The sequence below is a fragment of the Rissa tridactyla genome, chromosome 1 (assembly GCF_028500815.1).
Source record: "Rissa tridactyla isolate bRisTri1 chromosome 1, bRisTri1.patW.cur.20221130, whole genome shotgun sequence".
NCBI classification, from domain to species: domain Eukaryota; kingdom Metazoa; phylum Chordata; class Aves; order Charadriiformes; family Laridae; genus Rissa; species Rissa tridactyla.
The window spans coordinates 89,666,779-89,727,726 of NC_071466.1; the positions used below are offsets into that span (position 1 = coordinate 89,666,779).

A 60,948-nucleotide genomic window follows, 5' to 3' on the forward strand; every position below is an offset into this window, starting at 1 on the left:
GCTTCGTTCGCACCAGATATTCCGGCTAAAAGCAGAATCTTTACAGCTTCCAAGAACCAGCCAGTGCCTGTAGCTACATACAGGGCAGACTTGCGTTTTCTTTGAGTGGGTGCAGAAGGATTCAGCGCATTTACCGACCGGGCTATATGTTCTGTCATCTGGAGCCTGCTGCTTGCTCTTTAATTGTAATTTTTCCAAAAAAAACCCTTGGTGAGGAAGGACATATCCTGGCTTGCTGATGACAGTCTTTTCTCTCCCTCCCATAATAACAGCCCCGCAGCGGCTCTCCTGCCCTTATCAGAAGCGCCCAGGAGCACCAAGATCAGAACGTGGATACACCAAAGCTTGAAGTAGTGTGGGATTATAATGAGCTACTGACCCTTAACAACTAATTGGGTAAATATAAACAGCGGTTACCTATGGTGACCTACTGAAACATGCCCAGGCACAGCGAACGGGTGATTTGCAAGGCATGCGGCTGCTGCCAGGGGAGGAACCCAGCACACAGCCATGGCACAGCCAAGCCCATCCGTATCGACGCCAACTTCCACAGCTGTTTCTGGCCGTATCCATGGTTTTCCAGTAAGAAAACTGCCCTTGCAGGTAATAAAAACAAAATCACCACAGAGATGATGTCAGGCACTTTTAATGAGGTGTTTTTAAAATGAATTATTCTTTGCTAAACAGCAAGAGGCTCCAGCCTGTTGCTAGCGTGGCTGCAGACCTGCCAGGACGAAAAGCATCGTGTCAGCCCTCTGCGAAATGGCAGTAAATGTTGCCAACGACCTTGAAGTCTGCTTTTCCTACAGGATGATCAGGAGATACGGAATCTGACTTTTCCTTTTTTTTTAAAGTGCTGCTTGTTTCGTTTCCATTAAAAATACCATCTGGCAGCAATCTTATCTCAGGAATCAACAGCCAGGTCTAAGAGAGGAACTCTGCCCCACAAACTATGCCGTGTTATCAGCTTTCTTAACTGGGAACTTCAAGCTCACTCAGCCAACTTTTCATAACGACCCTTTCAAAGCGTAGGCCTGAGAAATAACTCCATGTAACAGCTAGCTGCGCAGCAGGTCAACACATTATTTTATTTATCTCCGCAATACTTACCATCTTCAAAATGTTGGAAAGTTTTAAAATCTTTTTAAAAATTGGGGGAATTATTTAGCGGCACCTGCCACCCACCGAACGGCAGAGATGACACAATTTTGACAAGACGGATAGAGCTCCAGAACGGTTCAGACATACCCATCCCCATTTCTGGGGACAGGTTTTGCTGCCTCAAGCCACACAGGGAGCAGCCCTTGGCATTAATGGGAACCATGCACGTGCAGAACTGCTAATTTATTTTCAGATTACCCGAAGGCATGAACAAACCCATTCCCTTTTTTTTATCACTTTAGACTCCGATACTGAAGAAAACAGCCATAGTATTTTGGTTTTCACCCTTGTATTGTGATTTCAGTGCGTAAGTTGCATACCATGCTTTATTTTAGGCTTCAAGAGCAGCAGATACAAGCAAATCAGCTGCGCTCAACTGTAGCAAGTGTTCATATCTTCTAAACATTTTCCTACATATTTTGATTTTGTAATGGTGAATGAGATTGTAGGGTATAGACATAGAATCATAGAATGGTTCGGGTTGGAAGGAACCTTAAAGTTCATCTAGTTCCACGCCCCCCTGCCATGGGCAGGGACACATATACAAACATATAAATGCTTAGCACATAGGTAATATACTTTAAGTGTATCTTGAAATCCCTACGCTATCACTTAAGAGCTTGTAAACTTGCAAACTTTTCTAAACTTCTAAGAATGATGCCTTTCTGAAGAAAAAGTAAGCACGCAATAACAAATAAAACTCCTAGCTGGAAACTATGGGCTTCTTTTCCTTTAACTATAGGAAAACAACGGCACTTGATTTCAAGTTTAGATTTGGTAGATCAAATATTGGCTCTTGCACAGAGGCATGGCTTCCCAAGGCCCCTTGGAAAGTTGATGATCCAAAGCAGAGGAGCTTTGACTCAAACAGGGGTGATGATAAAGTTGAGTGTTTATGGGTAAGGATGAAGGGGAGGGCAAATAAGGGAGATGTGCTAGGAGTATGCTGTAGACCACCCAACCAGGATGAGGAGACAGGTGAAGTATTCTATAAGCGGCTGGCTGAAGTCTCACAATCGCCAGCCCTTGTTCTGCTTGGGGACTTCAACCTGCCGGGTATCTGCTGGAAATATAACACAGCAGAGAGCAGGCAGGCTAGGAGGTTCCTCGAGTGCATGGAAGATAACTTCCTGACATGACTGGTAGGGGAGCTTACCAGGGGAGGTGCCTTGCTAGACCTACTGTTCACAAACAGAGAAGGACTAGTGGGAGATGTGGTGGTTGGAGGTCGTCTTGGGTTTAGTGATCATGAAATGGTCAAGTTTTCAATTCATAGCGATGTAAGGAGGGGGGTTAGCAAAACCTCCACCTTGGAGTTCTGGAGGGCGGACTTTGACTTGTTCAGGACACTGGTTGAGAGAGTCCCTTGGGAGACAGTCCTGAAGGGCAAAGGGGTCCAGGAAGGCTGGACGGTCTTCAAGAAGGAAATCTTAAAGGCCCAGGAGCAGGCTGTCCCCAAGTGTCGCAAGTCTAAAGGGCGGGGAAAATGGCCAGTCTGGATGCATAAGGAACTTCTGGTGGGACTTAGGAATAAACAGAGGGTTTACCACCTTTGGAAGAAGGGACAGGCAACTCAGGAGGAGTACGGAGATCTCATTAGGTTATACAGAGAGAAAATTGGGAAGGCAAAAGCCCAGCTGCAGCTCAACTTGGCCACTAACATTAAGGACAACAAAAAAGGCTTTTATAAATACATCAACAAAAAGAGAGCCAGGGAGAATCTCCATCCCTTACTGGATGCGGGGGGGAAAGTTGCAACCAAGGACGAGGAGAAGGCTGAGATACTTAATGCCTTCTTTGCCTCCATCTTCAATAGTCAGACCAGCTATCCCCAGGGTGCTCAGCCTCCTGAGCTGGAAGATAAGGATGGAGAGCAGAACAACCCACCCATAATCCAGGAGGAAGCAGTCAATGATCTGCTTCTGCACCTAGATGCACATAAGTCTATGGGGCCGGATGGGATTCACCCAAGAGTACTCAGGGAGCTGGCGGGAGAGCTCACCAAGGCTCTCTCCATCATTTATCAACAATCCTGGTCAACAGGGCAGGTGCCAGATGACTGGAGGGTGGCTAATGTGATGCCCATCTACAAGAAGGGTCGGAAGGAGGATCCGGGGAACTACAGGCCTGTCAGCCTGACCTCGGTACCAGGAAAGATCATGGAGACGATCATCTTGAGTGAGCTCTCACGGCAAGTGCAGGGCAGCCAAGGGATCAAGGCCAGCCAGCATGGGTTTAGGAAAGGGAGGTCCTGCTTAACCAACCTGATCTCTTTCTATGACCATGTGACCCACCTTCTGGATACAGGGAAGGCTGTGGACATTTTTTGTCTGGACTTTGGTAAGGCCTTTGACACCGTCCCCCACAGCATTCTCCCGGAGAAGCTGGCGAATCATGGCATAGACAAGTGTACAATTCTCTGGGTTAAAAACTGGCTGGATGGCCGTGCCCAGAGAGTTGTGATTAATGGGGTGAAATCCTCTTGGCGGCCCGTCACCAGTGGTGTCCCTCAGGGCTCAGTTTTGGGGCCAGTTTTGTTTAATATCTTTATCGATGATCTGGATGAGGGGATTGAGTGCACCCTCAGTAAGTTTGCAGATGACACCAAACTAGGTGGCAGTGTTGATCTGCTTGAGGGTAGGAAGGCTCTACAGAGGGACCTGGACAGGCTGGATCGATGGGCCAAGGCCAACTGTATGAGGTTTAATAAGGCCAAGTGCCGGGTCCTGCATTTCAGTCACAACAACCCCAAGCAGCGCTACAGGCTTGGGGAAGAGTGGCTGGAAAGCTGCCCGGCAGAAAAGGACCTGGGGGTGCTGGTGGACGGCCAGCTGAACTGGGCCAGCAGTGTGCCCAGGTGGCCAAGAAGGCCAACCGCATTCTGGCTTGTATCAGGGATAGCGTGGCCAGCAGAAGCAGGGAAGTGATCGTGCCTCTGTACTCGGCACTGGTGAGGCCTCACCTCGAGTCCTGTGTTCAGTTCTGGGCCCCTCTGGACAAGAGGGACATTGAAGTGCTGGAGCGTGTCCAGAGGAGAGCTACCAGGCTGGTGAGGGGTCTGGAGACCAGGTCATATGAGGAGAGGCTGAGGGAGCTGGGCATGTTTAGCTTGGAGAAGAGGAGGCTGAGGGGAGACCTCATTGCCCTCTACAGCTACCTGAAAGGAGGTTGGAGAGAGGTGGGTGTTGGCCTCTTCTCCCAAGTAAATAATGACAGGACCAGAGGAAATGGTCTGAAGTTGCGGCAGGGGAGGTTTAGATTAGATATTAGGAAGAATTACTTTCCTGAAAGAGTGGTCAGGCACTGGAACAGCCTGCCCAGGGAGGTGGTTGAGTCACCATCCCTAGAGGTGTTTAAGAAACGTCCAGATGTGGCACTTCAGGGCATGCTCTAGTGGCAGAGATTGTAGGGTTTTTTTGGTTTTGTTTTGGGTTTTTTTGTGTGTGTGTATGGTTGGACTCGATGATCTCAAAGGTCCTTTCCAACCATGAAGATTCTATGATTCTATGTTAGTATCAACCTAAATTAATGTATGGTTTACTACCAACACAACTTGTACGCTAAATTAGACTATAGGAGTTAACTGAAGAAGGTTCAAGACATATACCTATAGTCTGGGGAACACAAATATTAGATCGATTTCACTTCCAATGACTATGAAATTTTGCTTTGCAAGGAAACCTCCAGGTCCTTGCATCAGACTAAGCAGACAAGCTGAAATAGTTGAATCTCTGAAACGTATGCAAAATCAAATTGGAACAGATGAGGATGTTACCACATAAAATGGTAAAGTCTTCATTTATTTACAGCAATTCTAAATGGAGCACGGAGATTTCTGAAGCAGCAGAGAAGAACAAGGACCCGCGCACTTCACCCAGCTTAGTTAAAGTAGAGATGATAGCTTTCTGGACTGGTATTTAAACTCCCAGAAAACTGTGTGCAGCGAGCAAAAAAAGGAAGCAGAAACAAAAATCCAATATTGATTTCAGTACTCCATAGTGACTCCAAGGTTAAAATTTATCTGCTGTCACAAGTTCCCACCTCTTTCACCACGAGTTTTATGGTTGTTTTTTCCATATTTTGTCCTCCTTTTTAAGAGACTACTTTAGTATACCCAGCATCTTCACTCTCAGAGGCGTAATAGAGAAAACCTCTTACTGAAAAATTATACAAGGTTGATTATGTTGTAACAAGTTCATAGAAAATAAGTATTGCATATACATTTCCTCTTGCACTTCCTACACCTGTGGACCTTGTATTCTAGACAAAAATAAAAAAGAAAAACCGCTTCTGATACCAGATCCTCAGATGTTAGGACATTTCAGGCACTTGGAGAAAACATGACTCCAATTTTTTCAATTAGTATAACAGCATCTTACTGCCACCTAGTGAGCAATGTAAAAGCTACTAACACATCAAGGTGCATGAACATTTCTGGTCAAAACCATTTTTCTCTTTCACAAGTCCAAATAGAAGAGAAAGGCAAATTTAGATATGGAACAGTGCTGGAAAAATGGATAATACAAAAAGCTTTTCAAGAGAAGACTGAAAAGGAGCAGACAGGCAGGCATAAGGAGAGAAGCTGTGAATTTTAAGGCCATATCCGGTGCCATGGAAAAGTAGCCTCCTCTCCTCCACAGACCTTGATGTGATCACCCATGCTTCAGGCAGTAGGGTCTACTTTTTCGACGATGGCTCAACATTTCATTTTCCTCCATTTAGCCCGAATGCAAGGCAACTAACACACTCATAAGCCTAAGCAAGGCTGTAGTGACTACCGGTAGGAGAGGCATACCCAGGCATCATCAGCAACCATCAGCAACACCTGTCTCTGTTCTGGTTTGAGAGGGTATGAAATGGGGTTGCCATGGGGTTTCTATCCACCCATGAGGCTGAGGTGTAGGCACCTGCGAGGGCAGGATGCAGCTTCAATTTTTGTCTGAGCTGTGGTGACAAATTTTCCACCTTTTCCCAAAGGCTGACTGAGCTTGAGACTTAGACCTGAGTGCGCTCACCTCAGCTCAGGCCCAAGAATGTAGAGCCAAGGGTGGGACACCGAGGGCAGGAGCCTGTGAACCCCCACGAATGACACTGATGGAGACCACTACACTTGACACAGTGGGGTTACGGCTCTGTGGGTGAGATCTCTCTTGGTCAGCAACACCAGACAAAGTCAGCTGGGTTATTTTGGCTAGCAAGCTCCTAGCTGTGACGGTCTCAGGGCATGTCAGCAGCACGCTGCCAAGGGCAGGTCCAGACGTCCAGCATTGGTTTTCCGCTGCAATACCTCAGCTATCCTTCATCGCCTGCTGACTTGTAGAGGACAGCATACCTCTAACAGGTGGTGTTCAGCGTTGGCTTTCTCTGCCCTCACTTGTCAGTGCAAACGTCCAGAAAGTGTGCTAATGCTCAGAGACATTTTGGGCACTTTCTTTGAAAACATGCTTGTCAACGGAAGAAAAAATGGGACAGAGCCAAAAGACACTTGTAACTCACCCCCCAGGTGACAGCCAAAGGAAAACTGACCAGTCCTGGCATGGGCTACATTATTTATTAGATCAAGAAGGTGGCTTCACAATATTTGTTTATATTCACAATCTTGTAGATCCTGTCAGCACTTACCGAGGCAGAAGAAAGCTTGGAACGGGTGGTGTTTTACGAACCGTACTCTCCCATCGCCCAGTGAGCAGCAGTATTGATCACCCTTTTTTGCCATGCTCAGGCAAACACATTAATAACATGCTCGGTCCTGTTCCTGTCACACAGGCCCCGTGGGGTTTCTGACAAAGGGACAGCTGGAGGAGAAAGGGAAACAGAAATGAAGCGGAACTTTTTCTATGGCAGGTGTGTTTGCAGAGGAAAAACATAAATTCATCGCCAAACACTAGCGTATTCCCCAAAGGTAGGTTCCGGGAATAATTATATTATCTGTGATACCTCTACACTACCGAGTGGCAGATTTTAAGTTGTTTATGTTTACTCAGCCATACTGCCTCAGCTAGCTGACAATACTAGCAGCAGTTAGAAGTCAGGATGAAGTTCCTGTCAAAGCAAACGGCTCCACCCAGCACTTCTCAGCCTGATACACATTTTCTTCAGGGACCATTTGCAATCAGAGCACACACACAGCTGATCCCACCAGTCTGGCCTTATCAAGAGACAAAAAGGAGAAGATTTCTCTAATTGGTAATTTTAATTATGGTCATTCTGATCCAATACCACTTACAAAAGAGATGTTTTCTACCCTCTTTTCTCCAGCAAAGTTTTCTACACTACAGATTTTCTGTCATGCATGACAAGCAATGCAATATATTTGTTAAAAAGTCCCTGTAAAGCCACGAGGAGGATAAAACCAACTGCTAGTTTCACCAGCGCAATATCGAACGTCTGCTCCATCTGTTCCAGGAAATGGAGGTAGGCATCTTGTTACAATATTACTATGCTAATTTTTTCAAGATATTTTTATATTAGGTCACTTAAGTGATAGTGAGGTATTTTATTACTACAAGCAATAACAGACAAAACCTCCATAACCATTTCTAAACTGCGTTAGCAGACTAAATGACTCCCTGCTTCCATAACTTTGGTGCCACTGTGGCAATGACACCCTGTCACAACCAAGCCCTTTGCCAAAACCAAACCATCCTTGCAGGCCTGAATATGGCTTGACATGCAGGAACACAGCTGGTAAAACAGTGGAGGAAAGGAAGGATTTAAGAATGTTCCCTTTGCGTGCGGTAAATCCTACCAGCTTCAGAAGAGCTATACAGTTGGATGGACGCAGCACGGTATAATATACTACACATTAACAGCATCACTTAATTTCATCCATTTAAACACAAAAATCAGCATTCAGTTCAAGTATTTAATCAAGAAGGCTGCCTGTGTTCTCCATTTGGACACTGAAGAGTGATACATATTTGGATTTCATTGTGGATTTCATTTACAAAATTCTTCATTTTTTAATCACTTGCAGAAGTCTTGATAGTACAGCAGCAGCCAGAAAGTCTTTCTTGTTGCTCTTTCGAACTCTGTTCCATGTCTATATACACTTGATCACATATGAACCTCAAATTAGTGCTATTTAACTAACATTATATTCTGCAGATAAAATCCATTTTTTGTCCTTCAGCATTTTCTCCACTCACAAGAGGCCTGATTCTTTTCTATTTTTACTGCACTGATTTTACTGGTTTTCTCTCTCATTTATAGGTATTCGGGAATATCTTTTGACTGAGGGATGTTAACATTATGCAAAGTGCATACCTCTTAATTGCTCATTTTTTTCACCTTTACCAGGTGGCCAAGAAGGCCAACAGCATCCTGGCCTGTATCAGGAATAGCGTGGTGAGCCGGACTAGGGAAGTGATCATCCCCCTGTACTCGGCACTGGTGAGGCCCCACCTCGAGTACTGCGTGCAGTTTGGGGCCCCTCACTACAAGAAGGACATTGAGATGTTGGAGCATGTCCAGAGAAGGGCAACGAAGCTGGTGAGGAGTCTGGAGGACAAACCTTATGAAGAACGACTGAGGGAGCTGGGGTTGTTTAGCCTGGAGAAGAGGAGGCTGAGGGGAGACCTTATCACCTTCTACAACTACCTGAAAGGAGGCTGTAGAGAGATGGGCGCTGACCTCTTCTCCCTGGTGACAAGTGATAGGATGAGAGGAAACGGGTTCAAGTTACGTCAGGGGAGGTTTAGATTGGATATTAGGAAACATTTTTCACTGAAAGGGTTATTAAACATTGGAATAGGCTGCCCAGGGAGGTGGTGGATTCACCATCCCTGGAGGTGTTTAAAAAAAGGGTAGATGTGGTACTTAGGCACATGGTTTAGAAGTGGTTTTTGTCAGGGTAGGTTAAAGGTTGGACTCGATGATCTTAAAGGTCCCTTCCAACCTCAGTGATTCTATGAATCTATGATTCTATACTACATGACTACTTTTCAGATCACTGTTTCCTATGGCTCAACACACCAGCAAAAAGAAAAGAGCAGGAACAACCAAAATAACTTTCTCTGTGAACTCACAGAGGTCATGACTGTCACTTTCCTTACAAGCAGGGAGACTGAGGAAAGCTTGATATTAAATTCAGTACTGATAGAGTTGGATCATGTAAGACAGTAATTACATTTTAGCAAGCTTAAATGTAAGGCACGCCTGAATCTGAAATCAGAGGGATTGATTGAAGATTGTTGAAATGCTTTTTTCCACCAAATCCAGAGTGCTTAACATGAGCAATGGGTTTTGTTCACCCTCCCTTTAATGGCAAGCCCATGGTAGAGAAGGGAAGTCAAACTTAAAACAGCAGCACGGAAAACAAAATCGGATTTTACCCAGCTTCTAACATTTTACGAGGTATAGTCAGAGACTGGCCACCATCAACTCACTGTGGAAAAAATAGGACAAGGGGATCTCACATGCCATCAGGTCCATTTCTCCTATAGGCAGACATTTAATACAATTTTTTATAATTTCACACACGCTGATCAAGCTCAATAGCTACGTAGGCATTTTGCTTCCATAGCTGTCAGAAGGCTGTTACAGAGCCTTCTGATCCCTGGTGATCTTCAGTCCCTTCAGGTGGGCAAATACGCCCAAGTAAGATTATTACTGTGACAGCAACAGTATGAATGGCACTTCACAAGCATGATCCCTAACTCATAGAACCTAGACTGGAACTTAAAGGCAAACATGACAAGAGCTGGGAAAGGAAAGGAGCTGCTTCTGGAGAGGAGTCAGAGCTTTGGGAGAAAGGAACACTAAAATCACAGGTGAAGAAGTGCAAGCATACCTGCAAGGCCTTGTTTGTCCCACTTCCGTGAATTTAATTTTGTGAAATATCTTTTTAAAGAGTGGATTCTGTTGTAGGAAACCAGAAAAATAGTAGAATTTGTTCAAGACACAATATATAATGGTAGGTGCCTTGCTAATCCCTTTTTTGTTTTACAGAGCCTATATTCTTTGAAAACAGCCCTGAGCATTTCCTTTTTGCTCTGCTCTTTACATACCTGTTCTGGATCACTTTTAAATGAGAGGAATTGTACTGTCCATTCTGGCACGGGTACTGCACCTTCCTGAAGGTACATTTATCATAAATCAACTGCAGAGATAGGATGCGATACAGATGTTCCCCTGTTAAGAGCCTGACACCATCAGTCAGGGGTAAACTTTTTATTGAACCACCAGCTTTCCCAGACTTTGGTATCCACAGTGCTCCAAGCGCAAAAGGTCAATGATGTCCCACTTTTGATAGGGATAGCTCCAGCGCTCTCACAATTTTTAAGGCTCCTGATTACAATTTGACTGATAGACTTGACAGACGACCTGAACTGTTCCAGTCAAATGGTTATGCCTAGTGTAACTTAGTTTGTCCAGACATTGTGCTACAAAGCCTTACCTACTGCTTGTCACAGCCTACTTACTGTCTTCAGAATCTTGCTTGTTGTTAAATGCACTGATGAATTACCTTCTAGCTACGCTTGCATGTGACAAATATGTAACTGTTGTAATAGAACCACAATCTACTCAGCATGGAGCAAAATGATCTGTCACAAGGCAAATCTGAACCAAGACATCTGGGCCACAAAAACAATCAGAGGGCTGGAGCACCTCTCCGACAGGGATAGGCTGAGAGAGTTGTTCAGCCTGGAGAAGAGAAGGCTCCGGTGACACCTTAGAGTGGCCTTTCAGTACCTGAGTGCACTTACAAGAAAGGTGGGGCCAGACTTTTTAGCAGGACAGGGGTAATGGCTTTAAATTAAAAGAGGGTAGATTCAGACTAGATACAAGGAAGAAATTTATTTATGATGAGGTGGTGAAACACTGGCACAGGTTTCCCAGAGAGGTGGTAGATGCTCCATCTCTGGAAACATTCAAGGTCAGGTTGAGCAACCTGATGTAGTTGAAGGAGTCCCTGCTGATTGCACTGGGGTTGGACTAGATGACCGTTAAAGCTCTCTTCCAACCCAACTCATTCTATGATTCTATGAATTAAAAGGCACTTAGTAGTCTCATTTCAGTTTAACCACACTCCTAACACAGCCACCACGTGCACGCACTACATGGAAATTGCTGGCAGCAATTCAAGGCTTGAGACCTCAGGCAGTACGCTTTCTCACATGTCCTGTGTTCATTTGGCCAGAACGCTCGCGGGGCCCTTGGTGTGACCGCGAGGGATGAAATGCCCGTGGAGCCTGTGCTGCCACAGACAGGAAAGATACCAGGTGGCAAATCTCCCGTATGGGCAGCGTCCTTCTGCACCCACACGCACCGGAGCACACACACGCTCTCCCCCCACACGCACATCCGTTCTGCTTTTCTCTATTTCTCCACACGCGTACATAATTCACCATTTCCTACGGGGCTTACAAAGGGGACAGGCTGGAGGGGGCTGGCGCAGGAGGCCACAGCCCGGCCAGCACTTGCCCGGGCCCCGGGGGCCCCGGCGGCAGGCAGCGCCCTGACCGACCGAAAGGCCGGGGCTGTCGGTGCCGGGTGCGGGGGAGAGTGCACACACCGCAGCGGGCCGCGGTAACCTGCCCTAGGGAGGGCGGGGGGAGACTGGCCTTGCGGCCGGCAGCCTGTGCGAGCGGACCGGACAAGCTCCGCCCCGCCGCCGCCCCTCCGCCGCGGGGACGTGCACTCGCTCGGCGGGCCATGGAGGCGGCGCGGCGGTGGCTGCGAGCGGGCGGAGGGGCGAGGGCCCGGCACTCCGCGCTGCTGTTGCTGCTGGTGGTGCTGGCGCTGGGAGGCGAGGCGGCGGCGGAGGAGCCGCGGCCGGGGCGGCAGCGGGGGGATGAACAGTGCCATTACTACGCCGGGGGTGAGGTCTACCCCGGGGAGGCGGCTCGTGTGCCCGTCTCCGATCACTCGCTCCACCTCAGCCAGGCCAAGAGTAGGTGCCGGGCGGGGCTGGGGCTGCCGAGGGAGCGGGGAGAGGAGCGGCGAGGCCCTCGCGGCGGGCGGGGGATACCGGGCGGGCGCCCCGTGTTCGCGCTGCCGCCGTGGGAGCGGTGGGGGGTGACCGCAATGCGCCTCCACTGGCGCCGCGCTGAGGGGGAGGGAGGGGGGCGGTTAACGGCCATGTGGCGGTTAGTGGCCGCGGGGCCGTTAACGGCCGCGGGGCGGGCGGGGGGCGGCGGTCTCCCCGTGCGCGGAGCGGGAGAGCGGCGGGCAGCGCCACGTCAGGCCCAGCGGGCGGCCGGGTCGGCTTGCGGCCGTGCCGGGGTTCCCGGCGAGAGCAGCCCCCGGCCAGGCGCGGCCCCTCCGCGGGCTGACCGTGGCGGTTCGGTCGCGGGTGTCCCCGAGGAAGCGGCAGCGGCGGCTCCCGGATGCTATCCCTCCGGGAAAGTGGCTTCGGGCCGCAGCAGCGGGCGTGCTGCATCCCCGGGCGGGGCTCGGGAGGGAGGCCCACCGTGCCCCTTCCAGAGCTGCGGCTTCGTCGTGGTAAATGGGCGGCGAGTTCAGCGTGTCACAGACATTCAGCAAGGGCTGTGGATCCCGAAACAGCACACGAGCTAAGGGAAATGCTTTCAACAATATACAGAAGCGTTCTGTGCTCGCACTGTGGTTAGAAATAACCGAACGGTCACCTCTCCTAACGTTCTACCAGTTTTTACTGGGCTTGCCTCATCACTTGCTTTCGTGCCTGTGCTCTCTTGTGATTTAAATACTTCATAACAGACTTCGGTGCAAACATTTTAATTGAGTCGCAGTGAGATGTTGAGGGGCAGCTGTTCAGGTCCCGTCCTGCAGAACAGAGAATGGAGAGAAGCCGTGTAGAAACCATCTTCGCTGTGAGAATTTGCAGCTTTAAATCCTTTTCCTTTGCCAAGCCAGGGTATGGCTTCCATTTTAAACATTTGCAAACAGATGCTATCAAAAGAATGGAAAACCAGACAAGATATTTGTAACCAATACTGTTTGGTTTTTCCTCCCCTTTGTAAGGTAGATTATTATAGCATTCCAGACAAGTGTTTTTAAACAAAAAAAACTCACCTTAATTTAGAAAGGGGTCAAGACACAATGTATTTTATTTAATTTCTTTTCCTTCTCCCTCCTAATCGGAAGGTCAGTTGAAGAGAAAGTTTTGCTACAAAGAGATGAGCGTTGGGGTGACACTATTTTGTGAAGAGCAACATATTTGAAAAATTTCGGAAAGCTCGAAATGATCCTTAATCCTTGCTTTCACTTGAAAATTGTCCCATACCTGCAAAGACTCAGTAAAAAAATGTTGGAAGTCTAGCTCTTGAAATCTGATTAGAAAGAATTCTGCAGAAGTCTTGAGAGGAAGAAGAGCATTTTGTCAAAAAACGTAAACTGAAATTATTGGTCACACCTCCTGCCTCTCTGTGCTTGTATTGCTGCGTCCCTTGTGGGTTAGATCAAGTGAAACCAAAGCAGACTGCCTTCCCGCTCAGGGGCACGATCTGTCTGATGATTTGGGGTATTTTTTGAGGTCCTTGTTGTGCATCCTTACTAACTATATTTTACAGATGAGGGTTGTCTTAAGGATAGCCCAACGACGTAGTCATCATCCAGATAATAATTAAGATTCCATATATCTTTCTCAGCAGCATTTCCCTTATTTCCTGGAGCTGTATGTCCATGTTCTTGACATCACAAGTGTATTTAGGTCACCTTGTATCTCCAGCATACCCTGTTCTTTGTCTGCGAATTCACAGTACTATGAAAATAGCACCTGGCAAAATGATTTTTAGTATTTCAAATTCAAAGTTAATCCCTTTTGATAGGAATAGTACATCGTTTCGTGCATTTTAATTGGATTTAAAAGAAAAAAAACACAACTATGTTCAAGTTACAATTTGCTTAGGAGTTGTAATTATAAATAAATATATATATATAAATAAATAAATAAATATACACTGCATTTTTAGGCATTTGTCTCTAAATGTCTTGTAGCATGTATTTTTTGTGGACTTGAATTCCAAGTAGTTTTCCATGGCTAAGAAGTAACAATATGATTTTCAACCATCTTGTGCTTCTGGTTCACAACAGCTGTTCATAACAGAATAGTGGGGGTTCCGAAATCTTAAACAGGTTCTCGTTCAGGCTAACAGATGTTCTGCCATGAGCTGGTAGTGTACACGTGGTTTGTTTCGACATGCCCAGATAAGGATTGTGTGGCCTTGATTATCAGCAATTCAGAGGGCTCATGTATAAGCACAAGTTGGTCAAATTATTTACTTTACATGCGTACTGAAACCTACCTTTCTTCCTCATCCTGTAACCTCTGCCTACTGTGAACTTTTTAAAGTGGTAAGGAAGTTTCATTTTTTGAACTGTGCAGTAGGTTGTTTTTCAAGCAAAAGGAAGAACAGTTACCCTTGCACACCAGCTAGCTAATGAACAGCTTTGTTTGAACACGTGCTTTGTATTCTGACTTCTAATTGAACGTCCTTTCTATTTCAGTCTCCAAGCCAGCACCTTACTGGGAAGGAACAGCAGTCATTAATGGAGAGTTTAAAGAGCTGAAATTAACAGATTATGAGGGGAAATATCTTGTCTTCTTCTTCTATCCTCTTGACTTGTAAGTAAGACCACTGTAGACGTACCAAGACTTAGTGCAGCTACACTAGACTCATAATTCATTAATTTTTCTCTTTTTTTGAGGTCTTGTTTTTTGTTTGGTAAGGGTTTGGAGGAGAAGAAAGGAGCGACAGAAGAAAATATATTCTTTGCATTTGTGTTTTCATCATGCATTGGTAAAATTGTAACACAGTCTTTGTCGTAATAAGTGTGTCCACTAATTTGTGTCTCCACACAAAAAAAATACCTCTCAGTCTGTAGTCCCCAGTCAGGTAACCTTTACCTTCTGTATGATGCTGTAAATCACTGCTGCTGAAGTGCATGTAGTGTATCTAACAGATGGCCTTTAAGCTCATCCCATAACATCCTAGAACACTTGTCATTACCTTCCTTTATTTGGAACGCAGTAACTTCACTGGTTGAGTGAAAACATCTCTGCTTTCTACTAGACAATCCTACTCTTTTCCATAAAATGAAGAAAAGAGGACAGAGATGCATAACTACCTTAGTATTATAAAGGAGATAGTATTGCTCTTTGCCCTTAGCTTCAAGGCCCTAGACATTGTGATCTTTACCACTTTATTTCTTCTGTAGTGGAAAAAGTTCAAGTCAAAATAGTTAAAATTTGTAGACATGCATGGTAACAACGAATTATAGTATGTTCCTCTGAAAAAAGCGGCATATTGTGGTTAAATTCAGCCACTTGATATTCATGAAGTCTAAAAGAAAGTAAGTGTGAAAACACTTGTATCCAGACTGTAATCCAACTGTAGGTTTATAATCTTCTTCAGTAATAAACAGTTTGTAACTAAGCTAGAGTCTGAGGCTGGAAGATTTGTCAGGCAGCAATTCAGTTAAATACTTGAAGAAGCAATAAAAATTAAGTAAAAGCTGAAATCATTTATGATAAATCCACAGTTTTAAGTTAAACAGAGAACTTACTGGATGTTTCATGAAATTTTGACTTTGTCTTGTCTTAAATTTTCTAGCACATTTGTATGTCCAACTGAGATAATTGCCTTTAGTGACAGAATTGAAGAATTCAGAGCAATAAATACCGAAGTAGTAGCGTGTTCTGTGGACTCAAAGTTCACTCACTTAGCATGGTATGTATCTTATACTTGTCTTTCACTAAAAATTATTCATGGGTCCATCTTAGCTGAAGAACTGTATCCCCAGATTTTTAGCCTGTGTAGGTATAACATAATGTGTAAAAGTGTGATGCTATTGATACAAATCTTTAACATATTTTTCAGTGGTAAAAATTTTTAACCTTAGTGTGTGAAACTGCCTTTATCTTTGAAGCTTGTTTAACATGTATTGCTCAAAATATATCACGTGTCAGTCCAAAAAATACCACAAATAAATAAAAAAAAAGAGCTAAGGATGCAAGTATCTGTAAATGCATCACACTGTCCCAATTCATGAGCACATTGGTATAAAGCAAATAAGACTGATAAGAAAGAGGTCATTATTAATGGATGTGGCCAAAAACTGCAAAAGATCTACTGAACATTTTGCTCCAACCATTAATAGCATTCATCTCCCTTGCGTGCAGAACAAAAAAAACATCGCTTGCACTAAATCCTTCTGTCCGTACTCTTCTGGTTTGTGACTTGTAACTTTGTGGAGGGAATATGAGTCTTTGAGACATACATCTGTATCTCATTTCTTTCAAAGGATTAATACTCCTCGAAAACAAGGAGGACTCGGACCTATGAAGATTCCACTTCTTTCAGATTTGACGCACCAAATTTCAAAGGATTATGGAGTATATCTGGAAGATCAAGGGCACACACTCAGGTATTTTACTTAGTTATGGTTCTTTTTTTTGTGGGTTTGTTTTTTTTTGCTGGGGTAATACTTTATATCTAAAGAAGCATTTGAAATTTTTTTGAGAGCAGTTTTTACTTGGGGATTCATGCCAAGACACAAAATAAATATTGAAGAACACAAAAAAAAGTCATAATAAGGCAGAACAGGGGTGGAGGTTAACATCCTATTTAACAGCAGTCATCAGCAGATGCCTAGGGCAGAGCAAACATGCAGAATTCACCGGAATTGCCGTTGCTCAGGGACCTCCCAAGTCCAAGTGGGGGCAAGACTAAGAGTAACTAATGGCCTCAAGAGATACATCTTTCATAAACGTGATTAGTTGCTTTTGGGATCCCTGTAACAGCACAGCATCTGCAACCTGCCCTGGCAGGGCCTCTCAAAGCTTAGTTTTATGTTCTGCAGAGAAGTATCCTTTTCTGGTTTTAAGTTACCCTCAGCTCATGTCATCTGATACCGCAGGTAAAGAATGGTAGGTTAGTTCTAGTCTTAGTATTATAATTGGTATTCTAAGGTGGTGGGTATTGTATGTTGTTTGCAGAGATCAAATTCCTCCCATCCAGCAGACATAAAATAGTGGACACTATTAGTGCAATTAGTTCTCTTTACTAACATGCACACCAAAAAATTTTTTTCACAGAGGCCTTTTCATTATTGATGATAAGAGGATCCTTCGACAGATCACGATGAATGACCTTCCTGTCGGGAGATCAGTGGATGAAACGCTTCGTTTAGTACAAGCATTCCAATACACTGACAAACATGGAGAAGGTGCTCTCTCTTTTAAATACTTTCATGTTGAAGATTGTTTTACTTAAACCAGAAGCTGTTTTTGTAGTTTTTTGGAATAAAAGTACTCAGTAGCATTAGAGACTGGCCTCGTGCAGTGAATGAAATGATAGGTGGTATCAGGCATAAAATGTTATGACACCATCCCATGTATAAAAAAAACTGTATATATAATAGTTGCAGATATTTACATGTGACACTTATGTGCTGCTTCGCTTCAAGTTCAGAAAGAGAATATTAAGTTCACAAAAGTAAGCGTGTTTAAAAAATACTTTTTACTAACTTTGTCCTTTTTTTCTTTTTTTCCAGTTTGCCCTGCTGGTTGGAAACCTGGCAGTGAAACAGTAAGTCACTCTATTTAAATGCACGTACTACTAAAAAACACTCAGTTACCATTTCCACTAAAGCAAAATCCAAAATCTTTGCAACTTTCAATGAAATGATATGAGTAAACTTGCATTATTGTAGTTGCAGCTTTTGGATTACTAGTGATTTCATTAGGAGCTCATTTCCCTCACACTAGACATATTCCAGTTGTTTTGAATTCCCTGCATATGAACAAAACTCTCTTGAGCAGCAATGAGTTCGTGATCAAGAACTTTTTTTCCTGTTAACACCTGATGAGAGGAAGTTGGAAACAAGTCTTGAGTTTGTCCTATCTTCTCAGTTATTTGTTCATATAAATTCTTGGCTCTGTCAAGTCTTACTGTGGATCCTAGACGCTACACAAAAAAGAAAGGGACAAGTCCCCAGGCTGCTGTAGTACCTGACAGAGCCAGTGTGCCACTATCAGAACTCCAGCAGAGAGCACTGCTTTGCTGCGCAGTAGCTCTTTCTCCTTTGTTACTACTCCCCTACATGTGACTACCAGCAGAAGAGCCAGGGGTCAGATAAACACCCACTGAACTTGTTTGTGTTCTCTGGGCTTGGATCAAGCCTCAGCGGAATAATGCAACTTTCACTAGAGGCCTGAGCTGCCTAGTTCAGATGAGATCACTGCCATTTATTTGAGCATGTGGCTTTCTTCTCAACCATCTGGTGATGACAGAGCGTTGTTGTTGAAGAGCTGGCTCAACAAAACACAGGTCCCAGCAGCCTCTAAGCAGAGTAGCGAGCACTGTAATTGATAGTAAAAACAGCGGAATGTTAAACAATGTTTCTTTGCTGGATGTGAAAGCTTCCCAGGATGACTGGAGGCTAGGAGTCACCTCTTTCAAGCCAGCAGGAGAGTGTCTTAGTGGGGGAAGCTGGATATTAAGACTGTAAAATGAAAGAGGGCTGGCTGGCCTAACGGACTATTTTGGCACTGAAAAGTTCTGCCGTCCATAACCATGGATTACCTAAATAATGTGACATGAACATATTTTCTAAAAAACAGTCTTAAAATATTGAGGTTAACAGCTCAAATACTACCAATTTAAAGACCTAAAACAATACATAAGCATTCTCTTCCTCCTCTCTGCAAAAGATGCAGATAATTTAAATAGCAAAGTAGTTCAAAAAGACTTTCTCGAAGATGTAGCCACACCTTCTAAATGTGTTTGATTTAATTAGATCAAACCAGAGGAAGCCATGAGAGTGTGGTGGCCAAGGGAAGAACTGTAAGTAAATTCAAAGATTTGTCTTAATTACAGACATTAATTTATTAAAGTATCTTGCTTTTGGGGCAAGCAACATAGCCGTATGTGCTCCCAGCTGTCAAAAGTCTTCCTTTGGTAGGCTGCACTCTCTCTTCCGCCAATTAGTTAAATCATTCTGCTACTGCTGTTAGGTATCTTTAGAGGTAAACAGTAATCTAATAGCAAGTCAACTGATAAATTACCCCTGGGTGTTGCTTGTGGGTTGGCATCATACTATGAAATACTATGCCGTGCTGGGTTTATAGTTTATTGCATTTGCGTGGTTTTGTTTTTAGAATAACATTTTCATTTTCTTTCTTGCACAGATAATTCCAGATCCAGCTGGAAAACTGAAGTATTTTGATAAACTAAACTGAGGTTTGCTTCTGCTGAATTACATAGGTCACATTCAACTTGATTTTTGCCAATAAAATTTCATTAATTTTGTTACTTTCATGAGTTTGACTAATATGTAACTGCGGTAGACCATTAAAGGTCTTTTTGCTTAAACAGGACTCTAACCTGTGTGAAGCACAGGTACCTTATTAGTTATCAGAGAATATTCTTGTGAAATAACACATTTTCCTTGTAAACCTTGTTTAGACGCTTGGTTTTCCCAAAGTTTACTCCTCTCAGCATCTCGGTCTTAGATTCATGACTTTTGCTATTGAGAGATTACTTAATTTCTGCAAAAATCTTGTCTGCTTGGTCATATTCTGGGAGCTACAGATAGAAAAGAGCCACTTGGTTACGGTACATTAGTCTGTAGTCTGGAGGCAATAGCACCTAACCCAAAAGCCAGAAAGAAGTTACAGCTGCTGAATTAAATTTCCAGTCTGTCCAAAGCTGGAAAACATTTTTAAACTACTAAGAACATATCCTATGCTACATAAATCGGTACAACTTCACTGAAAAAAATACAGCTATGTCAGTTCATGGGGTTCAAGAGCTGAACCGGTAGTTTTTTCCATGCTCGTATTTGTAGCGTATGTGCTGATAAGATCGATTCCATTTCACAGGGTCTGAATTTTTCCATGGCCCCACACTGTTAATATATGTACATAGTGGTTAGTGTCCTGTGCTACTCATTAACTGTGACTCCTAGTTTGAAGGGAGTAATTGTAGTCTTTCCCAAGAGCCCAAGTATTGACACGTCCAGTGACCATCAGAAACTCTGGTGGCTCATGTACGTGAATTTCTTCTGTCAAGGGAAAAGAACATCTCCACATAAGACATACTTTGTACTTGTGAGCACTGGAGATCTCTTTCATAGGAATATCTTCTCTTGCTCCTTCCCGCCTCTCCCTCTTTTTAACATGGTGTTCTAGAGTTTGTGCAACTGGAAGAATAGCGCCTGTAGTCAGTGTCAGCCCTTCACCAGGGTCATCCTTGGAAAGGCCCCAGAGGCGGCTTCCTCCCTGCTCCAGTCCAGCACAGCTATGTTATTACTCTTGGTTGGATCCCTCACTTGTGAGAGCTCATTTCCCCTTCCCCCACCAGGCCATACAATTCCCTTCCCTGTGCACAGACACTCCAGTACAGTACAGTGCTGCAGAACGAGACCAGCAGTTGCATCCTCACTGTAAAGTTACCTGATTTTCTAGAGGTCGGTGAATATTGAGCAGCTCTCCGGCTTAGTCACTGCAGACAGAAAAGAGAGGCGGCTGCTTGACTTTTGCTTCAGCTCTGATGCGAAGAACACCTAAGCACATGCCTGGGACAGAGGGAACCATAGCCAGAGCAAGCAGAACTCCACCAAGTGCAATCACCCTGGTCCCTTCAAGGACTGGAGAAAGGAAGAGCTGATCCCATCCAGAGGGGAACAGAGGCACAGCGGGACCAACGCCAAATGCCAGAGGCTGGTAATGCGCTGCTCCAGCCCATGTGACCAGAGGGCAGCAGGTAGAGAGGCGGTTTCTCACACTGCTAGGCTGTAAATCATCTGCTTGAATTTTACTCAGGGTTTTGTTTACAGCCTTTATCAACTCTGGAACACCAAAAACATCAACAGCGAGAACGTTCAAATAACTCCAAGGAACTGCAGCGTGACAAACAGAGGCCCAGCTATTACATGGATATCCAGAAACAGCCCAAGGCACAAAACAAACCTAACGCTCCTGTCTGCCTTAGAAATAGCGCGTGTGCCCTCTTCTTCAGCCTCTCTGGCCAGCTCACTCTCACACCTAACACTCGCCCCAACAGCAAAAACCTCTGATACTAAGCCAGCAGAGGAGGTGCGATAAAGCCAGAGATGAGTTACGACCTGCATGCTGAACACGCTCCATCCAGCCCACCATTCCTTGCGGAGCCAGGCAAGTAGCAAGTTAAAGCAACAAAACCACAGGTGGTATTGCCGTAGCACACACATCAAACAAAAGCAGATGTCGAAAGCTGTACAAATCCTGAGCCAAGAAAAGAAAACAGGAGGAACACTTACTGACTGAAGAAAACCGAGGCCTATCTGCACGCTTTGAACAGTGCGGATTTAGGTCCACAGCACTGTAACTCTGCCAAATGTGAAGGCCCCAGCCCTCTACATGCATGTGGCAGGGAATGGGCTAAGGAATTATTTATTTTTTTTTAGCAGTTCAATAGGAATAAAAAGTCTGAGGGAAATAGTCCTTAAGCAAAGACCCGAGTTGCTATGTCACATTACATAGTTGAAATGAAAGATTATTTCTATGGCAAGAGAGAATGGGGTTTTACAGAGATTTGGATATGCTGGGAGGGAAGTTCAGGAAGGAAAAGACTGGGAAACAAAAATGCAAAAGTGCTGGTATTTGGGGGGGAGAAGTGGGACTTAGGGAAAGGGGGAGAGGCAGAAACAAAGGCAGATTCTCAGTTACACGCTGCCTCCAGGAAAAAGGGAAACTGAAGGACAGAAGATCAGATCCCTCAATAGAATAACAACACTGGAAATGCGGTAGGGAGGGTGAAACACTGAAGTCTGTGATCACAAGGATTTGCAGACACGCAAGACAAAGGGCAAGCTGAGGATCTGCCTTATCGCTACCTACTAAAGCTACTGCCTTCCTCTTGCTCAACTATTGAGAACTTCCTTTCAGCATACCCTGGGATAACATGCACCATTTAATGGCATCAGCTGATTTTTGTGCTACCTTCCGTCACATAACAGCCCATAACAGCCTGATGAGCAGCCCCAGGCAGTACAGAGCTTCCTTGGGTGGCTGTTCCCCCAGCTGCAGGGAGAAGTCAAGGAAGGAACAACAGAAAGCAGGACTAGAAACTATACATGAACAGAGCAAGTAAACCTCTTCAAAGGATAAGGCCCTATTCCAAACTGACGTTTTGTGGAAGAATCATGCTCTTGGACCTTCACACACGTACTATATACACACCTGATAAGTGCAGTGAAATAGTAATGAATTGATAACGCAACTTTAAGGACGATGCTGCGATAGCTATTTCAGAGGTGCACATGGCTGTCTAATTCTTTGTATTATATGATCAGCATGTGGTGGGTTTGAGATCTTCCAGCAAAACCATCAAGAAAAAATTAATGTCAAAATCGGACTCTAGTAGTGCCAGTATCTCAGATAGGATTATCCAGCAGGCAAAGGAGTTTAAAGGTTTGCTTTGCCCTTCTGTTACAATTAACAGATTTCTGCAATCATCCTTCTAGTTCTGGTCTCTAAATATGCCTCTTCTATTAAGCACATATAAAATATGTCTGAGCTGAAGGACAACTTCTGGGAAACTAAGCAACATACATGGTCTGCAGTTGACAAAGATAAAATATAGGTAGTTTCAATTAAACAGCTGAAGTTGATTCTGACCCCTTAGTGATAATAAATGCTGAGGCAGTACAGAAACCCACTCCTCTTCCACCTGCACCTCACGAATCCCTGCCTACTATTTGGATTAGGGATTGCCATGGCCTTAGTTGGAAAGGTCTTACGCACAGGTGTAAAAGCAAAGTTTTCAGATTAGCACAAGTGGGACCAGAATGAAAATCCGATTTATTTTTTTTTTTTTAAACAAATAAAAGTAACATCATCCTCTGAAAGAAAGAAGATCCACCAGCAAACTTCACTGAAGTCCACACTGCAGTGTACATCCTTAGCACTGCTTGAATACGACCCTTTCAAATGTTGGTGCAGAGTTGAATCTAAGAACCTGATTTCCGGCCACCAGTTTGAAACTGGTGATTCACATCACGGCAACCTCAAATGAATTCAAATAGACCAGGCAGTGCCATCAGCAATGGTCTCTCACAAAGCAGTAACTGTATGAATGATGGTGGTCTGTTTTTCCACTACTCTTCACCTGAAGTTTGAAATAGTGGTAGAATTAAATCTCGCAAAACTCTGTTTCCCAAACCCTGGGATGTATTCACGGGCCTCTCTCGGAAACACGTGAAACGCAGGTGCACGGAGCTGACATCGTGAACTCATCTTTTCAAAAGAAAAAGCAAAGAGCTCCTGCAAAGCAAGTAACTACTAGCAATAAGAAACTGCCTTCAGCTTCCACTGCTGATTTGGGCAAGTCTCTCACATGCCCCAATTGCTCTCTCAGCAGCTGAAGAGATGCTTTATACACCAGTGAGGTCTGCAGGTGAAAGCCACCTCTGCAAGCAGAAGGGACCTTGCTGGGGTAGGAACTGTTGTGACAACTACACCACCGCTGCCTCTGGGCCCGGTACTCCAGCAAGCCAGCCTCACGGAACAACACCCGCAGATGCTGCCCCGCCACCCCCAGATGCTCTGAGAAAGTTCTTCCTCCCCAGGCAGCCAGCCCTGCCTCTTCTGCGGTGCAGAGCCCTGGCACTAGCCTACTTGCGATGCCAATAAGAAGAAACTTACTTTTAGCGGCATTTATTTCTGGAGACGACCCCCTCATAGGCTCCTCACCAGCCTGTCAAGACACAGAGGGTCTGGAGGATGGGTCCCTACTGCAGGAAGCGACAGTCCTTTCTGAGTGCCCCAAGCACCAGTCCCCAGAGCCATGCTCCCCTCCCTCCAGAAATCTCCCATTTCTGCTACGTAGCAGAAGATAGAAGAGTAAAGAGCAGCCAATGCCCAGGAGTGTCTCCAGCCCTGCAGGAACGAGGATGCCCTGCTGTCAGGGCAAGTGCTCCAGTACATCTTCTATGCAGGTATCGTCATCCAACTACACATTCCACAAAAAGAGACCTCGGTTTCTCTTTCATGAAAGCTGAATACTTACCCTTTTATTTTCCTGTTAGCCAGTGCCCCACCCGTGAAGAAATAATCTCTCCCACACCTAGGTAAAAATGCATTCAGAGGAGGACCAGTGATCAAATAAGTCTGTCACCAGACAAAGGCTGGACTGAACATGCAGTAAAGCCACTTAAGCACGCAGAAAGTATAGAGCGGGTTTCTGAACTAAACCTTCACTCAGAGGCCCACACTGCACCAGCTCCAGCAAGCTTCTTCCCAGAATGCTGTACACCACGACATGGCTGCGAAGGAATCGTGTGTACTTGAAGAAGAACTACCACAAGCTGTTACAATAAGTTTGAGTAAAATTTTAATACTTTTTTTTTTTTTTAAACACAGAAAAATAAAAACATTTAAAACAAAGTGCTTTTTTGGGCACTGAGCTCTGCCAGTCCCACAGAAATCTCCTTTTATATCACCATTTACTACTGAGAGGGTTAGGGCAGGCAATCCAGCTACTACAGACTTCCTCACTGTATTCCAAGACACAACGGGCACAGAAACATTTACTTCCCACTATGGAGCCACAGCCAATTACACAGATAGGCTCTCTATAATAAAAAGATTTCATACCAAAACCTTTAGGCTTGTGTGGTAACAGTCACTTACAGCAGTGACAGGTTGGTCATTAAGCTACAATATAAACTCAACATTAATTGCTATGTTAAAATATTCTAATTCTGAATGTGAGATCTGAGAACAGTTTTATCTCGCACACAAAGCTATACAGCAATGTGCATAAATAACACCCTTGAAGATACATTTAGCCTATTGTCAGAGAGGGTGACAATTTGGAGTTATCTTCTCAGAGTAAAAAATATGTGAGCACATATTCTGTGTCTTTCTGTTTATTACAATATATATTTTCCAAATTTTACATATGTATATATATACACACACTTTCTGTATGACTGTACATATATTTCTATAACTGCTGTGATTGGGGTACACGATTAAGTTATCATGAACTTTGAAGACACATTAATTCTTCTAAGCATCTTCATTTGTGGGATTTATTTTCTTCACTGTGTCCGGACGTTTTGGTGTCACGCCTTGCTCCCTAATCTGTTACCTCTTTTTCTCCTCTCCAGTCCCTTCCCAAAGGCTGAATTTTAAAATTATGATGAATTCCTAGTTAAATACAGCTGAAAAGGCAGTAGAGGAAGAACTTGGTACTCCTTTAACTTACAAATGTTATACAAAAGCGACCCAGGTAGGACCACTGGGTCAACGATAAAAACCTGGAGATAGTCAGGAGTAAGACATAGTTCTGAAATAGATCCCTCCACTTCCTGCCTTCCTACTTATTTTCTTAATAGCCAACAGCGACCCATTCAGCAAGGGGGAAAGAAGCTGGGGTAGAATTTCAGTTCTTTATTTCTGTGGTCAGTTAAGTATATTCAGCTTCCAAAAAGTTTTAAAAAGGAGAAAACCAGAAAATACAATACATATCCATGGTATCTTAACCGCTAAATAAGAAGATTATAAGATCATACAGCTGGATCAGCAGTGGCGTGTGGCCAAAGAGAGAAAGTCTACGTAAGGAACCAAGACCTTACTGTCACTGCAATGCATTAATCTGATCCAGATCAGGCAACACCCCGGTGCCTCCACTGAAAAGCTAGCTAACTTAGAAACACAGGCAGCCAAATCCTAGAAAGGAAAGGCTGGTTATTGCAATGCTCCCTCTCCTCACATGAATAGCAATCAGCTGTTTGGAGCCGTAAACTTCATGCTGTCCTATCACCAAAGGAAGCTGGTCCTAATCGTGAATTTCTCAAAAAGAAAATTTCAACACGTTGCTTTATTTTATCAACCTGTTTCATGCATCTGAGCCAGTTCTCATAATTTCTACTTGCTGCTTCCTGATTCCAAAATATTTTAAACCTAGCAGAGATGCCAGATTCTCTTGTATATTTTAAGACACCATGTTTCATCCGTTTAACCTACCATTGAGCCTAACCGCTTCTCTTTGGGTGTCCTGATTTGAAGGTACCAAAGCACACCAATTTTGTGCTTGTGACTAATCATCCTCACTGCTAAAAGCTGATGCCTCCCATCCTCTCACCTTCCTAATTTCAGGATGTTGGGCTTTATCTGCCAGATATTGGAGATTATCAAAAGTTTCTCCATGACATTAGAAGCACTTCAGTATCAAGTACTTTCTTCCTGTTATTTATATGCCACAGTTACATCCACCGTGGTGTCCCCTCTGTGCTGGGGAATTACTCTGTCCTTCAGGTAAACTTGACAACTTTTAAAGCTGTGCGATACTCGTATCTCATTATGGTTTACCAAGGAACCGGACAAATAGTCTACCTGAGGATCTTGTCCTCTAGCTGTACCAGCCCTCAGCGAGATAAAAATCCTCCCAGCATTCAGCAGCTGAATTGGGAGCTGCCCCACACAGATTCTCTGGACCCCTAACTCCAAATCAAACATAACCATTACCATTTGAGAAGTATTTTACCTTTTCAGCTCCCAATTCCTAACAAACCAAAAAGTTTTGCTCTACAATGCCATTTCCCAGTCCCATCCAGTCTCACCAATCAGATCTCTACTCTACAAGCCATGAAAAATAATTCACTAAGGAACTCACTTACAGTTATATGCCAAAAAAATGCCAAAGTTAGAAGAAGCTGGCAAGGACTGGCTGCATGCAAACAGAATGCCAGAAGAGACCATCTGGCCATCTCATTTCATTGTAAAAATCAGTTTCCTCCCAAGGGAACATGAAACCATCCAAAACAGAAGCTGTAACAACCTTGTAAAATCCCAGCTGATGGGAAACACCTGCTTTATATTGCACACACACTAGTAACTTCTGAGTTTATGCTGCTGCCCAGATGCATGTGTCCTTGTTAAAAAAAAACAAAAAACAAAAAAACCCACCCTAAACCTAATTTACACAAGAACGTAGGTCAAACGGCTTCGTTTGTGTGCATCTACTTATTGCACCTATTTTTCTGATAGAACCTCTATCCCTTATCAGGGAAACACAAAGAAGATCAACCAAGGGAAAGAAGGCAGATGGTGACAGGATAGCAAAGGTCGTAATGAGATCTCTCAAAGCAGATGAAGAGAAGCTATTTAAAGCTTAAGATGGTATTTTTTTCAGCCTTTTTGCCTAGCATTGGCATGTAAAAGTAGATTTCAACAAATCCTAGTAGCAGAGAATAAAAATCCAAATATATGCAAATACATACATAGCACTAAAAAGGTACTTTTTGTTGTGGGGTTTGGTTTGGGGTGGTGGGGGTTTTTTTGGGGTTGGTTTTTTTTTTTTTTTTTTTTAAGTATTGCAAGCACCTGGCTGTTAGCCATCTCTAGTGACAACTCTCTCCAGGACAGCATGCTGCTACACTGCTGATGCAGCATTCAGTGTGTGTCAGATTTCTTTCATGGTTGCAGCAAAGTGTCGCTTCCCATCTAAATACAGCATGGACTCTGAAATAAGGTGGAGAAAAGAGAGAACCACATTAGTAACTTAGTATCAATGCTGGGCAAATACACAGAATGGTAAGATTAAAAGCAACTGTCATCAAAGCATAAAATAAATGTGGTTTGCCATGAAATCCTGCTAAATTATTCAAATGCCAATAGTTCGCCTATTAAAACCACCAATGTTCCAACAGAAAGCAAGCCATCTAGTCTACAGAGTTATGATGACAACGCATTAATTGGATACTTGCCTCCGTAAGTTTTGGGGACAACCCGTGGGACCTCATTTTCTGATATAAACGTAAAATGGAAGATATTGGTTGTGTGGTGCTCCCTGGTATCTGCATCATAAACCTCACTGTGTACTCGAACCTGGATGTAGTTTTTTTCTGTGTAACAGACCTACGTAGTCAAGATAAGAGTTATATGTCATAATTCATCACTAGCATTGAAAAACTGTAACAGACTTCATTGCACTGTTTAACAAGAAAAGTCATACACTCTCATAATGCACTGCTCATCATCAGCAATTAACAGTGACTACAGCAAAGATAAGTTTTTCTCCTTTTCAAAAAGAAATCAACTCTTACCTGTCCAGAGAGCAGTAATAAGGATCCAACCTCAACTGGCCTCTGAAACATGATATCGTCAACAGACACGATAAAAGGTCTGGAACCCCTGAGCAAGAAAAAAAAAGAAACTTCTTCTCAAGAATAACAAAGGTGTTTGGAGAAATTTAAAATATTTCATTGCCCGCATTTTAATGAAGGGTTACTAGAAAATAGACCTCTCTTAAACACAGGCCACAGGAAGCGCTAAAGAATTATGTCATCACCCATGACAAAAATAACTGGAGTTTACACACATAAAAATACACACTCTCTAAGGACACATTATTGCATCATTATTCTATCTTATGACTTACACTTGCTAGGCAGTCTTCATGCCATCATTGCTTAGGCCTCAGTTTTCCAAGCACTGATATAAAACACTTCACTTTCTATCAGGCTATGCGTGCTCCATTAAACTTATACATAGATCTTTGCTGGGTGATGACCTCAGTCACACTTTCTAAGCATAAGCAGTTACAAGAAGGTGGTCAGAAACCATTCCTATTGAGTACAGAATGAAGATATGCAATATTTATTTGACCGAACGTCTATTTTACATGGTTAGAAAGAAAACAGATCTTCAAAAGTCAATCTCAATAGATTGGCAAGATAAAAGAGAACAGAAAAAGGATGTATTTTCTATCTTGACATGTAATGCTTAAAAACCAAGCTCCAAGGAGCAAGATGCGTATCTCCTTGTAAATGTAACAGATGCTCTAAGTAAAACAATGCTCTGTGCTAATAGTGCAAGATTCTACTAGACACCTAGGTCTTTTCTGCTCAGATTGTCATTAGGTTGGTTAGCCTGGCTTCCCAACCTATGTATATGTGCACAGTGCTCTGGATTATATAAGTAGGATAGGTCTACAACTCACCCATAGCTGCAAGCAGTTGCCCATCCTAGTTCAAATGCTTTTCTCATGAGAAAACCCCCAAAGATCCTGTTGAAGATGTTCCGTTCCTGTATGTAGAAACAAAAATCAAGCTGCTATGTTACATATATTCTTTTCAAAGCATGGTATTGAAGTCTGCACTTCAGTTCACAGTATTTAACGGCACTCCCAGCATCTGAATGCATAAAAAGCGCTACTGAAATATATGTGCAAAAGTTCAAATGGCTGAGGCAACTTTACTTAATAGGAGCTCATCTGACTCATTTGACAACATAAGATAAAAACTCAAAATTCATCAACAACCAGAAGCCCAACTTAAACACTTTGCAAAGGAATTTCTTTGCACAAAATGAATAGTCTAGTAAGAAAACAAGGTAATTAAAAATCTTCTGTTTTGCAGTGGCAATCCATACAGATAATAGAAAAATGGTGAAAGAAACTAAGATCTAAATACATTGCAAAGACTGCAGAGCCAAAACAAAATAATGGATAACTGTTTCTGTAATTCATTAATATTTTTCAAAATACCTGAGGATGGCAAATCTGTAGACCTTTTAGCTTTGCATCTTCCATCCACACCGAATTGGGTGGTAATTTACGACTCCGGAAACTTACTGTCCTTTGGAAGAGACAATAAACTTTATAGCCTACATTAACAGAATTCCGCAAGTCAAAAATGCACAAATAGCAAATACAGACAAACACTACAAAGAAAACCCAAACAAACAAACAAAATAAACCACCAAAAAACAGAAATGCTATGACTAAAAGCCGTTCTAACTGACCTTGAAGCCTTATCTAAAGTGATACTTTGATTTGTTACTGCAATAAGCCTACACTCCTAATCTTTCAAAAACTTCTGCTAATGTTCAAGCTTATGTGAATGAAAAAACTCAAGAAAGGTACATGAAAGAAAAGATAAATCACAACCACAAAGCACACACTTTGCCAGAAAAGCCTTACTCTGGTTTTTAAGTCATAAGATGAATTGAAAGCACACAATGAGTTAACAGAGTAATTCAACATCAAACATGCAGACAGTCTGAGGTTTTTAAATCCAGACAGAAGATGTACAAAGTAAATCTGCTAATTTTAAGGGAAGGTATGTCTCACTTTGGTAAACAGCTTTGAAAACAACAATTATGTAATGTTAGTAAGTTCAAGAAATTATACATTATCCTCAAATCCAACATTGCACTAATGTCATTGTTCTATCACCAGCGGCACTGGAAAATTTCGCACGAATCTCAAGTATAAGGGAAGTACACCAACACTAGTCTCCCTCGAATAATGTTGTCAGATATTATATTTAAAACAAACTGCAAGAATACGTGGTCAAAATATGGCCAATCCCTGCCCTCACAGGTTTTTTTTCCAAGATATCATGGCAGAAAACTCTTAGACTGTGCAAGTCACATGGCTGCAAAACCATTCCCTTATTTGGCTAAACATCATTAACCTTTTTCCTCAAGATTACTCATAACAGCTTGCTCAAAAGCTCTTTGTACTAACTCTGTCACTTTTACCACACCTAATGCTCTTGAATGACAGAGGACTCTTTTAAGAGGTGTAGACACCATATTACATTTTGTACCTGTGTTTCAAATAAAACGGCCCAGAGTTTAAATCGTAAAACGGGAAAAGAAAAAGCATGCATTTATTCCAGACTACCCTCTTACAAGCAACCACTCAAAAGGCCCACTACTTTTCCCTCTCTTAAGACTTCAGTACTCCTCCCCCCTCCCCCCTTCTTGCCTTGTGTCCAATGTATTAAGGAATATGTCATGAACAATGTTTCTTTCTTCTGCAGTGGGAGCCATTTTCAGTAAGGAGGCAGTACTGAAATCAATCCTCTTCAGCTTGTTCGCTAAACATTAAAAAAAAATATTCATATTTGAGTTCAAAGGAAAAAAAAAAACATTTGGCTTGGCTCTGGAGATTTTAACCTAGAATCAGCTGTCTCTTTCCTTTTTTCTTTCCCCCCCGTAAGTTAAAAGCTGTAACTTCAGAGCTCCATAGATTCAAAGAGAAATTTGGCTTTTAGAACTGACTGCATGAAAGAAAAAATAAAGCAGAAGTTCACTGTTACCTCACCAATGTGATGAGGATCTTTTATACATACACTGTGATACCCATCCAACCACCTCTCCTACAGAAAACTTAAGTACTCCCCTCAAAGTACACAAAAACGTATCAAACAAGAAACCCTACAGAACAAGCAATCTTCTTCAGGTTTTGCCAATAGTACAAAGATGTAAATTTATGATAGAATTCATTACCATATGCCACAATGATTGAAATTTTAGTTTAAAATACCTCCTGTTCAGTTTATTCAGTCTTTAAAGTTTCTCTAATTCTCTGCTTTAAAATTCCAGCTTGAAACAAAAAAAGATGGAGATACACACTCCTTCCCCTGCTCTCCCCCTTTCTTTTTCTCAGTTTCTTTCCAAAAAAGAACATGGGCGCCCAGATGGGGAAGGAGCTGTGATGCACCCAGCAGACCCGCCATGGGGGCAATCAATCAGCCAGAACATTAGGAAAGCCTGTGTGCCGCGCTCAGATCTGAAGTGGAGCAAGCATCTTGGAAATGGAGAAGTCACGGAGGGGTGCAGAGCACATCAGAAGTACCCTTGCGTGTCAGTTTAGCCAAAGCATTTCCAAGAATGTGATATAGCAGGCTTTTAAACTCTCTTACACTACTGACACGAGACAGAATAAAAATCTGATTTTAAACAAATTAGGAGCATTTCTAAGCAGAACTTCTGAAGTCTACTTCCTTCCAGCTACTAAGTTGAACCTGAGGCAGATGCGCATACTACCAGGAAGTACGACATACATTCCCCTTGCTTGAAGATTTCTTCTTCCTCAGGGGTCTCAGGAACGAGTGGATTAACAAATGCTGGCCTACAGACAGGAATTTTTTTTTAAGTTACAAACATTGTAAGAATTTGTCCTGTGAATACATTATAACATGTCTTCCATGTTTGCTTACATACACATTACAAGATGAAAAGACATACACTTCGGGTTATGTGGCAGCTGCCAAGAGAATATCATATTAGCTTTGACTCTGAAGAGGCAATTAAGTGATCCAACCACTATCCAGTATAATTGAGAAAGAGTAAGGAATGCATCTATGCTTCTTAAAGAGTTAAAACTGTACCCATAGTTTATAATGAAGATTATTCAAGCAGAAAGCTGCTTAGAAACTCAGTAAATGAAGATGCGATGATCTAGGATAGTCTAAGAGAGATACATAAAACTTGAACAGTATCATCCCTCCTGGAATAGAAAGAGCACAGTGCCATAGCTAGCAAGTGTTCTTATAATCTACACGTTCCCATGACACCCTTATCAACAGCCAAAAGCTGTTTACCACATGTACCACTTATCACAGATGATATGAGGCCCTCAAGTACAAATTTGTATGTTTATTTTACTGCACAAGTAAGTTTACTCTAACCTGATTATGTAACACTTAATTATTTCTTTTCACAAGGCAAGGCAAATGCTTCATTTTCAAGAGCCATTCTTCCCCATAATTTCCAAGTATTATTTTTCCAATTATTATTTTTGCTGAACAGTTCACCTCTATCCCAAGCCTTTACTTGGGCTGGTGACAAGAGGCACGGAGAGAGTACCTTTCACTTGGAACAAACTGCTCTTTCCTGGTTTGCTAAAGCTCTGAATTTTGGAGACACACCAGCTCCTGCACTGCAGAGTTCATTCTCCCTCTCCTCAGCCCAGGATACATCTACATCAGGTCTCCTGCCCAAGCCCCGAGCTGCTGAGATGCGAGTTTGCTATGATCCAAAAGCCACACAACCATGTTTCTGTGGCACTTTAACCAACCTAACATACCCTGTACCTCTCTATAACATTTTCACATCACATAGAATAAATACTATGCTTATACGGACACAATGCTTCCCAAAACACAGCTAGCTTGTGGCCAGCTGGCTTGAAGAACAGCCACTGAAGTTTGTATCTATCTGCACAAGTCCATACAGGCTTGTCCTCAGTCAATCTGCCAGTGTATAATTACAACAGATTTGACGTAGTTCTTTTGCAAAGTAAGTCCTTAAAATGAGAACCATAAATACAAGTGCTTTTTTTTAATGTATGGTATGTTAAAGGGTTCTAAAAAAATATCTAGATCTGAAGGAAACGAACCTAATAACTACTTATAATATAATCAGGACTAAATAATTATGTCAAGCAAAACCCCTTCATTGAACATATCCCTCTTCATGAAATACAGGCAATTACTTAAACTAGTTAGAAATAGAAAATTGTTTATTACTTTTGCAGGTTATACAAGAAAGATGTAAGACATACAAATGTTTTTTTTCTAGGGCTGGAGTCATATAAACCAAAACTGAAACTGAGCAGCCTGTTGGTTTAATGACTAAGGAAGTACAGAGAGAGTGAAATCAAAAAAATAAGAAACTTAATTTTGTTTTAGTTCTCTGAAAATACTTATCAGTTCCACATCACTTTCTTAACCAAGTTTTAGGCTGAGTTATTTGGATGACACCTATCACGTGTCTATTAGGGAATTAATGGTACTATTCACTCAAAGGCTATTTAACCATTGAGACTCAACCTTTTAATTTTTTTTAGGGCAAGAAAGCAATTAATTCTAACAACTACTGTAGCATGCAGGTGGGTTTTTAGCCAACTCATTCACCTCCATGTTCATCAGGCCAGTCAAACACAGGGAAAATCTCTTAAAGGAAAAGGTTAGAACCCAAGACTAACAGTAATTCCCAGTATCATCTGACTGCTGAAATCAATGCTCTGAAGCTTGCTCCAAGAAAGTAACACTTGCCAGCAGAAAACGACGACTATGTGACTTATTTATCACCTACACTGTATGGTTTCTACACATGTTCACTATTTTTACCATAGCAGGAGTCTGAAGACTATTTTCCTGTCCTACAAATTACCTTTTATTTTCTGGATCCCGGGCCACCATGACAAAGGTTGCATCTAACACAGGGCTGTAATCACCATCATGTAGCTAAGAGAGACAGGAAACAGTTATATTTTTAAACTCTAAAACTGTAAAATGTGCTTAGCAAGCTATTCAGTTGACATCAACTATGCAATCACACTGTTAAGGTTGCTTACTTTCACTTTCTGTCATCCCTTCTAAGATCTCTCACAATTGGTCAAAGAAGGAAATAACACAAACTCAAACTCTAGTTTCAGGAACTCTGCAATGTAAACAGTAAGCATGGAATGCTTATTAACTACCAGTTTCAGCTGGGGGGTGAGAGGAAACTGACACAGGCATTGCAAAAGGACCCACTTACCCTTTATTCTGAGAAACTCCAAAACACCAATTTGTTGTCAAAACCAAATTGCTGCTAAAGCCAGCACCAGGAGGAGTTCAGACAACAAAGGTGTAACATTATCTTCTACATCAGAGACCTTACTTAAGGAGACAAACCAAATCAAAAAATATTTACCTATCTGAATTATAGCTACTAATACCACTTAGGCACTTATAGCATACCTTTATTACTCTAAATAATTAAATTACTGAATTAATGTTTCAATTAACTAAATCAACTGACATTAAACATTCAATACAAACACTAAGGAATTTTAAATTGAATTATTAATATTCCTTCTGCTTCCTGCACAGCATAGCCTGGTTACACCCTTCACTTAATTTATTTTCTATTATTTAGTATTTAATAACTCATTACAATAATTATTACACATAGCAGATAAGATGAACACAAGAGAGAAAATTTAATCCTGAATCTGAATACCAATATTAAAAATTATAAAACTATAAAATGCATAGATAAAAAGAAAAATAAAGTTTTTCAAAAGCAGGGAGAAACTTCTTTAAGAAAATACAGAACACAGACACCTATTTTTTTCTGTAGAAGTACCGTGTTCCGGTTTAATTACAAAATGCTGGACTTGGCAGAAAGATGAGCAACAGAGGATCTTGCTGCAGCTACACTACTGGAAGTCATCTTGGTCTTGAAACACTAGGGCAATTCCAAGCCCTTCAAAACCAGTTATTCCAGAGAATATAATTTAGACTGATAATGTCATCATCCAGAATTCACCTGAAGCACCTCATGACTGTCACAGGAACTAACCTGCAGCATGTGCATCTTCACTTCCATTGAGGTCCTTCCAACCCAAGAAACATTGCCTGTGAATTTGATGTCACAGTCTGGATATATAATCTTCTTGCACAAATCTGCAAGACAAACATTAGAGGTTACTGGAGACATCTAATATTAGAAAGACTGGATTCTCTAAGACCTTTTTCTGTTCTGTAAGTGGCAACACACACAAAGACAACCCACAAAAGACAGCTGTTGCAACAGACAACACTGCCATCCTGCAGTTTCTACCTTATCAGACTTCTAAAGCCAGAACAGGAGGAGGAGGAGGCAGGCACACAAGTGGCAGATGGATGGCAGAGCCACAGAGGTGTTTAGTAGAACATGTGACATAAGCAAGGTCCAGCTCCACCAGAACAAACACTGTCCAATAATGAAGCTGAGAAACTCACATGACGAAATAAAACCAAACGCAGAAGTGCAGGAAGCATGAAAGTAGTATTTTGCAATGAATGGAAATGCAAAATGCTGAAAAGCATCTACAAAAGCCTCTTCCCTTCCCCCTTCAACAAAAGCCACAGTAATCACAGTTCAAAGCCAAAACAAGATGAAGTGAACTAAACAGGAGAGGGAAGCAGATATCCTCCATAACAACCATGGGAAGGCAGTAACTGCTGAAAGAGTAAGACAAACAGATGAAACCATTTCTACTGATCAAATTTCCACTTACTGATTTTATCCACCAGAGCTGTAACTATTGATAATGGAGACCTTGGCTGCATTTCCTGCTTGGTGTGAGTGTAGCAAATTAGAACTGTGGAGACATGAAAAGTGGGAGTCAGCTCTCAGTTGTCCTATAGTTTAACAAAAAAAATAGTGGAGCAGATCAAAGCCATCTTTGTGAAGCATGAGAAGTAACTACAAAACTAAAGTATCCTATTGTAGGAGTGCACACAAATTCCACATTTTCATGTATGTAACTCATAGGATTCCTATGAAGAAAACAGTGACTGGACAGCTATCTCAGCTATAAGCATGTTTACTTACCACAAAGAGAAATTTAGCTGAGCACTTTCATAGAATCATAGAACGTGTTGGGTTGGAAGGAACCTTTAAAGGCCATCTAGTCCAACCCCCTGCAGTAAGCAGGGACATCGTCAACTAGATCATGTTGCTCAGTGCCTCATCAAGCCTGGCCTTGAATGTCTCCAGGGATGGGGCCTCCACCACCTCTGGGCAACCTGTTCCAGTGTCTCACCACCCTCATTATAAAGAACTTCATCTTAATGTCTAATCTAAATCTGCCTTGCTCCAGTTTATAACCATTGCCCCTCGTCCTATCGCTACATGCCCTTGCAAACAGCCCCTCCACAGCTTTCCTGTAGGCCCCCTTCAGGTGCTGAAGGGCTGCTATAAGGTCTCCTCGGAGCCTTCTCTTCTCCAGGCTGAACAACCCCAGCTCTTCCAGCATTCTTCATAAGGAGAGGTGCTCCAGCCCTTGGATCATCTTCGTGTCCCTCCTCTGAACCCGCTCCAACAGGTCCATGTCCTTCTTGTGCTGAGGGTTCCAGAGCTGGACACAGTACTCCGGGGGCGGGGGTCTCACGAGAGCAGAGTAGAGGGGGAGAATCACCTCTCTGGATCTGCTGGCCACGGTTCTTTTGATGCAACCCAGGATGCGATTGGCCTTCTGGGCTGGACTTTAAATCAACCCATTGCTTCTCTACTTTGAATACCACTTAATCTATTCCCTTTACCCCTGCATCCCACCGTCTCAGATCCTTTCTGCCTCCTGTTTTGATTTCATGCAGGTTGTCCAAGGACACATGCTATCTGGGGACTTATTTTCAAACACCAATTCTTTAAAGAGGTACAGATTAGATAAACTGTGCCTTACAGGCATAAAAGCATAGTCAGAGGTATTTATCACACTGTAATTACTACTAGCCAAACCACTATTTAAATTAATTAGCTCTGCTCAGAAGAGCACATTCAAGTAAACAGACTCCAGAGTAACACGAGGCTGCAAAGACCTTTTTTCTAGTACTCAGATGATTTTCACTCAACACAGACTTCCATAATCAAAAGTCTGTACTTAATGAGATAAGAGAGAAGGAATATCTCTGTACTTCCAGGTAATCTAAGACTTTTTTCCCTTAAAATTCCTAAAGTCACAATTCCAAAAGCGGTTATGCCTATCAAGTCATGACATCGATACGATTAGTAAGAGTCTGAATGGGATTTATCAGAATCCTATTGTCAAAGACAAAATACTAGAAGTCAATCAGACCTTTATGCATCACTGGAGGCAGGATGAAACGGTACATTTTCCTGTGAAAACTGCTGACCCACATCCTGAATATTGTGTAATTGGGACAGAATCTCAATTAACCCAAAACAACACATCCCCAGTGGAGCTGACTAAAGCCCTGTATGACTACAAACAAGACAAAGATAGGAAAAACCCAAGATCTTCACAGATTTCCAGGGAAAATAAGCATGGCACAGAATGAAAAATAGGCTCACCTCATCTACCAATGGAGGGTAGCCAATAGTTTCAAGTCTCCTTTTCTAATTCAGGACAGGTACTGAAGCCACTATCTTCCACATCCCAGAAAGAAATATAAATCATCTAGCTATTTTGTGTCTCCTTGATAGACAGGTGACATGCATTCACTTGTTTCTCTGCCTTCCTCAATTTTATTTGTCTGGACCCATAGAATGTTTTTCTTTTCTGCCAAAATACCTGTTCTACTCAGAACTTCCCCTTAATTATTCTTTGTCAAAAACCTCCATCAAAACACTCCCAATCAGCTACAGAACTTTGATGAAGGAGGAGGTCACCTGGTGACACTTTAAGAGACAAGCATCTCCAAGTTTTATTAACAACCTAGCAACTAGTTTATCTGCAAAACAAAAGTCAAAGATCTTGAACTTGTAAAGATCATGAATAAATGTAAATCATGAAAAAAATTAAGAAATCTAACTCAAGAAATAACTGAGTTGTTTTTACTCTTAACATCAATTCGGAGACAGAACCCAAGAATTTATACCAAGTGTTTTTCATTTGTTCTCAATGGATACATTCCGTCCTTTCCCCCTACATGCTCTTCTCCCCAAGGAGAAGATCAAAATATTTGCCACTTACTATCTGTTGGGTTTTGTGTGTTGTTTTGTGGAGGTTATTTTAAGAGAAAAATCGTATGTTTTAATTTGAAGTAGTACTCTCGGCAAATTTTCTCTGATTTAACACTCAATGCAGATTCATAACCTAGGATCGTTTCTCAGTGAATTATTCTTGTAGCTGGTCCTTTACAAAATTGGCAGAGGCAAGACGCTGAAGCTGAGCAATTCTGCTTCTGTCTGTTCTTTATCACCCTTTTTTCTCTTTCAGCATCAGTATCTTTTCTTTTTTTCCTTCCCCTTCGAGATACTGTATTGATGTGATTCCCTCTCTGAGGTCACACTGTATTATACCAAACAGCACTCAACAGTACTCAAACTCACTTGTCTGCATTACTTGTGCATACTTTACAAGAGCATAGATACATACCTCCTAAACTGTCAAGATCTTCAAGTATCCTTCCAAACCTGTAAGATACAGTGGAGGGTGATAATTAACTACCAGCATTCACAGTAAATGAAAGTTAACACTTTCCTGTATGTGCTTTGTTACCTTACACTGTTGTGTACATTCAGATACTTTTCTCTTATTTCAGGTTGACTTCCTAGAGGCAGAATAACTTCCAAGTAGCTATCTTTCATTCTCCTAGGAGGGAGATCTTCCTGCCGTTTTGCCAGTAAAGTATGGAGAGCTTTTCTTTCTTGCATTGCTTGCACATGATCCCTGGGAAGAAAAAAAAAAACCACTATGTCTGGAGCATGACAACAGAACTGCAACCCCAGCTAAAAGATGTCACACTGAAGATCATCAAAATGAAAATAAAAAAGCAGTAAAAACAGCAAGACACAGTAAGCGTGCCTTGAAAAGAAAGTTAAATGCACGCAATCTAAGCAAGGCTACTGCAGAAAAGTTTTAAACAGTTTTGTGTACGTGTGGCAAGCACATACTTTGCACTAAAGAGATGAACAACATTTATCTAATTCTGAATGCTACCAAAATTCTTGAAAAGAACAAATCAGACATAATGTAACACATGAGGTTTTGTGCATATTCGTGTCTTCCATAGCTACTTATATCACAACTCTTTCTGCAGTGCCAATTTTAAAGGACTGACTATATACTTACAATCTCTCCCAAGAAGGAAAACGGATGTATGGTGCTGGCTAGCAATGACAACAGAGAGAACTAATCTGCTAGGACTTGTTATCATCCACAGGTGATTTCTCCCTTTACAGCATCAGTTCATGCAGCATACACTAGATCAGCAAACTAAAAGAAAGGGAAGATGAATCTATTTCCCCCCTCTCTTCCTACCTGGTTGTCTTATGACTATACAGGAAAATTATGGAAAGAAACAAAACAGAAAAGGGAGCACTACCCCTTCAGAGCTGCTTTTCCAGCACCACCAAGTCAGAGGGGTTGCAACTCTCACAAGGGAGTAAGGGCCAACTTATTGTCACTTTTTTTTCCTGATCTACCATGTTGGTTCCTCCCACAAATATCTCCAAGACAGAACAACCCTGCCAAAGGTTTGCTCTTACTTGTTCCTGCGAAGTTTCCTCTCCTGAAAAGCACAACCTGACTGAACAAAGCAACTAGTTTGTAACATCCCTAAAATCAATAACAAAGCATTAAAAACCTAAGGGTTAAACATGCAGCAGTTTCAGTATAAAGACAAAGAGTATGCAAAACTATGAATCCATTTCATAGAGCAAGACAAGGCATAAAACACTAAGTAACCAAACTTAATTTTAAATTTGTGGATATGTGCCATTCATCCAGTATTGCATGCGGCATTGCTGAGATACAAGTGCTGTTGTGTTTAACAAAACCAATTAAAAAAAAAAAAGAAAGAAAGAAAACAACAGAAAGAACCTTTTCACCAAAAAGAAAATTTAAGTTTTGACTTCGGATGAATTATGGGCATTAGCCATTTAAGATGAAGGCTTTCTTGGCTTGAGTTTTATTTTTGGGAGAGGAGAGGTACAAAGCAGTCATGGTTCAACACATTTATATTCCCTCTCCTCTGTTTAATAATTTTGGGGGAAATATGCATAACCCATGATCAAAGAGAGCAAAAGTCTAGCAGAAAATTTCAGTTAGTTGTTTGTTTGTTTTAAATATGAGGTATGGTTTACCTCATCTAGGCAACATGACTACTGCAGAGTTCAGAGAAAATAGAAAGATAACAACTCCTCCAGAGGATTAATGTTTGAAGTTATGCCACTGCATCAAAATAGAATATATACTAGATGAGTAAGGAAAGACGCAATGCCCAAGATAATGCACCTTTATGCATTTTAAAAGATTTTTTTTCCAACATCTTTCAGTGAAAGGTTCAAGAGAAATTAATCAGAGAGTAAATCAGAAATTTATCTAAACACACAGAAACCAAACTAAAAATTCAGCTACGTTCTGTTTTCACCAGTCTCATCCTGGCTCCTCTGAGGTCAGCAGCAGAACGCTTCTTGACTTCGGCTTCAGAATGTACTCTTCATTATATGGAAACGTTGGGCTCAAGGTAATAACATTTTTCAACATACAAGTACTGTTACACACTGCAGTACCAGTCATACAGTAACAATACTTAATCCAAATATTAACTAATGCCTGCCCTAAACACTCTCAGAAATGACATTATTTGTTTCTCAAACGGCTACAACTCTACCTAGACTGTAATTCGCAATGAACACATTAGAAGTTTTAATTACACTTGAAGTTCAAAACCAGAATAAATACACAAGCAAAATATTTCTTTCTAATTCAAAATGCCACTGGCCTTTACAAGAGAAATCATGAACCAAAGTTTCCTTTTAGCATAACTAACGGCCAAAGGTGTTCCTCCACCATGCATCTCTTCCCTCTCCCAGCAATGCAGACATATGCATATCAGTCCTCCCCTAGTTCCCATTTTGGGACCCCCATCAAGCTGTTTTCTTATGTTTGTCCTCTTTAGTCATTCTGTGGTCTAACTTGATTAAAGCACTGGCTGTTCAGTCTCCACGTGTATCAACTCTTTGCCGCTCCATTTTAAAAATGGAATCTCAAAGGCTACGTGATCCATGTCCTCCAAACCTCCCCGTATCAAGCCTGTCACTCTCAAGTACTTCCAGCTAAGGGCTCCCTGGCTTTACTTCTTCATGGTGGTTGAATCATATAGTACCCTGCAAATCATTTCTGCTGTATTTTACACAGCACAAGAGACATACCTATCTAAAAAAACCACTGCTGTGGTGATCCTGGCTTCAGTCTGCTCTCTCTACATGGTGGGGACAGTGGGGAAAAAGAAACGTATGGAAGACAAGACTTGACCAGAGCCCTCTCAAAACTCAATCCTCAGATGGTATTTCCATACGCGTACTTCCTCCACAGCCATTCTGGGCTGCAGGAAAGGTTTTTTTTTAAAAAAATCAATTTCTAGAGCCCTTTTCAGCTGACCTACCAAAAATTTCAAGCCCCCTCACACTTACATACTAATATTACTATGCACAAATCAGCTTCCCAGATTCAGGCATTTTCTTTAGCATGCCCATAATCTGTTTAGACAAACCTAATCAGAAGGCCTGGACGCATCAGACACTCCACTCTGACAAGCCTCTCCCTTTCCCCATCAGTGCACAGTGTGAAATAAGAGCTCAGCAAACACAGCCATAAGAAAATCAACAATCAATACAATAAATATGAGACCAACCAAAGGGCAATATGTAATTTCCCCAGACTGCTATACTGACTTATTCAGAATTGTTAACAGTAGAGGATTATAGTCAACTCTGGCTTATTGAATGTAATGGAGGGGGAGGAAGGAAACCAGCATAAAGCCAAAACATCAATGATTTAAACTGTACATAAATTAATCCAAAATTAAGTTACAGTGGAGAAAAAAAAAATGCCCAAGATGCTCCTGACTAAGGAGACACAGACCTCATGCTGACAATTTTCCGAAGTGACATGGGTGCTACCAGGCCACCCATAATGCAGCCTGCTTCATGTTGAACCAGCTCAGCTGCCTCTGAATCCAGTGCAGGACAAATCCACCATGCAGGTAATCCACCAACAGATGAATCAAGAGGTAACAGCAACATAACATTTTCAGTCAGACTCTAGCTCTTAAACTTCCATCAGATACAAAGCTAATGTGAGATTCTTGGAAGCATCGAGATCACGCATTTCTTTCCTTTGGTGATAAAGATCTTCTGCCAGAGAAACCTAAGAAGTTTGTGATCCACAAAGTAATAATTCAGAAACCTTGTTTGCATTAGTTTTCAGCTGGATCTTTTTGTCTTCCCCAGTCAGCAAGCTAACATCACTACCTCAACCTCGAGTTCTCTCTGCATTTCACAAATAAAGTAAATTTAATGTACACTGTACCTCCAGTTGGTAGATGCTCCCACTATATCCCTCAATCTGCTCCGCACTGAAAAAAACAAAAAAATCAAAGCAAATCAAGCTTAGTTCTGCACGTGATGAATGTGAGGTTGCCTGGTGCTACGAGGCACAATCCTCATCCCAGAACAGGAAAATTAAGCAAATTCATGCAAATAGCAGCCTAGAAAGAAAAGTTTGGCCAAATTCACTGATGCTGTTAGTAGGCATATCACAATAATGGGTTGAGTAACATGATTCCGTAGCTTATTATGTACAGCCAACAAAGACTGCATCTTGAGTGTTTGTTAATGCAATCAAGCACCTGCAACGCTAATTAACAACTGAAAAAAACATCAGATCAAGATCAGATTGAGGAATTTTGATGTGAAAATATTTCAGCCTAAACATAAACAAACTGTTGAGATAACACAGACCAGAAAATCATAAAAGAACATAAAAAGGAATGGTACAGCTCGGAGAGAGGGAATGAAGAGAATACTTTTTAATTAGTCCCACCCATGAAGGCAGGTAATGTCAGCAGACTGGCTGCTGCCTGCAGGGTTTGATAGCCTAAATTATTAGCAGCCTCTAAGAACACTGTTAAGACACTGAGGACAGTCCTATAAAATAGCTTCCAGCACTATTTGCACTATCAGAGTTAATGCCAGTTCTGCACAAGTTTTTCCTAAATTTCAAGAATAAGCTGCAAAAGCAGTTTTTCTGCTCCCTCCTTTGATGAGGCTATTAAATGTGCTAAGGTCCCATCAAATCTGTCAAACTACTCTTTCACTGTTAGTCAGATGAATGTGTGCTATTTGGACACATCTGAAAACAAGCAGCAACACTTCCCACTCTCTCAGAACCGAAGAAAGTTGAGAATTTGTATAGCAGGATTCCTTGCTTATTTACAAAGATTTTTATACAAGTGAGTTCAAATATTAAGACAAAACAGTTAGGGACACATCAAGGAAAGGCTACCAAAAAAAATCCAGAATTTCACAGTGAAACAGAAAAAGGGCTGCTGGTGACCCACGAGCTGATCCGTTATACTTTTAGGTCATTAAACATCATCAGGCTTGGCACTTTTCAAGCTAAATGCCCAGTCAAGAGTATTCACAGTGATCAGCAAGCTGTCCTATGAACCCTGGAGCAAGCAGAGCCTGATTGCCTAGGTAATCACATACCCCTCTCAGTCAGATCCACCTGGCTCTGCCCCCCTCTTCCCTTGAATACGTTCACTTCAGTTTCTGCTGCTTTCCTGCCTAAATCCTCCAAAACTCCACCACCCCTAACGCCCCCTTTCTTATTCCTTCCCCTCCAACAGCCTCAACTCCCATCCCTACACCCCCCCAGCCCGCTTCTATTTTGCCTGCCCTCCAGATAAGCACCAGCTGCAGTTAGCCTAGAGCTACGCGAGGCTGACTGCCGGCCAGCACGTAGATCCCAGTCACTCACCAACTCCCAGCAAACACCATGGTCCATAGCTGACCCCACCACTAGCTCTGGGACCCTAATGAACCTCCGATTCGGAAGCCAATCTTCACAAAGCTTGTGGAAACATGGCTCTCTCTGAGATTTGCGCTCAATCTATTTTAGCTGACATCAAGCAATGAAAGATTCTGGAAGAAAAAGTAGGCAAGAAGATAGGCAGAAAGAGACAAAACCAGATTGCTTAGGCCTCATTTCTTTAGGAAATTAGGCTAAAAACATGATTTGAAATTAGAAGAGTTTCAGTACTTGTTGTAAGAACAAAAAAATTTCAGCAAAAGAAATTGATTGAAAATCTTAGAGGTTTTTTTTTTTGATTCATTTTTTCTTAAGAAGCACTGGGCTTGTTTACAGAATAGGTACTACTTTCCTGTTACTCACACTCCACCTGTGAAGCTGCCATAGCATGCATTTGATAAACACAGTGTTAACAGAAACACCGTTACAGCTTCTAGAACACAAAACCTCTATTTTTCAACAGTGTGCAGACTGTGCTGGGATGGAGGGGGAATAAACAGCACTTTGTTTGAACCAAGTTTATCTTCCTTTTCAACTCTAAAGAGGTAAAAAGCTCTGAAAAAAATCTCGGATCCAAACCTGCAAACATGTATGTACATTATTACTCCCATTTAATACTTCTGATTTCAATTTTAGGCATACAAGTAAACATTTGCCAAGCTGAGATCACACAATTTTTATTTTAACAATAAAAGGGACAGAGTGTAAAAGTGTTTCTAAATTGTTGCCAAGCTAAACATAGTTTTTCCTCTTTTTTTTTCCCCCGGGAAAACTATATTGCTCTTCTAGATATTAGTTATCTTACAACAGAAATTTAAGTAAGTAATTAAGCATAAAAATCCATAAACTCTTTCTCTTTCTTATTTGGCAAATGTCTTAGATGTGCAAAACTATTACAGCAAATGGGGTTTATCCACCATTATCATGTTGCGTATTTCACAGTATCTCCTAAACTGTGGTAAGTGGATCATTAATGCCAGAGCAGCAGGGTCTGAATTTATTTGCACTGTGCTGTGATGATGGACATGAGGGCTGCTGGACAAGGTCACTGCACTCATTGCTGTCAATGAGATCCATGCTCCCTTGCGCCAGTGCCTCCCCAGGCTGCATCCAGGTTCAGACAGACCACTAGGATGTATTTTACCATCAGTTTTGGTACAGAGCTCGGTTCGGGCTTCACTGAAAAATGCAGAATTCCAGTGTCTGAAATGAAGCTAAGTACTTCAGCAGTTGCTATGCAAGAGATTTTGTATCCCACAAGCCTCTTAGAAATGCGTTACCCAGCACACCACAGTGTGCTGACAGAGTTCTAGTACAACAATATTGCCACAAATAAGATCGGAGCCATTCACTGAAGGCTTTAAGGAAGTCAACAGAGAAGAAGAATAGCATTTCATTCTTCATGAATGCTGAAGTAAGGAAAAAGAATAGCTGAGTAAGTTTAGTGTTATAGCAAATATTAAAATATGTACAGATTACCACAACACACCATTATTCACATGAATGGGTAAGTGTCCTGTGGAGTGGAAAACACAGGTTAGATTAACAATTAAAAGAAACAATGCAAATTCCATCTACTAAGGGGTTACCTGATCATTCTACCTGCTTGAGTACCATTTACACATTACCATTTTAGTAAGCAACTATAGGCAACCTGCCCTTGCCTGATTTACAATCAGTATCTTTGTGTTTTCAATTGAGTTAGTCCTTTCCGTCAAAGCCAGCTTTCCAGTTCCTCTGTCTATTGGGTCCACGTAGTATTTGCTTGTGGTGTAATTCCAATCTGGCTTTCAAACTTGGTGCTACCGTGTACTGTTGACAAGCACTATTAACTTTGGAAAAAACATCTAGAGCATTTTTTAGGAAGCAGGATGAGAGTTATCTCAGAGGAAACTTCCAAAGTCCTGCTTGTTGTAGCATTTGGGAGAACCATGGAAGAAGTGGCCAGCAGGTGGAGGGAGGTGATTCTCCCCCTCTGCTCTGCTCTGGTGAGACCCCACCTGGAGTACTGCGTCCAGCTCTGGAGCCCTCAGCACAGGAAGGACATGGACATGTTGAAGCAGGTCCAGAGGAGGGTCAGAAAAATGGTCAGAGGGCTGGAGCACCTCTCCTGTGAGGACAGGCTGAGAGAGTTGGGGGTTTTCAGCCTGGAGAAGAGAAGGCTCTAGGGAGACACTATTGCATCCTTTCAGTACCCCTTTAGGTACCTTTAGGGGCCTATAAGAAAGCTGGGGACAAACTTTTAGCAGGGCCTGTTGCGACAGGACAAGGGGTAACGGTTTTAAACTAAAAAAGGGTAGATTCAGACTAGAGATAAGGAAGAAACTTTTTACTATAAGGAAGGTGAAACACTGGAAGAGGTTGCCCAGAGAGGTGGTGGATACCCCATCCCTGGAAACATTCAAGGTCAGGTTGGATGGGAATCTGAGCAACCTGATCTAGTTGAAGATGTCCCTGCTCATTGCAGGGGGGGTTGGACAAGATGTCCCTTCCAACCCAAACTATGCTATGATTCCAAGTGAGGGCATTCACAACCAGGACCCAAAGTTGGGAGGTGGCATGTGAAAAGCTAGTAAGTATTTGGTGTTTTGTGAAAGCATGGATACCAAACAAAACGAAACTAGTTTACATGTCAGAAAAAGTTTGTATAACATTATTTAAACATTAACATTTTGTAACCAGATCTCAAATATTTAGTTATTATAGTCCAAAAAATATCAGTATTCCTCATAAACAAATCACAGGCAAAGTCAGGATGGCCTCACCGCTTTACTGTTTTTATTGGCCTTCTAGGTGGTATCATTATGAAATATCCAACTAAAAAAGCAGGGTAATATTTGCAAGTATGCAATATTCTATATCTTTGCTTCTCTCCTTTAACCTCCCAAATTACTATTTATTAACAATAATGAAAAAAGTTCTCTAACAACCAATAACCTTTGTTTTCTCTTTTACTGGATAACCCGGGGTTTCTATTTAGAGAACAGAGGGGAAAAGAAGATCTCAGAAACAAGCAGAACTCCATGATGGAGTTACTCGTACCTGGCTCCTACTCCCCTGTTCTCATTACATGGGATTAGAATGCAAGAAAACTTTTTTTTAAAGCTTCTGTAAAAGGAATTTTCATGAGGCAATGCTGCTGATCTGATTAAAAGATTTCTTCAAGTTTATGAAATGAACAGTACAAACACATTAAAAGTTCTGTAAGACATTATTTACACTCAGTTCCTCTAGTTCTTGGCCATTCTCTCCAGTTGCTGTAGTACCTATCTGTAGACAACTTGAGAAGTAGTCGTCCCTCTATGAAAGACTCACACGCTCTTCTAAGACTAAAGAACCAGATGAGCCCCTCAAACCAGGACAATCTGCAGCTTCCATGGTTATGCATATTTGTTGCCATTAATCCCCAAACACATACAGTGATTTTCTGCTACTTACTAAACACTTACACCATGAGCTAACACTCAAGGGCATGCCCATTAGCCAAACCATATTAACACATGAAGGGCCACCACCTGAAAGAATAAACTCCTTAGAAACATTTCTAAATGTTCCGAAGTACAACCAAGTTTTTTACCTTCAGACATGTCTGGAAGCATTGACGAGCCACTGGTCACAGAAGCGAGTGTCCTAGCCAGAACAGAAGGAAGCTTCCTCATGGTGCACAATCTATAGGCAGAGCAGAAGAATTTAGTGTCATTAAACATGAAAATGACTTAGAATTTATCTTTGGAATGACACTGATTACTTCAGAAACCCCCCTCATTTTTAGTCTGATTTTTAGAACCAGATACAATTAGTACAACAGTTCAAGCCCGCTGAAATTCTAAAGGATACCTGTCCTTATCTGAAAACAGGAAGGAAGAATGGTTCGCTGGTGGTAGCTGTTCTCTTCACTGACTATTCAGATGCCCTGGGACAATCAGCTTAGGCCAAACACCAGCTTTTAGCCTGTAGACGCCCTAATAAAGTCGAAGGCTGCGTGAATCTAGAAAATCATCCATGACCCTAACCATACACTTCTCCTGCACTTGTCTGGTGTGCATGGCAGTGGAAGATGCACCGTCCCCTTCAGCTAAACCTGATCTTCTCCTCCACAGCTTAGCACTGTTGCAACTCAGAACAAGTCTAAAGTGCAGGGTATAACCTGCTTAGCTGTTCAGCAAGAAGGGACAAGCGTGAAATCCTTCAGAGAATGTAAGCCGCCCAACAATTCAGTAAGTCATCAACCGGGTAATATCGAGTGCGGCTCCTCCAGGCAAGCAAAACTGTGGTAACACAAAAATACACAGAGGGTCAGCAGGACTAAAACCCCTCATGACAGTTCACAGCACTGTCCTGACAAGGCACATGGGTTGCCTGTTGCTTAATTTCCTCCAGCTGAGGCAGGTGTTTCCCCTGAAAAAAAGAGGCAAATCCCCAGGCACCAGCAGAGAAGTAGGGCCACGTATACAACTCTATGTATATACTCTTCATGTACATATCTACACATATGTATCATGTACACACAAGCTTCCTTTGCCTGCAAGCATACCAGGATTAGTTAAGAGAGTAAAAGGGGACACACACAAAAAACTCCACCCTGACATGCCAGCAGAGTATCTCATCTTACCAGAGATGACATGAATGGTAATGGTGAAAGCTCTCTAAAACTGGTGCAGCTCCTGCACCCAATTCATGCCTCACAGCACAGCCAGCACCCGACCCCCACGCAGCCCTGCCTGCACCCCCGCAGGGCTTCACCGAGCCCAGTGCCATGCGGAGGCGCCCAGCGAGGCGCCAGCCGCTCCCCACACGGAAGGGCCGGCACCGACAGGGCCGGGCGCCATCGCCCCCAAGCCGCGCTGCCGGAAGTTTTTGGGGTACCACGCCCCGGCATGGACCCGCCGACCACGGGGCCGAGCCCCCCACGGCAGCGGGCGGGCAGGCAGGGCGAGGCTCGGGGCCCGGCACCCCCGGGCAGGGCCCTGGCACGGAGAGGAGGAACCGCCATCTCCTCCCCTCAGGGAGCGGGTCTCCGCCGGCCGTCCGGCCGTCTATCCGACCCCCCACACGGCCCTACTGCCGCTGGCAGCCTTACCGGGTGGCCAGCATGGTGCTCGCCGCGCCGACACCCACAGCAGGAGCGGGACCGTCAGCAGGGCCGCCGCCCGCCCAGCGCCTGCGGGGCCACGCCCGCCGCAGGCATGCGGTCCTCCAGCACCATAGACGCGCGGCTCGCCCGACGCAGAAAGTGCTCCGTGCGCGGCCCTTCCAGTCCCCGGCCGGGGCCGCTCGGGGCCGGCTCCCCACGCCTTTCCCCACCCCCCCGGGGCCCACCGCCCCCAGCCGCTGGGCCCCGGCCGCCCGCCAGGCACCGCGCCCTCCGCATGTTGGGGGGGCCGCCGGGCCCCTTTCCTCCGTCGCTCTCAGGGGCGTACGTTGGGGCCGTTAGCGACCGTTAGGCGCCGGGCGGGTCGCGGCAGAGCGCGCGGGCCCTGCCCAGGACTCCATTTTAATAAATACCGTTATTTTTTTATTTTTTAATATTTGTGTTTTCGCTGTGTCTGGAGGAGGAGCGGGCTCACGGGCGCACAGCCGGGCACTGCCAAGCCCAGATCCCGCCGATCCCCCCCCGGCCCGGGCTGCGAAGCCGGCCCTCGGGGGCGCTCCCCGGGAAGGCGGGCCCAGTCCCCACAGCGCCCTGTGCCGCCGGGGCACGGCATCCCGCTGGGGCACGGCATTCCTCCGGATCATGCTGTCAGCTGTCCCAGACCTCGCACCTCCCCAACAGGTACCCCTGCTGCCTAGCCATCTACTCCCGGCCCTGCTGCCCACGCCGCCGGCCAAACCACGCACCTACCCATTTCTAAAATCGGAACCTATGCCATCAAATACATGGGCCAGCAGCAACCCTCCAGTGTCTGAAGGCAGCCTACAAGAAAGCTGGAGAGGGACTTTTTACAATGGCGTGTAGTGACAGGACGAGGGGTAATGGCTTAAAACTGGAAGAGGGTAGATTTGCATTAGATATCAAGAAGAAATTTTTCACTATGAGGGTGGTGAGGCACTGGAACAGGTTGCCCAGGGAAGTTGTGGATGCCCCATCCCTGGAAGTGTTCAAGGCCAGGCTGGATGGGGCTTTGAGCAGCCTGGTCTAGTGGGAGGTGTCCCTGCCCATGGCAGGGGGGTTGGAACTAGATGATCTTTAAGGTCCCTTCCAACCCCAACCATTCTGTGATTCTATGATAATCCATCATGGTCCCAGAAAACAGTGGAACTATCAATGCAGGTTAATGTCTCTGCAGTTCAACCTACCCGCTCACCATTCCTGAATACATCTCATACAGGATGGTTGTGCCGGTGAACCCATGCCCCTCCAAAACGATCAAGGAGAGATGTGACTGGCATCCTGGGGGCAGGACTAGGAGTGTGAAACAGCATAGACGCTGGAGTTTTAGCAAACAAAATAAGCTTGGCAACAAGTGATTTGCATAAACTAGAACACCCATTACAATCTTCTTTGAAAGCACTGGGAACTAGTCAATGGCTTTTAGCTGATATATTGCCTAGGTGGGAAAGAATTGATGAGAAAAACCACCAACTAATTGTAGACGCATTTGTCATTGCCCAGAATAATGTCTCTCTAGCTCTTGGCTACCTCCAGGCTCAGTTATGGGTGCAATCTACTGTGGCAGCAATGAAGGCGATGAGAGCACCTTGCCACTGAGATTCGAAAGGTAATTTGGGATAATACGACTTAATTCAAAAGGGATTTCCAATCTTGGTGGCATCTAGTTAATTTCACTTGTGACCCCACCAACAGCAAAGCTTTTGTTCTAACAATACACAATACTTTGGTATACACCATATACCCAACCACTGCACTGGGATTAAATCACAATGGGAGTGTCCTCTATCCATTAGAACATAGAGTACAGGTCCAACAAAACGGGAACACATGGCAAACTGTCAATGTTGATGCCTGCGTTTTACGGGAATGAGAAGGATTTATTTGTGACTTGGCAACTTTGATTTGTGTCTTGGTAGTTTTGAATCATTGTGCCGTGCAGTAATAGAGTGAACCTTGCCATCGAACATTGTTAAGTCACATTTTTACAACATCATATTAAAACCACTTTTGCTAATACCTTTGACAGTGGTTCTTTAAGTGATCTAAATCACGACAAATTGGTGTAGCCGGCAGGATCCTAAACCAGGATTTGCGACAGGGGGACGTGGCCTCCTCCCCTGGCCCGTCACTTGGTGGCACTGTTAGGAAAGCTAATTGAGAGCCTTGGTATTTTCTAGGAAGAAGTTTAAGAAAACTGGTGGTTGTTGTGTTTCAGAATTGCTATGAAAGGAATGTCAATAACGCATATTGATTTAGTTGTTGCCAGGCAAGTTTATAGTTTTGAAGGGCTTTTTTTCAGCTTCCCATAGAACAACGGAATGGCCAACGGAATATTCCATAGGATAGACGTCATGCTCGGTATTTAAACGGGGTTAGTGGGGGGCGGGTACTTGCAGTCACTGCTCAGGACAGTGCCAATTCACAGGGTGGTGAGAGTGACTCGTGTCATTATTATTATTGTTATTATTACTGTTATTTTCCCTTTTTGATATTGTTCTATTAAATGGCATTTATCTCAGCTCGTGAGGTGGTGTTTTTGTCTTTCCCCTCCTTTTCTCCCTCTTCTCCCTCTTCTCCCTACCCTTCTTGGGAGGGAAAGGGGGGGGTGAGTGAGCAGCTGCATGGTCCTAGCTGCCAGATGGTGTTAAAGCATGATAATTAGAATTATTTTTATTACTGGGAACTAAAGAACCTTAGAGCAGAGAGGACAATCAGCCTGTGCTAGGGTCTGAGGGCAGAGAGGCAGTTCCTGCTCCGCACAGAGACCATAGAGCCAGTAAGGATCTAACTGTCAAAGAACCAGCCTCTAACCGTGCCAGCACCTCTGAGTGACTTGTATATAGGTGCAGCCCGCGGCTTTCACACCAACCGAATGTATGTAGTTCTCACTGGTCATCTAAATTTGCCAGGAAAACAGTGCTTGTAGGAGGTACAAGTTTTAGCAAGGAAATTGTTAAACATATCTTGCCAAAGACACCACTGAGCTTGTACACGGATATGAGAAAACATGTTCTAGCAAACACGTTCTAGCAAACACTGAAAATACATTAACCAGATTATTCATTATTTGCAAGAGTAACACCTGATTGGTCTTTTTCCTCTATCCTTCCTCTACCTTCTTTTTGATATATTACTTCCAAACAAAGTAAACTAAGGCTATGTGAATTGAAAACTAGGATTCATGTGCCTTTAATATGAGACTTGTGATAGATTGCGGTTTTCCTTTCAAAAAAACGAGACATAAGTTGCAACCCACCCGCAGCCGACCCTTGCTACAAGCACAGGTTTTCTGTCATGGATGTGGTGTGAGCACTTCCCCCCTGTTCCATGACCACATAACCAGGCACAAGCGAGGGGCCTGGCGGGTGAACCTTGTTCATGGAGGAGGCAGGGAGCGGGCAGGGTGGCAGGCACGACATGACAGAGGAAAGACTCCTCTCAGCTGTCCCACACCCCCACACATCTTACTCGCGAGTCCTGTCCCCAGCTACAGCCCTTGTATATCCCAGCCCATACAGTCACACGCCTCTTGCTACGTCACCGTGCACAGACCAGCTCTGCGTGTCTACAGCGGAAAAACATTGAGAGTGCTGTTGCAAAGCTTCTCGTTCATCTGGTTGTGAGAAAAAATGTGGAAAACTGGTATGGGTGCGTGCTGAAGATTCAAAAACCAAGATGTCATGAAAAGAATCGGCTCTGGACGGAGCAAAAGGCTGTGCCAAAAGACGAAATGACGTATAGAATCATAGAATTCTAGAATGGTTTGGGTTGGAGGGGACCTTAAAGATCATCTAGTTCCAACCCCTGCCATGGGCAGGGACACCTCCCACTAGACCAGGCTGCTCAAAGCCCCATCCAGCCTGGCCTTGAACACTTCCAGGGACGGAGCATCCACAACTTGCCTGGGCAACCTGTTCCAGTGTCTCATCACCCTCACAGGAAAGAATTTCTTCCTAATATCTAATCTAAATCTACCCTCTTTCAGTTTAAAATGTTCACCTCTCGTCCTATCGCTACACTTCCTGGAAAAGAGTCCCCATCTTTCCTGTAGTCCCCGCCTTTTCAACTTGGGAACTCCCATTAGTTTTAAAGAAAAATTTAGTTTCCCTGGGTTTCCTTTTAGAGCCTGAGATACAGCACCCAAGAACACCGATCTAAGTATATCGCAGGATCAGAGCCAAAGAAACTTCTACTGTATCCAAAACATAAAGTTATAAAATAAAGGCCTGGCTTGATTTTTTCCTAACATTTATTTCTATAACTCTTATATCCCAAATTATTTGGATGCATGATATAGATGATTTGTGGATGCAGGCAGATAATTTGTTATGTCTAAATCCCAAATCCATCAAATTACATAATTACAAATGACAGATGAGATATATCAGCTTACAGGAACAGGGTTCTAATGACCTGAAATATGTCTTCAAAGATAATAATGCAAAATGATGATCCTTTTATTTCCAGCATATGGAAATTCATGTAGTTTTATCATGTGCAACTGTTAGTTTTGCATTTGCCCTGAATTCTGAACAGTACTGCTGCAGAATTTATTTACTATTTTGTACTATTCTGGTAGAAATGAATATTTTTTTCTATTTACTGCCTAGTGTTGATAAACTGTAAGTTGCTTGAAAAAAATATCTGGAAGCAACTGTGAACTCATAAATATCAATGCGAGTCAGAACGACTATGAAAAATAAATCATTCAGTTGAAAATGCCGAGAATCCTGAATGCTGCCCAAAGACTAGTCTGGAAAAATAACAGGTCAACACTGAATATTAATTGCATTTTCTCTATTTGCTCCAGAGATTTGACAAGAGATATAATTTGGAGATACAGTTTGGAGATATAATTTGGGTTGCAATACTTGGGAACATTTAATACTGTACTCAAAAATTATTACTTCACTGCATTTTAATGTGGAATAAGCAGTTCTTCTCCTTCCCTTTTTTATTTATTTTAAACAGAGAACTTTTGAGGCATGAGAGAGCCATTCATATAGGAATTCAAGGAATCTTCCTAACGAAGGAGGAAATCAAAAATTACAATACCAGAAGTAAAGGAGAGTTTGATTAGTTAAACAGTAAAGAAAGCAAGCCTGGTGCCCACTTTCGGCCTCTCCCTCCAGCCTCCAAGATAAGAGGATATTCAGAAATTTAGATGCAAATAAAAATATGTTTAACAGTATTAGTGTCCAGATGCGGTCCCATAACTCTGAATAAATTGTGCATTTGCATCACCCCGAAAGGACTTCTGGGAACTTGCATGGGTATTTCCTGTAGCTTGAGACTAGACATGACCTCCATCTCCAGAGAGGATGTGGGGAAAACTTGCCTCAGCCAGATACGTAGCACTCTGTGTACTTTTATTAATACCACTTCCTGTTACATGCTAATAAAGAAAGTGCTGCTTGCTATTTTGCATGAAATTTTCTGTCTCCCCACTTACAAGTAAGATTTAGGGAGGAGATAAAATGAGAACAAGAGGAACACCATGCATGATCTTTTTAGATATTTCTAACCATTCTACCCCTCAAACACCGAGGTACCAACCCTCCTGGTGGAAATGCAGATGAATTCACAGTTGGCAGGTTCTGCATGGAAGAAGCTGCTGGCTGGTAAAAGAAGAGCGAGCGAGGTAATACAGACTTCAGTGCATATTTCATTATAACAACCTTATTTCAACATCAGTTTACCGTAAACACATTTGCTAACCATTTTCCAGCATATATATTTGCATAATTTGAAAAACTTGACCCTTTTCATGAGTCTTACCATTATTCATTCCCTCCAGAAGTGCAGATAAAAAGGCTGACCACTCAAGGATAAAGTCCAAGCCTTACGCAAGTCATGAGATTTCACCACTGACGTCAGCTACGTCAAGATGACACAAAACCTGCTCAAAGACGAACAGACCTGAGACAAAAGGAAGAAGCTGTTTCTAAACTACAAGGCCTACCAGTCTGATTAATTCACAAAACTGAGTTCTTTTAGAACCTCTTTGTAAAATATTCTTACCATTCTTATTAATCTCTTTAGGAAATGTTTTAATAGTTTTTTCTTCTGCTCTGGGAATTTGAAAGCTAACTCCAATGAATTGTATTCACTGGGATAACACAATACCAACATATTTCTGAGAAAATTAAAGCAGGACTTTCAAACACAGTCAAGGTGGAAAATGCCTTTTTTTTGCTGAGATTTCAACTTCTAAAATCATATGACTTTTCTGACTTGAGAATGAAAGAAACCAGGCACTTTCTGCTCTTACACAACAGTAGGTTTCCTGACAGCATGACTTCCTCATTGTGAAATGCAAAACAGAAAGAGTTGACACAACACAAACACTGTTAAGTCTTTCACAGAGACACTACTCCCCATTTCTGATCCCAGCCAGATAATTTATAGGAACTGAAAAAATGTATATTCCTTAAATGTATGTAGTTAGGCTGAGTCTGTTCTTTGCTAGTTTATTCAGATTCAGTCTCCCTACCAAAACACCTGTCACGAAAGATTTCCATATCCATAACTCTTGAAACAAATCTTAACTTTTCTACTACTAGCCATTGGCTGCTGTTTTGTGTTTTGTAAATGCTTCTGTTCTTTGCACTTCTCAATTTTGGCTCCAATAGAGGTAAACTGGGCCCGTTATGGTGTTTGCATAAATCCTAAATTACACTTCCAGGAGTCTAGGCACTTTCCACTGTGCGCCAAAGGATTTTCTTGGTAACACTACCCACCAGAATGCACACTTCTTTATACAATTCTCTTGTAGTATCATGTTCCATACTGGTCCCTCTGTCTAAATGAAGGTGAACCTTGTACGCTGTTAGATACACTGAAAAATAGAGTGTTGTGAGAGTGGGAATCCAGGTTTTAAGGACTGTTACTTCTGCAGCAGTAGCATGACTTAGCCATCTTCCCACATCCCAAATCACTCTTAAAACAAGTCAGTTCAAGCTAAATGTAAAATAAAGAGGTCCTTTACAGTATCTAAGTATGGACATGATAGTTGCAAAGTTTACAGAAGAGGGTGAAAAGAAAACCACGCATATGACAAATAATTATACTTCTCCTCTGGGTGGCCTAGCTGGTGGGTCTACAGATACGCATGGTCATCTGGATCAGGATCCAGCTCCCATTCTGCAGCATACATCTGCATCTGTAGGTAGTGTTCAGAGGAAGAGCCAGGCTGGGGATAATTCCTCCATCCTTTCATACACCAAAGACATTTTGAGGAGTTTATTCAGACTGAATTTCTTCATTGCACCCACCTCTCTCCTCAGGGACAGCCGTGCCTCCATCATGACAGAACCTCAGCCTCCCTTATGGCAGAGCCCTCCTGCTTTGAAAACACTCCGTCGTGCTTCTCCCAGCGCTGTCCCTTCCTCTCCAGCCAGGCTGGGAAAGCAGGTCAGTGTCAGTGCGTGTGTCAGGCTGGAAAATATCCCAAACCCTGAGTGAAACTTGAGTGTTTTGAACACTTTCCCCTCAGGAGCCTCCTGCCCGGGGCACGCCTTGGTACGATACACCCTTCCCCCTGCGCAGGGCTCAATAAGGATCCCTCCTGAGTATTTCAAGGCAGTACAATGGCTTTGGTTTATTATCATTATTTTCGCCACACAGCGGTGATAAATACCGAGGTGAAGGCGGCCGTACCCGCCGAGGGCAGAGCCAGCGGCCCAGGCGGCGCCAGGACCCCTAAAATGGTGGCGCAGCGCCCAGTGCCGAGCCCGGCGCGGTGGCAGTTGCTGGGGCGCCGACGGGTTCGCTTTCCGGGGAACGCTGGCAGCCGGTGCCGGGAGAGGCCGGCAGCCCCGGGCGGGCTCCCCGGGTGGGATCGGGGTCCCCTCAGCCCCGGACCCCGCCGCCCCGCTGAGGGAGATGGGGCGGCCTCTAACCCCGGCGCCCTGCAGCGCCGCCCGACTCCGCTAGGGGGCGCCGCCCCGGAGGGGGCCGGGAGGGGGTGGGCGAGTCACGAGACAGCCCGCACCAGCTGTTGCTGGCAGGCCGAGGCAAGATTCCGGGGAGGAGCGCTATGATTGGCTGAGGGCGAGCACGGCAGGCGCTCCCCATTGGCTTGCGTGCGGGGAGAGGCGGGCAGCAGGTGCCTATAAATAGGGATGCCGGGGTCGGGCGTTCGGTGTAGTTCGTGTCGAGGACGTTGAAGCAGCCGGAGGAGGGTAACCCTTGTCTGCTCAGCGCCGCCGGGACATGCTCGCAGCCTGACTGACCGCAGGTGGCCGCCGCGCCCGGGACACGAATGAAGAAGCAGTTGCTCCTCCTGTTCACACACCGGGGACTCGTCAGCCGAGGGGGCCGCAGGGGGAAGCGCCGTCGAAAATGGCCTCGTTCAGCATCCGCGCCGCGCGTCCTGAGGATTGCCCCGACCTGCTGCGACTGATCAAGGTGCGGGGCTGAGGGTGGCAGCTGGAGGGGGAGGGGCAGGGTCGCTCCGGTGGCAGGTGAATCTGGCCTCTCCATGCCCCCCAGCACCGTGCCAGGAGGTCCGGTGAGGCGCCGGGTGTGGCGTAGGTCCGCGGCCTTCATCAGCGGTTGTGAGGGAACACGGCGGGGGGGGAGGCACCTTTGCCCTTCCGTCTAAGGAAAAACAAGCTCTTGCGCAAGGCCGCGGGGGGGGGGGGGGCGGGGCGGGGAGCCGGCTGACACCGATGCGCCTTCTCTTCCAGGAACTGGCGAAATACGAGGACATGGAGGATCAAGTGGTGCTGACTGAGAAAGGTACGGGAGCGGGGGCCCGCTCGGCGGTGTCGGTAGCCCGGTGTGGGTGTCTGTAGCTCAGGTGCCGGTTTGTTCTGCTTTTCTAGAGCTGCTTGAGGATGGTTTTGGCGAGCACCCTTTCTACCACTGTCTGGTCGCAGAAGTACCAAAAGAACAGTGGTCCTCTGAAGGTGAGGCTTCCTGATACTTCGTTTTTAGATGCTAAATACACAAGAGGCATCGTATGCTTAATGCTATCGATTATACGTAAGGTTCCACCAATTGGGGTAGGAGGAATAGGTTAACTGTTAAATGCAGTAACATACAGTGATACTCTGGTGAAGTAGTTGCTAATCCTGGAGCTGTGGGAAGATCAGGTATAACGTAATGTGCTTGACTCCAATTAATTAAATGGCTTTTCTTGTTTGACCCTGACTTACCTTTATGTAATCCTGTTGAATCACATTTTTTTCTTTAATTTGTCCCCAATCTTCAGGTTACAGTCTCTAGCTTCGCCATGTACATGGCCCTTCCGTGTACATGGATGGGCGGGGAGGTAACTAAAAGATCCGTTACACAATAAAGTAGATGATCATAATATGAGGTAAGGTCTACAGGGACAAGTGCTATTCCCAAACCTTTACCAAAGACACAGTAGATCAGAAATCTGTTTGCACGCTTCTCTTCCAGTATGTGCAGAGTGTTATGGCAGATGTAGTTAAAGTACTCAAGGTTCAGGTTTGAGCGGGCTGCTGGTGGAAGAGTTGCCTTCTCTTCCCTGTTGAATCCCAGAATATAATTGAAGCTGCAGCTTTACATACTGTGACTGTATGGTGCTGAAGGTAAAGAAAACAGCGTGATGCTCTCAGTGGAAGCATAAGTTGAAGTGCTGGAAACGCTGCTGTGAAGGTGGCCTGTGAGCATGTCTTATCGCACAGTGTAGTTACTGAGGAATACACGTTGGAAGATAAGTGTTCTTTAGTGTTTGATAGACTGTTTTTGTTGCTAAGGAAGCAGAGCTGGGGCAATCATCTAGACTGTGAACTGCTGTGTAAAGTTTGTACTTGTATTCCAGAATGGAAATACTGATAAATAAGTAGGGTACGCATTTGTAGAAAAAACCCTTGTGTTCAGCACTTACCATGACAGTGTTTTCGAGGATTTCAGAGTATGGCCAGGGCAATCTTCATTCTGTTAGGTTGATAAAAGTTTGTCAAAACTTGAATTTTCAGTTGTGTGCTTAATTCTAACCTAACAGCAAATGTCTGCATGTAACAGAAAGAGAATACGTATATAAACATGCATGTAAGACTTAATATTTTTGTCTTTTAAATTTAGACTAGCTAAAGTTACACTCTTTGTTTCAGAACACAGCATTGTGGGCTTTGCCATGTATTACTTCACTTATGATCCATGGATTGGAAAACTGCTGTATCTTGAAGATTTTTATGTGATGGCTGAGTATAGAGGTATGTATTATAGAATTAGATTAGTTGCTTCCTATAGAGCTTCTTTAAAATTAAAACTTACTCTCTTGTGGTTTTACTTTTTTTTTAGGACTTGGCATTGGGTCAGAAATTCTGAAGAACTTGAGTCAGGTATGTCTCAGTGATAAGTCTAAACAAGCAGAACTGAGGACATGTGGCAAGGCAGTATTCTTGCTCTTCTGCAAACTGCATTAGAGCTTCTCCTTCAGCACTACTCAGAAACAAACTAAAGGAGGTCACAGGACACTAGATGCCTTAAAGCATTGTCTGGAGTCTGTTAAACACTGACGAGACCAACAGAATGAACTTGATGACTTCTAGTGATACGGAGTTGCTGAGTAGTCTCACCAGTTCTTACTAGGCTTATGGTCTGGGGCTGTAGTTTGAAACGTTGTCTTGCACACTTTTGCAGGTTGCTGTGAAGTGCCGCTGCAGCAGTATGCACTTCCTCGTTGCGGAGTGGAACGAACCGTCCATCAGGTTCTATAAGAGAAGGGGTGCCTCTGATCTGTCCACCGAGGAGGGGTGGAGGCTCTTCAAAATCGACAAAGAGTATCTCTTGAAGATGGCAACAGAAGAGTGAGAGATAATTCCAGCAAATAAATTCTTCCTGCGAATATATATGCTCTCTGAATAAACTCCTTCTTGCTTTCTGTGTACAGTTCGTAGTGGAATAAAGTAGTGTGGATGCTAATAATGAAAATGCGATGCAGGTGTGGTCAGAGTAATGGGTACTGTGATCTGGAGTTGAGGCATCTGTGAATTTGTATGTGCTTGTGTGCATCCTTTACCAGTGTGGGCTTGTAATCTTTGTATATGGAAACTTCATTCTTGTAAGTGTCATTCAAATGTGTACAATGTACACACTGGTAGGGTTTGTTTTAATTATTGCCTTTTATAAAAATAAATAGTGTTTTCACTTCATGGCAGTAGTTTTGACTTTCATTTCAGTTAACATGCAAATTAACAAAGACTCTCTCATTCACCCAGACTTCTTCCACAAGTTAAGCATGATTTACCGCAGCCTCGGAGAGGTGAAAGGGGTGCTTGTGTGCCTGCAGGACCTGTGCTGTAAGGTTCTGTGCACCTCTGCTGAAGCTGAGCGTTTGGAGGGATTTGAGAGATGTCTCTGCTTCCTGTCAGGTGCAGAGTGTCCTCTCTAGTGGGCGGCTGGTTCGTTCGGAGTCCTTCAATTAGGCTGTTGGGTCCCAGCCCTCCAGAAAACATTGGAGCTTGTGGTGTTGCCTCCTTGGCACTGCCGCTGAACTGCAGAGCCCCTCAGTCGGGAGGGCATAGCTTTGAAGGGAAGATGCATCTAGTTGTAGTTTCAAAGCCTAAACTGCAAAAATAGATTTGACTTTTGGTCAGGGGTAGGTGAAAGTATTTTTACAAACCACAACAACTGAGAGACTGTGAGTCTTAAAACATCAGACCTTAAATG

General features: G+C 43.3%; 3 protein-coding genes across 15 annotated transcripts; 2 read left to right on the forward strand and 1 right to left on the reverse strand.

Annotated features, from left to right (window-relative positions):
* Nucleotides 1–11,781: 11,781 nt before the first annotated feature.
* PRDX4 (peroxiredoxin 4) lies at nucleotides 11,782–19,400 on the forward strand. Of its 2 annotated transcripts, XM_054189199.1 has the most exons (8): nucleotides 11,782–12,055; nucleotides 14,593–14,710; nucleotides 15,699–15,815; nucleotides 16,390–16,512; nucleotides 17,183–17,313; nucleotides 17,641–17,675; nucleotides 18,886–18,932; nucleotides 19,277–19,400. In XM_054189199.1, the coding sequence occupies exons 1-8, from the start codon at nucleotides 11,818–11,820 to the stop codon at nucleotides 19,278–19,280; spliced, it is 813 nt and encodes a 270-aa protein (XP_054045174.1). In that variant the 5' UTR covers nucleotides 11,782–11,817; the 3' UTR covers nucleotides 19,281–19,400. The 2 variants fall into 2 exon arrangements, with proteins under 2 accessions (XP_054045174.1, XP_054045173.1); XM_054189198.1 differs by lacking the exon at nucleotides 18,886–18,932 and having other exon boundaries at nucleotides 11,783–12,055.
* Nucleotides 19,401–24,438: 5,038 nt separating this feature from the next.
* On the reverse strand, nucleotides 24,439–49,430 carry ACOT9 (acyl-CoA thioesterase 9). Of its 11 annotated transcripts, none has more exons than XM_054189186.1 (16): nucleotides 49,267–49,430; nucleotides 47,764–47,855; nucleotides 45,676–45,702; nucleotides 42,684–42,729; nucleotides 38,868–39,038; nucleotides 38,745–38,782; nucleotides 35,922–36,005; nucleotides 35,222–35,325; nucleotides 34,046–34,119; nucleotides 31,933–32,000; nucleotides 30,852–30,963; nucleotides 29,625–29,715; nucleotides 29,079–29,164; nucleotides 28,183–28,270; nucleotides 27,844–27,994; nucleotides 24,439–27,598 (listed from the first exon to the last, which is right to left on the reverse strand). In XM_054189186.1, exons 1-16 carry the CDS (start codon nucleotides 49,278–49,280, stop codon nucleotides 27,540–27,542), a joined length of 1,305 nt encoding a protein of 434 aa, XP_054045161.1. In that variant the 5' UTR covers nucleotides 49,281–49,430; the 3' UTR covers nucleotides 24,439–27,539. The 11 variants fall into 11 exon arrangements, with proteins under 11 accessions (XP_054045161.1, XP_054045163.1, XP_054045168.1 ...); XM_054189188.1 differs by lacking the exon at nucleotides 49,267–49,430 and adding an exon at nucleotides 48,799–48,909; XM_054189193.1 differs by lacking the exons at nucleotides 45,676–45,702; nucleotides 49,267–49,430 and adding exons at nucleotides 39,441–39,584; nucleotides 44,136–44,299.
* Nucleotides 49,431–57,426: 7,996 nt separating this feature from the next.
* Nucleotides 57,427–60,431, forward strand: SAT1 (spermidine/spermine N1-acetyltransferase 1). 2 transcript variants are annotated; one of them, XM_054189200.1, is made up of 6 exons: nucleotides 57,428–57,708; nucleotides 57,990–58,041; nucleotides 58,128–58,211; nucleotides 59,388–59,489; nucleotides 59,578–59,618; nucleotides 59,920–60,431. In XM_054189200.1, the coding sequence occupies exons 1-6, from the start codon at nucleotides 57,643–57,645 to the stop codon at nucleotides 60,088–60,090; spliced, it is 516 nt and encodes a 171-aa protein (XP_054045175.1). In that variant the 5' UTR covers nucleotides 57,428–57,642; the 3' UTR covers nucleotides 60,091–60,431. The 2 variants fall into 2 exon arrangements, with proteins under 2 accessions (XP_054045176.1, XP_054045175.1); XM_054189201.1 differs by lacking the exon at nucleotides 58,128–58,211 and having other exon boundaries at nucleotides 57,427–57,708.
* The last annotated feature ends 517 nt before the right edge of the window (nucleotides 60,432–60,948 follow it).

What these genes read in the sequence shown, in the direction of transcription:
- PRDX4 (XM_054189199.1), top strand. Translation starts at nt 11,818, where the DNA reads ATGGAGGCGGCGCGGCGGTGGCTGCGAGCGGGCGGAGGGGCGAGGGCC. An exon ending in TTCTTCTATCCTCTTGACTT is followed by an intron (nt 14,711 to 15,698) that starts GTAAGTAAGACC and finishes TAAATTTTCTAG; the next exon opens with CACATTTGTATGTCCAACTG. An exon ending in GGAAACCTGGCAGTGAAACA is followed by an intron (nt 17,676 to 18,885) that starts GTAAGTCACTCT and finishes TGATTTAATTAG; the next exon opens with ATCAAACCAGAGGAAGCCAT.
- ACOT9 (XM_054189186.1), bottom strand. An exon ending in TACAGATTTGCCATCCTCAG is followed by an intron (nt 29,165 to 29,624) that starts GTATTTTGAAAA and finishes TTCTACATACAG; the next exon opens with GAACGGAACATCTTCAACAG. An exon ending in GCAACTGCTTGCAGCTATGG is followed by an intron (nt 28,271 to 29,078) that starts GTGAGTTGTAGA and finishes TTTCTTGCTCAG; the next exon opens with GGGTTCCAGACCTTTTATCG.
- SAT1 (XM_054189200.1), top strand. Translation starts at nt 57,643, where the DNA reads ATGGCCTCGTTCAGCATCCGCGCCGCGCGTCCTGAGGATTGCCCCGAC. An exon ending in TGTGATGGCTGAGTATAGAG is followed by an intron (nt 59,490 to 59,577) that starts GTATGTATTATA and finishes CTTTTTTTTTAG; the next exon opens with GACTTGGCATTGGGTCAGAA. An exon ending in TTCTGAAGAACTTGAGTCAG is followed by an intron (nt 59,619 to 59,919) that starts GTATGTCTCAGT and finishes ACACTTTTGCAG; the next exon opens with GTTGCTGTGAAGTGCCGCTG.